At 41.1% G+C, this 72089-nt stretch overlaps 1 non-coding gene and 1 pseudogene across 1 annotated transcript; one reads left to right on the forward strand and one right to left on the reverse strand.

Annotated features, from left to right (window-relative positions):
• Nucleotides 1-12333: 12333 nt before the first annotated feature.
• Nucleotides 12334-48935, reverse strand: LOC122114014 (annotated as a pseudogene).
• On the forward strand, nt 44889-45051 carry LOC122114021. The gene has a single exon (XR_006148507.1). It is a non-coding gene; the product is annotated as a U1 spliceosomal RNA (small nuclear RNA).
• Nucleotides 48936-72089: the final 23154 nt, after the last annotated feature.

Consider the following 72089-nt stretch of genomic DNA (forward strand, 5'->3'; position numbering starts at 1 on the left):
CAGCAGGTTAGACCATGCAGAAGATCGAATCTCAGGGATTGAAGACAGCCTAGATATTATAGAGAAAGAACATACAACCATCCAAGACAAGTCCAAGAAATATGATAGATCTATCCAACACCTGGAAGACACCATCAGAAGGCCTAATCTAAGGATAATGGGTGTAGAGGAACACCTAGAAACAGAAGTTAATGGTCTAGGAAATCTGTTTAACAGGATCCTAGCAGAGAACTTCCCAAACATGCAAAAAGATAGGCCTGTCCAGATACAAGAAGCCTTTAGAACCCCAAATAGACCAGACCAGAATAGGACATCCCACCGTCACATTATAATCCACACAGGATCAACTCAGAACAAGGAAAAGATCCTTAAAGCTGTCAGGGAGAAAAGGGTAATCACTTATAAAGGGAAACCAATTAGAATCACCTCAGATTTCTCAGCAGAGACAATCAAAGCAAGAAGAGCCTGGAATGATGTATGCCATGCCCTAAAAACAAACAACTATCAACCAAGAATACTGTACCCAGCTAAACTCTCCTTCATAACTGAAGGCCAAATAAAAACCTTCCATAGCAAAGAAAAATTGAAACAATACATCTCCACCAAACCAGCCCTACAAAAGATTCTTAAAGATGTCCTACACATAGAAAACCAACAAGACCGCAATAAAGGCCAAGAAACTGCACCCAAACTGAGAATCCAAGAACCATAGGAAGAACCCAGTTTTCGCAGCCCCCAAGAAGGTAGATAACATGGCAGGAACTCCCAAATACCTCTCAGTCCTATCTCTTAATGTTAACGGACTGAACTCTCCAATTAAGCGACATAGACTGTCTAGTTGGATTAAAAAACAAGACCCTTCTATCTGCTGCCTGCAGGAGTCACATCTTGCCCATAAAAACAAACACATTTTCAATGTTAAAGGCTGGAACAAAATCTACCAAGCAAACGGACCGCATAAACAGGCGGGAGTTGCAATCCTAATATCAGATAAAATAGACTTCAAATTAAAATTCATGAAAAGAGATAAAGAAGGTCGCTACATACTAATTAAAGGATCTCTCCTTCAGGAGGATATTACAATTCTAAATATCTATTCGCCAAACAATGGAGCACCCAAATTTATCAAAGAAACACTACTTTCCCTCAAATCCCATATAGATCCAAAGACATTAATCGTTGGGGATTTTAACACACCACTCTCCCCACTAGATAGATCAACTCGGCAAAAACTCAACAGAGAAACCGCAGATCTAAACAGCTGCATAGATCAACTAGACTTAACAGACATTTACCGAACATTTCACCCAGCAGCATCAGAATACACGTTTTTCTCAGCAGCACATGGAACGTTTTCTAAAATAGACCACATTTTAGGCCACAAAGCAAACTTGTCTAAATTCAGAAACATTGAAGTTATACCTTGCATTCTCTCTGACCACAAGGGAATAAAGTTAGAACTCAACACCAAAAGCCACCAAAGAAAGTCCGGTATCACATGGAGGCTGAACAACACACTGCTGAATCATGAGTGGGTCATGGAAGAGATTAGAAAGGAAATTCAAATGTTCATGCTATTCAACAAAAATGAACACACAAAATACCAGCTCCTCTGGGACACAGCAAAGGCAGTACTCAGAGGCAAGTTTATAGCTCTGAGCTCCTACATCAACAAATTGGAGAGATCTGAAACTAACAATTTAATGACACATCTAAACCTCCTTGAAAAAGAGCAGCAAGATAAACCCCAATCCAGTAGACGGAAAGAAATAATCAAAATTAAATCAGAATTAAATGAATTAGAATCCAAAAAAACTATAGAAAGAATCAACAAAACAAAGAGTTGGTTCTTCGAAAAACTTAACAAAATTGACAGACCCTTAGCAAATCTTATCAGAAAAAGAAGAGAACACACCCAAATTAATAAACTCAGAGATGAGAATGGAAACATCACCACGGAAACAACCAAGATTCAGAACATTATAAGGGAATACTTCTCAAAACTTTATGCTAATAAGTTTGAGAACTTGACAGAAATGGACCTCTTCCTAGCAAATATTGACATGCCAAAACTAAACCAAGATGAGGTAAACTATCTTAACAGGCCCATATCAAGCATTGAAATAGAAACAGCAATAAGAGACCTCCCAGCTAAGAAAAGTCCAGGACCAGATGGTTTTACAGCAGAATTTTACAAGGCCTTCAAAGCAGAGCTCACACCAATTCTCCTCCAACTCTTCAATGAAATTGAAAGAGAAAGCTCACTACCGAACACATTCTATGAAGCCATCATAACCCTCATCCCAAAACCAGGTAGGGACTCATCAAAGAAAGAGAACTATAGACCCATTTCTTTGATGAACATTGATGCAAAACTTCTCAACAAAATTTTGGCCAACCGACTTCAACAATTCATCCAAAAAATCATACACCACGATCAAACAGGATTCATTTCAGGGATGCAAAGCTGGTTCAATATACGCAAATCAATTAATATTATTCATCACATCAACAGGAGCAAGAATAAGAACCACATGGTTATCTCAATAGACGCAGAAAAAGCATTTGACAAGATCCAACACCCCTTTATGATGAAGGTTTTGGAAAAATTAGGAATCCATGGAACATTCCTCAATACAATAAAGGCTGTATATGACAAACCTACAGCCAGCATTATACTCAATGGTGAAAAACTAAAGCCATTTCCTCTTAACTCAGGAACAAGACAAGGATGCCCACTCTCTCCACTTCTCTTCAATCTAGTATTAGAATGCCTAGCTACAGCAATAAGACAAGATGCAGACATAAAGGGGATCCAAATAGGGAAAGAAGAAATAAAACTCTCCCTCTTTGCAGATGACATGATCTTGTATTTAAAGAATCCCATAGACTCCACTCCCAAATTACTCAAGCTGATTCAAAACTTTGGCAAAGTAGCAGGTTATAAAATTAACCCCCAAAAATCAATGGCTTTTCTGTATGCCAACAATGAGAAAAGTGTGGCTGAAATTAGGAAAGCAACTCCATTTGTAATAGCCTCACAAAAAATAAAATACCTAGGAATTAACTTAACTAAAGAAGTGAAGGACCTCTATGATGAAAACTTTAAAATCTTGAAAAAGGAAATCAACACAGAACTTAAAAAATGGCAAAACCTCCCATGCTCCTGGATTGGAAAGATTAACATCGTGAAAATGGCAATACTGCCCAAGGCTATCTACAAATTCAACGCAATACCTATCAAAATTCCACCCTCATTCTTCAAGGAAATAGAAGAGGCAATCCAAAAATTCATATGGAACAATAAAAGACCCCGAATAGCAAAAACGCTCCTCAACGGAAAGAATACTGCTGGAGGAATATCAATACCAAATTTCAAACTCTACTATAAAGCCATAGTAATCAAAACAGCTTGGTATTGGCATAAGAACAGACCTCAGGACCAATGGAATAGAATTGAAAACCCAGAAATGAACCTACAGACCTATAGCCATCTAATCTTCGATAAGGGAGCTAAAACAATAGAATGGAAGACAGACAGCCTCTTCAGTAAATGGTGCTGGCAAAACTGGTTAACTACATGTAGAAAACTAAAGCTAGATCCTTATATATCACCCTGCACCAGAATCAACTCCAAATGGATCAAAGACCTTGAACTCAAAGCAGACACTCTGAAAACATTACAGGATGGAATAGGAGAAACCCTGGGTCTCCTTGGCTCAGGCCGAAATTTTCTGAATAGAGACCCGGAAACACAACAAATCAAAGAAAGGCTGGACAAATGGGATTGTATAAGGTTGCAGAGCTTCTGCAGGGCAAATGACATAGCTAGCAAGATCAATAGAAAGCCCACGGACTGGGAGAAGATCTTTACTAGCCATACAACGGACAAGGGTCTCATATCTAAAATATACTTGGAACTCAAAAAATTAAACCACCCAACAACAAATCCTCAAAGAAACAACTGCCCAATAAGTAAGTGGGCGAAAGACTTAAAGAGAAGCTTCTCTGAAGAAGAAAGAAGGATGGCCAATAGACACATGAAGAAATGTTCAACATCCCTAGCCATAAAAGAAATGCAAATCAAAACAACATTGAGATATCACCTCACTCCAGTTAGAACAGCAAAAATCAAGAACTCTAACAACAACAGATGCTGGAGGGGATGTGGACAGAAAGGAACCTTACTTCATTGTTGGTGGGAATGTAAACTTGTTCAACCACTTTGGAAAGCAGTATGGAGGTTCCTCAAAAGACTCCACATAGAGCTCCCCAACGACCCAGCAATCCCACTTTTGGGCATTTACCCAAATGATCACAAACAAGGCCACACTAAAGCTACCAGCACAACTATGTTTATTGCAGCATTATTTACCATAGCTAAGACATGGAACCAACCCAGATGCCCCTCAGTAGATGAATGGATCAGGAAGATGTGGTATATATACACAATGGAATTCTATGCCTCCATCAGAAAGAATGACATTTCCCCATTTGTTAGGAAATGGAAAGGCTTGGAAAAAATTATATTAAGTGAAGTAAGCCAGGCCCAAAGAAACATAGGTCCCATGGTTTCCCTTATTTGCAATATCTAGTATAGGTATGAGTCAAGCAGAAAAAGTCAGATAATGTGATGTTAGGAAAACAAAACCTCAAATATGTATTTTAATGTTTTTGTTTCTTTCATGCATGTGTTTCTAATGCATTTATAAGATTATTTCTTTGTTGCTTTGTATGTCCCTCCCCCACAGTGTAACCCCTGCTTTCACTATATTTGATGTCAGTATAACATGTGGAGGAGACGGGGACAAACAAGTCGTTTAAGGATTCAGGTGGACCTGTTGCAACAATGAGAAGTACAAAATGTCATGTCAAAACCAGCTTTACAATGTCGGTGGGGGGGGGAGGGGGGTATGATTGGGTGGGAGGGAGGGGGGAGGCTGGGAAGGGAGGTGAAGGGTAAACAAAGGAGGAGGATGCAATGCTTGGTAAGAAATGTATGCATTATCCTGCCCATGTAATTGTAACCCCTCTGTACAGTATGTTCTCAAATAAAATAAAATAAAATTAAAAAAAAAAAAAAAAAGAGTCCACCACAGGTCAGAAGAGCAAGTCTTAGGAGAGTGGGCACAGCTGCTGCTTCCCTCTCTGAAGCATGGCTCAAGTTTGGAGAGGGATTTCAGGACATCTGAAATATTGAATTATTGAAATATTGAATTATCTCCAAGACCAAAGAAACAACCACATCTAGTAATTGAGCTCACAAGTATACCATGGAGATCCAGTGAAAATGATCAATCAGATGAAGATAGGACACTGTTTAAAATACAGAGAAACAATAGGATTGGCACTGTTGGCAGGAACAATTTGTGTGCAGAAGATAGGGCCAAGGAAGATGAACTGTAGTTGATTGACCAGAAAATGGTGACAGAGAAGAAACCAGTAAAGGCAATGAATGTGAAGATGGACAGGGTGCCATGGAAATCTCAGATGGTGCTTCTAGTGCAAGTAGTTATTCTTTGGCAAGTGATAATAGGAAACCTCAGCTTCCTAAGGCAAGACCTGGCTTTATTGCCTAGCTGGACTAAAAGTCAAGATCCTCCTGCCTCACATTGCAGAGTTCTAGGATTACAGTCATGCATAACCACATTTCTGTTTGAAACATTTAACTTTCATGTTAGATTATTTCTTTTTCACCTGTGGCCTTTATAAGCCTGACTTGGGGACATTTTTGGACCTTGGCATGAACATTTGTCTGGATTATGAGGAAAGAATAATTATTCCAACAGTTTCCCATATTGAAACACCCACTCCTTGGGTACTTGTCAACTCACTGTGTTCATCTGGCCTGTGTGGAGATTGTCCATTCTGCTTTGGTCCTTAAGAGGTCTGCTAGATTCTCAGCTGTGTACCAGAAGAACACAGAGATGGAGGGTTTTAGATAGCAATGAGAAAAAAGAAATTTACTTCACTGAAACTCGGTTATTTGCCTTATTTTTGCCTGTCATATTTACCTTGCTCACAGTTTACATTCTTTTATGGTATAATGAAGTAATAACGTTTATTTTCCCCAGCATTTAAGTTTATTTCTTTGTTTTCATTGAGACAAACTTCTGAGAAAGAACAACTAACCTCATGCTTATTTCCACAAATGGATGTTTTTATTTTCATATTCCCTTGTAAGACAATAATTCTTGGTGTGGAAAGTTAGGAAATAGAAATAGATTAAAATTTTAAACATGATACATTTATTTGTGATGTCAGTAGGCTTTGGAATTTTAGTCACTAAAATGTGTGTGACTACTACGCTTACTCTTGCCCACTCTGGTGAGAGCATCCTTAATTACTAAGTTATTAACAAGTGAATGGATTGCCAGGCAAATTTTGAGAGTTTTTGTTTTCTTGGCAAACCATTAAACATTTCTTTAGAGGAAAAAATACCACACTATTTCTTCTCTTCATAGAGTCTACTATACTTCAGTTAATTCATCTGTAACTATTAGTATACAACTGAGTGTATTTGCTTTTGGGTTTATTGGAGCATTCTAGCAGCCACAAATAAGGGAAACCATGAAGCTTGTGTTCTCTGGGTCTGGATTACTTCCCATAATATAATGCTTTCCCAGTCTTTCCACATTATTACAAATGGTAGTGTATCATGCTCTCTGATGGATGAGTGGGATTTCTCTCTGTTTGTGTGTGTGTTTATACATACATTTATATATATGTATATATATGTACATATACACACATATATGTATATATTTATATCTATATATACATATATGTACATAAAATGTGGTATACATGTATGTAACCTCATACATACATATATATATATATGTAAGCTCATACATGTATACCACATTTTATTGATCCATTCACCATATGAGGGTTTTCTGGGTACTGGAAAGTGAGAGACATGAGCCTTAACCTCTGTTTGTGGGAAGACATGAGCTCTTGTAGCAGCAGTACTGAGCCTTGTTACCCTTTTTTATGGCCTGAAGTGGTAAAAGCTGATCAACAATTTGTTCATTTTTGCAATTCCTGGGGCCTGAACTCAGTGCCTGTGCACTGTCCCTAAGCATTTTTTGCTTAAAGCTAACATATTAACCTTCGAGCCACAGCAACACTTCTGGCTTTTTCTGGGTATGTGGTTACTGAAGAATCAAACTCAGGGCTTCATGCATGCTAGGCAAGCACTCTACCACTAAGCCAACTTCCCAGCCCAAGATTTTATTTTTTAAAAGCTAACATGTAAAAGAACCAACTACATGAAAAACTGTATTACAGGAGGCAAGCTCCATGACTAGAACCATGACTTCCCTGGCCAGAAACCTGGGAGACCAGGCCTTTGCCACAAGTCTCCTGTGTGGTCAGCTTCCAACCACTGAGCATTGTTTCATTGGCCTGAAAGGAAGGAGAGTTTTGAGATGTGAAACATGATGCAAGCAGACAGAGGGGGCCTCATCCCCCACTGTCAACACTGAGGATGGGTACTCACAAACCCAGACCCTGTGGCACACATGCTAGTAGACACTAATTATGAATTGTGTGGAGTCATGATCCAATGGGCAGATGGGCTGGGCTATTATGAGAAAGGCATAACCTCCTTCAGAATCATATGGACTCCAAAAATGTGAACTAGAAAAGGTCTACTTTGTGTTTGAGATTATTGTTTTAACTTCCTTTATCTGCACTCTGTCCTCTAAAGCCAGCTCCCATGTGTGAACTCTTCATATGCAAGAAAATGAGCCATAAATAAGGCCAAGTAATTGTTAATCTTATGGAAGTCAGCCAGGCATAGAATGGCTGTCTGGGGTTTCTTTTCCTCTCTGAGTTACAAAAAGTGACTTGTTCCTGAGACACAGAGCCCATGCTCTAATGGCTGAGCTATTACTGCTGGATATCACATTTCACCATGTGGATATAACTATAAGAGACAAAGCAGCCAGGACTTTGATGTTCCCAAAATTATTGCCATGCTGAGTGAGTCTGACACATGACTTCGAATGACTGCATGAAGGAAGTGGACATTCTTTTGTTTTTACAATATGTAATAGTGTATACATCGATACATGCTTATTCACTTTACATTGACTTTAATTTTGTCCCAGGTTTTCATTTTGGTTTCAGAGGAAAGTGTCTGGATTTACCATTCTAGCAACAGGCTCTCAGATGCTCATGCAGGGTGAAGAGGGGAGAATGGGTTGAAATGATGACTTCCTTCTGTGTTTCCCTGGCGGTGCTGAAAACCAGACCCAGAGCTTCCGGGCTTCAGGTAAACAAGCAGTGGATAGAGTCTCCCTTCTCAAGAGATGAAATCTTCATGAAAAGTGCCCAGAGGACACTACAGTTTCCACTGCTTTTTTACTTCCACGCAGTGCACAGAGCACACGAGCAAATGCTGGAGGGCACAGGTATGGCTGACTCACCACTCTTCAAGAGAGTCAAAAAAGATGAACACAGTGGCAGGGGACCTGTTCCTCAGCAGAAAGCCTTGCAAGGTTCTGAACATCACCCTAAGTGAGGCTGGCATTTGAGCACAGTCTTGGACAGGTCATGAGCATCTGAAGAGTGTGGAATGTTCTGCTAATCCACAGGTTGACTAAGCAGCCTCTTCTTGGGGGAAAAGGATCTATTATAAGTAAACACTTATCAGAAATCTCACTAAACCTTGTTCTTTATATTAAGTCAGTTCTTCAAGGCAGACAAGTGAGAATGGATAAAGGAGAAGAGCCCTAGGACCACTGAATTTTCCCATCTTAGAGTATCATTTTCTTTCTCAACATACAGTAGGGAAGCCACAGCCTAGTCCTGCTAGCCAATAGAAATATATTCTCAATAGTATATGCCAACATGTTGAGGTCCAGAGAACTCGGTGATAGTGGTTCCACTCTGTTCTCTCAGTAACTTCTCTTCTCTTTTTTGAGATAGGGTCTAATCTAAGTAGGACTTTGGGCTAAGCTACCTTTGTATGCAGATCATAGGCATGTACCACCATGACTAGCCTCATTACTTCTTTTTGTTTTCTTCCCTTTGAAAATCAGCCAATAGCTCTAACATCGCTCTCTTCCATTTACTTTCTATTCACGCCTTTATCTGGTTCTCTCCATCTGGTCTAACTGGAGCCATCTGTCTCTAGCCAGCACACTGTCATGGTGGTCCATTTTCCTTCTTCCCAGCTAGCTCCATACACATCTGTTTGTTACTAGGGAGTCTTTCCTGACTTGTGCTTTTCACTTTTCCAAATTATTGGATGTGCAAGACAATAAAAGGAGTTCCTGAATTTTGCCAAGAGTGTGAATGACATGGCTGATTCAAGGCTGTTAACCATTTTCCACTTAAACACACAAGCAGTGGGCCAGGATTGGTGGCTCACACCTGTGATCTTAGCTAATCAGTAGGCTTAAATCTGGAGGATGGTGGCTCCGAGACCAGCCTAAGCAGGAAAGTCTTGAGATCCCACCTTCAAAATAATCGCAAAAGAAGGGCTGGAAGTATGGCTTACGGTGAGCATACAATCTGAGCAAGAGCTATCATAGTGTAGGTCACCTTGTGCTGCTGGTAGCACAGGCCCTTTAGTCCCAGGTCTGTACTAATAACATCTCTTCAATTCCAACTTTGTGTATGTGTGTGTATGTGTACAACTTCACATACTCATGCACTTGTTGTGTACACTGATAATATTAAGTTACACGTGCTTATGTTGCAGAGACTTCAAACCAATTTGAATCTTTCCAAACACAATGAACCATCAAGAATTCTACCACTGAAACATTCAGTACAAAGATTCCATTTCCAAAATGCCATTTGGTTAGATGGTGTTTACCTATCCATATTTACTTAGTCTTTCCTCTAGTTGACCCTCATCCTCCCATACCATTGCACCTCCACACATTCCCCCAGATTATTGTTTACAATTATCTTAACATTTTCCTGGAAATAAGGATTCTTTAGTGGTAGAATTAGCATTTAATTGTTAGCAAGTCACCTTCTTCAGTAATAACTCACAATGAGCTTAAAGATCTACCCTTAATCAGGTAGGGATAGGTGGACACAGCATAGTAAAATGGACAAAACAGCATTTCAATGCCAGGTGGAGCACTATGGGACCTGACCCGATACCCTCATGTGCTGAACATGGACCTCCAAGGTGAGGGCAGAATACCCTCTTGTACTTATGGGACTCCTGGATATCAGGAAATTAGGAGGCTGAGACCTGAGTCCAACCCTTACTCTTCTCAAATTGCTGGCGAAGTTTCAGAAAAACTCAGTAATCTGCCCAAGGAAGGTATGCTAGGCTACAGGTGAAGAAAGACAGGAGCCTAAAACGTGGCATGCAATTTCTGAGAAGACACCTTCATACTTACTAAGAACTTATGAGCTTATAGAAATGGATTGGTTGTGGTCAGACAGTGTGGGTATGCAAGCCAAGGAGGGGACTGACCACTTCCTTACAGTATCATCCTATAGTGACAAGAAGAGGAAAATAACCCCAAATGGGACTGCACTGGTCATCTACTTGATGTCAAAGTATTAGGGCTGAACAATACTGAGTGTTAACCTGGACTGCTGGTCAGAGAGCTGGAAAAGTAGGGAGTAGGATGTGAATTGAATGATAAATAGAGGGATGAGTTGATGGAAAGAATTGTCAACTGCAACATCACATTCAGATCTACCAGAGATCTCTCATAAAGGGCCAATACAGTCAACCATGTGAACCCATTAGCACTGGTCATTCTTGTTTGCTAGCCAATCACTTTCTGACTTATCAGACATACACACACACCCCAAATGGCCATGGTTTGATGGACACAGAGGGCTAGAATATAAATGTCAGTAAATGCCTGACATGTTAGCAGAGAGTATCAAGGTTTAGCCACCCTGAACTGTTCATTCCCAAGATTCTCAGCCTGTTAGGTCCTTGTGGCAAACTCAGTGCTCCAATGGGAATAGATGCTGCCTCCAGGCCTCCCTTTCGTATTCTCCAGGTCTCAGAAGTCCCCAAAAGGCTGGTCTGGAGGTGTGGGGGAATAATGCAGGCAAAGCCCAAGTGTTGGTGGCTCCAATTCATAGCAATGATAGGGTGCTGCAGAGCTTTGGATTGTGTTGTACCTCCAAGGGAAGGAAGCACTGTTGGCACATGAGTGCATCAGGGCTTCCTGATCCTCCCTGCCCAACAGCAGCTGTTCTGGATTGAGCAGCACACTGGGATGGGGTATGAGGCACCCTGGGGACAAGTACCCACCAGTAGAGGGATGGATAGGGCAGGTAAATCTACAGAGAACAGTGCCAGTACTGGGGAGCTGTGCTCTTTTATCAACTTCTCCACATTTCAGTTTTCAAAAACAACTTAGACTTTAGAGTAAGTTTCAACCTATGGAAAATTTACACAAGTGTGTTTCCCTCACTGCCCTAGCTCTCCCTTGATTCACATGTCATAAAACATATTATTCAAAGTCAGAACATTTCCACTGAAGCCATATTAGTCATTAAACACAAACCTCATACCAACCTCAACATTGCCTCCTTCTGCCCTTCTCTCACTCAGGAGGCCATCTGGTCCTGCAGATCATTGCTCTCCTCCCCTTTGAGGGGCCAAAGTTCCAACCAAACCTCCATCCTTGGCCATTGTGAGGGGTTCTGCTCAGCATTTGCTGTCTTGGTAGACATAGATTGAGGGATGTCGACGGACTGTTCCTCTTTGGCAGGGTGCCTACAGAGCAACAGATGCTGCAGCCATCTCAGTGAATCACACTGGGGCACCGAGGTCACCATGCTTACCCTTGTTCATGGTACTCGTGTTAGAACTCAGAGTACTGTACTTGCTAGGTAGGTGAGCTATATGCCTATTTTGTGCTGGTCATTTTTTAGTTATGGTCTTGCTTCCTATCCAGGTACATGCCTGGGCCTGGACTCACCTATTTTAAGCTTCCTGTTGTAGTGAAGTTGATATTCATTGCTAGCTTAAGAGGAGATGTCACCCAGTTTTTGGCCTGGGCTGGCCCTGAATAATGATCATCCAAATCTCAGCATCTTAAATAGTTAGGAATACACATGTGACTTCCAGCTCCAATGTGCCTTCCTTCTCAACCCTACCAACTCAGCAGTGACTGACAGCTTGCTCTCCTCAGTTACTCTTACCCTCTGAAATTTCAGAGAGGAGTCACGCATTTTCTTTTTCATTTTACCCTAATTGCTCCCAAGATTGCTCCTGAAATTGTACTATCTCCCCTCATTGTAGGCTCCCCAAGGAAGTGATACCTTTGGATACTGGATATTTCTACATGAGGAGGTAAACTTAGCTGTGAACCCCAAAGGGAGATCCTGTTATTTCAGTTGTGGGCTGTCAGTTCCTTCTGCAACTCCCTCAGCTACAGTCATTTTCCATGACACAATGGTCTTCCTACACTCCCCACACTGATGGGTACAAAGACAGCATCATGCCAATTGGCCAGGTCAAACTATGGGACACTCAGTGGTGGAGCTGGAGGAGTTGCACTTGTCCCCTATCCAATCTGACATCCAGTCCCTCCCTTCAACAGAATTCAATCTCTGTGCATTCTCCTCTCTGCCAACACTCTCAGTCTGTCTCTAGAACTAAGGAACAAGGTATATGTAATTGAGAAACCACAAACACAATCTCTCATCACGAATGGACCAATTTAAATAGTGAAAAAAATGAACCACAAAATTATACTGAACCCCTCTCCCCGCTTCTTTTATTTGTGCAAGTTTGCTCCCTAATTGCTCTTGTGTGTTTGTTGGGGAAGGTGTGTGGGTACGGGTGTGGGGGACATTGTGTATAATAGGATTGAACTCAGGGCCTTTGGCTCTTAACCTGGCTCTTTTTGTTCAAAGCTGGCACTCTACCATTCCAGCCACTGATCCCTAGTGGCTTTTTCCAAGCTAATTGCAATAAGAATCTCTTGGGTTTCTCTGCCTACACTGGCTTCAAACTGCAATTCTGGTATCAGCCTCCCAAAAGGCTAGTATTACAGGTGTGTGTGAGCAACTAGTGCATGGCCTCCCACTGCCACTTTAAAAGGGCAGCTTTTAAAGTGAAGTAAAAGAAAATTCTTGATTGAAAACTGGATATCAGTGTGATTTAGGTAAATCTGGAGGCTCCTCATGGGAGGAAAGGCCTTCTCCTTGGAAGTATTACAGCACTACATGAACCAAGTAGGTTTGATGAAATGTCCCCAGAGAACACACAAGATACCCTGAGTGGAACAACACCCAAAGCACAGGTTCTTAGGACATTGTCTAAAATAAGTTTTTAACCAAGGTACTCACAGATGTGCCTCCTATATCCTTGGGAAAGATACCAGTAGAGCAGCCATCTGAATCCTGTCCTACGGGGGTACAGGGTGTTTGGAACCAAGCCTTTTCCTTAGTCCAAACCACATCACAAAGAGACAATATGGATGCTTCTAGTCCAATGGCTGGGCCCTTTACTGCTACAAAATTAGGCTTCTTAGACTGGATGAAAGTATTCACTAAGTTTCTAAAGTTAAAAACAATACACAGGGAACAAGTAAAAACATTGCATATGTGAGCAGATGACAAAAATATATTCTAGATTGGAAGTTGCCAAGCAGAAACTGTGCAAATCATAAAAACTAAGATTTCTTAAAAAGCCTCCTCCCAGAAAAGGTAGACTGTGGATCTACCTGCTGCAGGTTGTAAAGGCTTACCTACAGCCTGGATATTACACAAGTGTGGCTGCTGCCACCGGTTGTAGGTGACATAGCCAGAACGGCTTTCGTATTTACAGTGGCTCTTGGCCACTCTGACTATTGCATATAGCCTTTCCAACTTTTTCTCTTTGAAGACCCAAAGATCATACTGATTTCAGGGAGTTCTTTTTTTTTTTTTTTTAGGGAGTTCTTGTATCCAAGAAAAAGGAAAATTCAGAGTGAACTTGGCACTAAGATTGTCTGGTACTGACTGAAGGGTTATTGACCAAGGGATATAACCTGCCCCTGCAAGGAGACTTTACACATTGAATTGGAAACACGTATTTTCTAAGGTCTTATAAACTGGACTAAATTAACTTATGGACATGGAGATAAGCTAATTTAAGACATAAGGTTGGAAAGAAAGATCAGCAAGCATCTCAATGCCTGTATCCCATTATGTGTTGGTGGATGCTACTGCCACAGGAAATTGGAGAGCAAAGCAGACATGGGAGAGGGTGGCCTTTGCAGGGGACAAGCACTTGCCATAAAACACAGCCAATGCTGTGCTGGAATTTGTTTTATAGGCTTTGTAGTTCCAGGGAGGTTGATGCTATACTATATAGGGAATCTGCTTCTTCCTCCCTACCCTACAGCTGATTCTGTTTTCAGAGGTAGTTTCTTGTTCTGATTTCACACAGTAGATCAAAGCATAAACTTATACCTACATACATATAAAGTTATTCTTTATAGGTAGTTTGAGCCTGACCATTGAAGAATAACTACAACTTTTCATAATCAGAGTTCTAAGCCAGGGCTTGACTGACAACAGCTATTGAAGCACTTGCTACTAGTTCCTCATCCTCTGAATACTATCAGATGGAATATAGTGCTGCATCTCCCCTCCCCCCTCCCTCCCCCCACCCCACCCCTCTGCAAGTCCTGCAGTTGAACTCAGGGTCTTCTGCTTAGTTGGCTGGCACTTGACTACTTGAATCACACTTTCAGTTCTGTTTGTACTAATCATTGGAGGCTCAATTTTAACAGACTTTTCTAATTGATCTGGTCTTAACACAAATCCTCTGGATGTATCTCAGACTTTTGAGTAGCTAGAATTACAAGTGTGAGTCAATGCTTCCAGCTAGATTGTATTGTAAGGAGGGAGGTTGGGAGGTTTGTAAGGAACACAGGAGAACAGGGCTTACAGATGCAGATTCCAGCAATTGGTGTGAGGTGTTGTCTGTTAGGTGAGGCCGACCTCATCTCAGCCTTGCCAATTGCCCCCAAGGTAAGTAATGTTTTGCATTATGCAAGAATTGATCCTTTAAAAGAACAAGCTGCACTAATATCTAAGGTTTCTAAATGAGATGGCCCAAGGCATTATTCGAAAGCTCACAATGGAGTTTAACGATAAAGCTCTGGTACATGAACACATAAGAATCAAAAACTGTCCATGATTCCATGCTTCTCCCATGATATATTTGTACATATATAAAAAATTCTCATCTCAAGCCCAAAGAAACACAGGTCCCATGGTTTCCCTTATTTGCAATGACTAGTATATGTCTGAGACAAGCAGAAATGTTCAGAGGTGAAATGAACCCCAAGATAAGGACTCACATATTTTTTCTTTCTTGCTATTGTTTTAAACATATTTATAAGATGATTGCTTTGTGGTTTTTTATGTCCCTCCTCCTCAGTATAAACCCTGTTTTCACTGTATTTGATGTTGCTATAATTTGTGGAGGGGAAGGGAAAAAACAAATTGTTTAAACAGGGATACAGATGGACCCATTGCAACAATGAGATGTACAAGACGTTATGTCGAAAAACGAACTTTACAACTCTGGTGTGGTATGGGGAGGGAGATGGGAAGGGATGGTAAGGGGAAACAAAGGAGGAGGGAACAATGCTTGATAAGAAATGTACTCATTTGGGCTGGGAAGGTGGCTCAGTGGTACAGTGCTTGCCTTGCATGCATGAGGCCCTGGTTTGATTCCTCAGCACCACAGAAGCAGAAATAAAAAGCTGGAAGTGGTGCTGTGGCTCAAGAGGTTGAGCGCTAGCCTTGAGGTGAAGAGCTGAGGGACAGTGACCAGGCCCAGAGTTCAGGCCCACGACCGGACTCCCCAACCCCCAAAAAAGAAATGTACTCATTACCTTGCTCATGTAATTGTAACCCCTCTGTACTACATTTTCAAGATTAAAAAAAAATTCTGGTTTCAAAGTCTTTGAGGAAAATCAATACCAGGATTTCAATAGGATTGATATATTGTTTTATAACTGGAATTTCAATTTTTGCCTGGAATGGTAATAATGTCAAATGAAATTATGTCTCTATTTCAGAGGTCCATGCTAAATTCACCAGCAGCCCTGCTCAGAGGAAGGGTGCAATGATGATGTGTAAACTCATTTGTAAACATGAGTTGAACAGAAACTCAGTTTGTTAAAACACAGCCACCCACCAAATCTTTGTAGAAATGACCTGTCAGGAGAGACCTCTCCGTTCCACAAAGCTGTACGATCATGTACTACAAAAGTCCAGCGGCAGTGTGGCTAGTGGTAGGAGATCATGATGGACCTAAAGAGGAAATGTGTACAGTTTTTTTAAGTAAGTATACATGTGGTTGTGTTTGCTAGCCATGGGGCTTGAACATAGGGCCTGTGCACTGTCTCTCAGCCTCTTTGTGCTCAAGGCTAGTGTTCTACCAACTAAATCCCAACACCACTTCCAGCTTTTTCTTAGTAGTTTATTGGAGATAAGGGTCTCATGGACTTTCTTGTCTCAGCTGGCTTCAAACTGCAATCCTCAGATTTCAGCCCCCTGAGTAGCTAGGATTACAGGCATGAACCAGCAGGCTCCTGGTTTTTATACTTATCCTTTAAAACTTAAAATGAAAGCCCATAAACATTAAGAGGTGTACAATGCAGCATACTCAATTTGTATTTGTTCCCACTGGATCATCTGTGAACTGAGTTAAAGGCTGTCTTAGATATGGAAGGGAAGGAAAGATTTTCCACAAAGTTAGTTTTTGAAGACATTATTATTCAATAGAATTCCTTCTGAGAAGACACTTGACAAGATCAGATGTTAGGTCAAACCCTCATGGAATGGTGTAGGAATTGTCTGGGGAAACCAGGCAACAAAATTTGAATTAGGAGGTAATGTGCTTCCTTCCTCAGCTTACTCAGCTTTATTATCTGAAGAAGAAAGGAATGAGTAGGAAGAGGTCAAGTTCTAGGGCCAGTTTATGGGTTTGTTTTGTTCTCTCTCCAAATCCTGTAAGATAGGAGTGCTGAGTAATAGCCTCTTCCTTTGGAAAGTCCCCACATTATCTCACTCTATCATGAGAGGAGACCTCACTTCTGTGGAGATAAGCTTGCTCTTGGGTCCTTCAGACACATAGTATGCAGACATCAAAAGTCCAATGCTATAAAGGGAACCCAAGATACTCAGTTTTATCAATGATGTAAGGGCCATTTCATGACAATGAATCTGCAAACTGGGTATCATCAATTCCAATAGTGGAAATAGCAGCCCTGGACAGTGGATGATGTAAGATGTTAATTGATCTCCATTCTCACTTCCCTTTCCTTCCATTCTGAATATTTGCCACAATGAAGAGTTTTGCCTCAAAAAGTTTAAGGAATTTGAGTCATGATACCACAGAAACAGGCAAAAATATAATACATAGAAAGATTGTTTTGTGTAATGTCCCTCATAGGCATATGAAGTTAATTTAAATAAACTAAGAGAAAGGTTAAGTGAAACAGCTTTAAATAAGTAGTTTTTTCTGATTCTCCCATATTCCATTAAGCAAAATTATCACTGATAAAAATGCATTTACTCAAAGCAGCAGCAATGCAGGTTTCACAGAAGCACAATGTTTCGGTTTCCTATAATATCAGTTGAGCCTTCTGTGGGATCTAGGAGAAGGACATGGCATTGTGAGGCTGGGAGAAATAATAGGAGTGAGGATCTGATGAAAACAAGCATCTAAAATCACCTAAAAGTGCAAGAGATGAAGTTTCTACTTAAATATCTGTATCTATCTTTTCTCTTTCTCTAATACTAGTACTATAAGCCTCAGCCACTGTCAAGGGCAGAGACTGGATACCTGAGGAGGGAGCAGACTGGAGAGCAGCAAGATTGGTAAAAACAAAAAGCTCTAAGATGCACAGGAGAGGACTCAGGTGGTCTCACAGAAGATGTACAAAGTCACCACTGAAGACAATGGCATGTGTGTGTGTTTGTGTATGTGTGTGTGTGTGTGTGTGTGTGTGTGTAAAAAGTGAGGCTTAAAGTCATGCAACATATCCTGAGCTATGATTTAACAATGAGCAGTGTCACACATTGATATGAGGTTCTGATAATCTAGAGCAGAATTATGTCCACTGATGAAGGTTTGTAATTTCAAGTCAAGTAAGAAAGCAGTGCCTTCTAGCACCACAAAACTCCAATCTGAGAACTCAGAATAATAATGGGATTATAATATTTAATGGGATTATAATATTTCAAACCATAGGTATGTTATTCTGGGGAATAACAGAGATGGGGGGGATTGAGATCCAAGGCTAGTCTAGGCAAAGTGTTAGCAAGCAGACCTTATCTCAACAAATTCTTCTGGCTAGGTGGTTCATTCCTGAAATCCCAGCTCTGTGGGAGGTGTACGTGAGGGAAGAGCAAAGCCCAAAAATTACTTAAAATACTTAAAGCAAGAAGGGGGCAGGAGGTGGTAGAATGCATGCTAGCATGTATGAGGCTTTGAGTCCAATCAAACGAAAATACTATTAAAACAACCCAACAGATGTAAGATGTGCTCATTAGCTGGATTCAGCTTTTTTCCTCTCTACTAGAAATATTTAGAATTTGGGGAAGTATAGGAGAAGTGTACAGCACAAGTACCATGCAGCTGTACATTATCTATACAGCACTCTTAGCCAACATGCTGAGCACTTGCTGGGTTTCAGTTGTTGGCCTCTGATAAGCAGTCATTAATATCAGACTCACAGAAAGAGCAGATGAGTTAATCGAGTCAACTGACTTAAATGACTGACATTGAAGCCTATGCAGGGCTGTGATCTTCAGTTCTAGTACTTGGAAAACTAACCCCAACCCTGATGCAAACACATTGGCTCTGCAAACCTGATTGCATCTGCCATCTTGGTGCCTTTTCTGTTTCTATCATCTGTGAGATGGTCTATCAAGTAAGTTAAATCCAGGCCACAATAGAAGACGCTGCCCAGTGCACTGAGATACACCTGCTGTCATCGGCAGTGGCTGTTTTCAGGGCACTCTGGACTTCTTTTATCACCTGGAAGTCACCATAAGTTCCAATGATAAGAACCACTTTGGGTACAGACTACTATAAGCGTTTTACTAGTCGACAAACTAGACTACAGAAAACTCATGCCCAGACTGATGTGCTTTGCTTTGCATAGAACAGCAATAAACAGTCTGTACATTGCTTATTTTCTGGAAGGAGAGACATATGTGCTGGGGACAAAATACACTGTAACTATGAAACAAGAGGAATAGCATAGGAAAAGAAAGACCCATCTGTACGGTATTTTCACAATAATAATAATAATAATAATAATAAGAAGAAGAAGAAGAAGAAGAAGAAGAAAGCCTTTGTTTCTCTGAAGGTTACAAGAAATGGGTATTTCTGCAGTTTGAACAGCAGGTGGCACTTTTAACTACTTTACAAGTGAGTCCAGTCTGTTTGTTGTTGTTTTTGTTATTGTTGTTGCTGATTTAGCTTAGGATAGAAACCTAAGTGATATGGTGAGAGGGCACAAAATCATTTAAAATGATCTTGGAAACATTAAAAAACCTCACCAGTGAACAGATTGCAGTCTAAAAATGTACCAAAAATCAAGCCCTGAACTTGTTCTGTATGAGTGTAGCTAGCACACAGACCTTCTGTAGGTAGCTTTCCTTGTCTGGAACAACCTACTCAAGCTGTGTACAAAGGAAAAGAAACAACACTAGAACTTAAAATTTGGAAATGCCCAGTGCAAGTTGAGATGTATGCATTTCTAGAGTCTTCCTAGCACTAAGGGCTTTTGAACAACAATCTCTCCAACAACAATCTCCTTGGCCTTTGCAAGCTGCCTTTTCAGGTATTAGTCAATATGCATGCATAGAAAGCCCCCTTGCTGTGTGCTCTGCCACAACACTAAGACCATCAGTGTTGTAGAATGATGGGGAAACTTCTCCCAGGACAGAATGTGGCCATTGTTATGTTTAGCAAATAATTAACCTGTCAAACTGGGCACCAGTGGCCCTTGACTGTAAACCTAGCTACACAGGAGGCAGAGATATGAGTATGCCAGTAAAAAACCAGCTTGGGCAGGAAAGGCCTTGAGACACTTATCTCCAAGAAACCACCAGAAAACTGGAAGTGGCACTGTGGCTCAAGTGATAGAGAGCTAGACTTGAGCTGAAGAACAGAGAGACAGCCCCTAGGCCTAGAGTTCAAGTCCCATGACTGACAAAATAAAGGAAAAAAAAGTAAAAGAAAGAAAGAAAGAAAGGGAAAAAGGAAAGAGAGAAAGAGAGAGAGAGAGAGAGAAAGAAAGAAAGAAAGAAAGAAAGAAAGAAAGAAAGAAAGAAAGAAAGAAAGAAAGAAAGAAAGAAAGAGAAAGAAAGAAAGAAAGAAAAAAGAAAAAGTCGAAAGAAAAAAACCTGTCATGATGAGAGATATGGCAAAGCTCCAGCCTCTGCAGATAAAGACATCCTGACCTGGGAGATGGCTCAAAAACAGAGGCACTGTTACCTTCTCCTGGTAAGAACCAAAGCTCCCACTGGAGCCCATACCATTAGAATGGAGCAGATTCCCAGCACATGCCTACAGCCCCAAGTCAGTGTGGCCAGAGTGATTAGCAGCCAAGCTTCCAAGTCCCCTTGGATTCCTGCCTCCTGGGCACATTGTGGGCCAGCTCAGAAGGAGGTTTCAGAAGAGCATAAAGAGCCATGAAGCAAAGCAGTCATGTAGAAACACAAAGCACATGACTCTCACCCCTGGTCTTCCAGAGTTATTCTCAGATTATTTTGTGGATAAGAAGATGTGAGTGAATCATCTTGCTTCCTGAAAAATATCTCTGTATAGGTAGGCATTCTTTGCCTCACACTGAAAGGCAACCACTTGTCCAAAGGCTGGTCTCATCTGTGGCCAATAAATTTCCTTTTCCCGGCCATCATCCCTTTAACAGACATCTGTATGTTGGCTGATAGCACATCCATGAATGGAGATGTACCTGCGAAGGTTTTGAAACCATAGTGGTCCATGATGTCCTATCACCATTTCTCTCCCACTGTCATCTCAGAATTAGACCAGAAGCTGGTTGCAATCACAGCACATATCAACACAAGACTGTCAATACCTGAACCTTGTCAAAGTCTACTTCAAAGATACCTTTCAGTTTCAATCTATGTCTGACAGAGTATCTACCCCCTACTTTTTTGGTCTAGGATATATGGAGCTATAAACTGGGAGACTTAGAGAATAAGATTAGAGAGAATGGGTCTCCTGGACAGGATCTGCTATAGGTATGACAAGTTGGAAGGAAAAAGAAGCAGCATAAGGAAATATTAACATGGCCAAAGTGGTCAAAAGACATCTCTCCAATGCAAGAATGTGTTTCTGACAAACTTGTTCTTGTTGGGCCATGACCTGGTATGGTGGTGCCACTTTACACTCTGGTCCCAATAGAGTAACATACATGTCATGGCTTCTTCCTTCCACGGCCTAGGCTGACTACCAGAGGTTCATTCCCTGTTTTTACCTCTGCTTTCTAAAAGGGTACACACATCAAGGGGCTCTCTTCTTTCCCTCTACAAATATTCTACCAATGTTCCCTCATTTCACAACTCCTCATTGCCAATCTAGGTGCTGCTGTTCTATGAGTCCTAATGTATCCTCTCCTGAGCCTAACATTTGTTGCCTTTCCTCCTTTTGGTGCTGGGGACTGAACTGAGAGTCATGTGCATGCCAGGGATGTACTCTACTACTGAGCTGCATCTTCACCTCTGAACTTTGTTTATCATACTTGTCAAGAACTCTATTAAGTATTTGATACAATTACTAAGGTACATGAGAATAAGGGAGATGCTGCACTTAGCAATTGGACAAAAAAATCACCGATCTATAGGAATCACCTCCACATTAGCTTGTGTGGCAATGAATGCAGAGCTCTGGCTAGGAGAAAACAAAAGTCATGCCTGAGAAATAATACATGGTGGTCTACTGGTAAAATTATCAACAGGAGTTTTCTAAGGAGTGAGGCATGAGTCATTAATTATGAACCAAGAACTACTTCTTCAAAAGTGTAAAGAAATAAGCCAAAGCCACCAGAAAAGACTCATAAATGGGTACTTAAGAGAAAACAAAAATGTTCTTAGTCAAACACTGGTAGATAGGATGGGTGGTGCCTCCATCACAGCTTGGCCTCAATCCTTAACCCACTGAGGAATGAGAGTGCCTTGGCCAGGCCTGCCTTCAGTTCTGACCCAGCAGCCTTAGAAGATTTGGGTTCATCCAACCTGGTCAGTTCTAGGACTAGAGACCCAGGGGTATCAATACTTACTCCATAGGACTCCCACAATGGAAGCTATTTGCACTTTGATCTCCCTGGGGCAAGGACACAAAATAACCTGCTTCTAGTCACAGATCACTCTCTGGGACAGTTTACTTTCTAATGAGTGAGACCAGCTTGGCTTAAAGATCTCTATCCCACCCCTCCCTACCCTACCCCAACCTCAGGGCTGGTAGAGGAAAACTTACGGAACTTACCATCTCCCAACTTTACTAGCAACAAGGTACTTGCACCTCACCCAGAAGTACCTTTTCCTTAGAGCTTTCTATAAGTTGCAGTATTCCCATAGCCCTTTTTCTGAAGAAAAAGGTACTCTTACAGGTTATTGGTGGCCATGGAGGAATGCTTGGCACAGACAACCTGCCTGGAGCCTCACTGAAAGAAGAGTGAAAGATTCTGGCAAAAAGAACCAGTGATTGATTTGGCCTCCAGTGAAAACAGAAGTGTTCACCCTCTTCCTGGCCATTGTAGGTTCTAAGCAATTGAGATTTCTGTTTCACTCATGTAAAGTAAACATACCCAACAGGCTAGATCCATCCATCCCTTATATCCTTACAACACCCTGTGGGCCTCAGACAGCTTTGACTGCTGGAAAAATGAACATGAGAATGGGTCATTGGGACAGGCCATGTCTCCCCTCCTCTCCTTGACTTGGAAGTACTGTGTCAAGCAGTTCTTGATACACTATGGGACTGGTCAGCTTCTCAGCCTCTCACTCCCTCAAACATCTAGAATCACTTCTGTACTTAAAGCTGCCAGACACCTTGAGAAACTACCCTGGCAACCAGGAACTTGCACTCATCCTGTGAGTGCTGCTTCATTGCCAACTGAACTCTAAACACAGGGATCAGTGTTCCTGATACTGTTTCTGGGGAATGTGACTGAAATCCCTCTGATGGGACATGAGACAAGAACCTGTGGTTGTCTGAAGGAGAAGTAGCATCTGGATCTAGTTTTCTTTCTCTTCAAACTGCTTTTTTGCTAGTTGCATGCTTTTGAGAGATTGAAAACTATAAAACTGGGCCAGGAGGAAAAACAACAACATTGGCACTTGTCATCCTCCTCTTCAAAATAGCAGAAAAACCATGAATTTAATACTCCTCTTGAGCACCAGCCCTATATTGCTAAGATTAAATCCTTCTGTCCAAATTTATATTTCAAATACACTGAAAGAATAAAAAGGATTCTAAAGAAGAATAAGGGCTCAGGGTATAAAATGTATACTTCTTTATTTATACAAATAGGGTTTTAAAACAATCATATTTAAAAGAAATCTGCATTTCTACATTCACTGTCAGTGAGTTCCTGACAGAGAAGGCTGAGCATGATGATACATAGCAAGGTCCCACTGCAGGACAACAGTAGCTCAGGATAGCACCATTTATTTGAGAAGCAGTAGGCAGGCCCTGGCATTCCTGTTGCACTGCTAGCAATGGGAAATCTTAAACCTCTTCTTCCACAAGACTTCTTCAAATTCCCCCTGTTCATCAGCAGTGGCATCTTTGATTTGCTGGTACTTGGACACCGGGTCATTGATGTTGCTTTCAGCCTCAGTGAACTCCATCTCATGCATGCCCTCGCTTGTATACCAGTGCAAGAATGCCTTGTGTTGGAACATGGCACTGAACTGCTCTGAGGTGTGCTTGAAGGGTTCCTGGATGGCCGTGTTGTTGCCAATGAATGTGGCCAACATCGTGAGGCCATGTGTGGGAATGTCACACACAAGTGTCTTCACGTTGTTGGGGATCCATTCTGCAAAGTAGCTGCTGTTCTTGTTCTGCAAGTTGAGCATCTGCTCATCCACCTCCTTCATGGACATGCGGTCTCAGAAGATGGCAGCCGCTGTCAGGTAGAAGCCATGGCGGGGATCACAGGTGACCATCGTATTCTTGGTGTAAACATCTGCTGGGTGAGCTTGGGCACTGAGAGAGCATTGTACTGCTGGCTGGCACGGCTTGTCAGGGGTGCAAGGCCAGGCATGAAGAAGCGCAGGCAGGGCAAGACCAGCTTGCGCAGGTCTGCATTCAGCTGGGCAGGGAAGCGCAGGCAGGTGGTGACCTTGATCATGGTAGCCAACACCAGGTGGTTCAGGTCTCCATAGGTGGGCAAGGGCAGCTTCAGGGTGCAAAAGCAGATGTCATACAGGGCCTTGTTGTCAATGCAGAATGTTTCATCTACATTTTCCACCAACTGGTGGACAGACAAGATGGTGTTGTAGGGTTAGGTGAGGATGATAGGGTTAGGTGGATAAAGGCTCAGCCCAGCACTGGGAACTAGAGTGTCTGGATGTTAGGGAGGAGGGGTGCCCGTTAGCCATCTCCCATGGACTATGATGACATATCAAATATGAAGTTGTCTGGTCTGAAACTCTGGCCAAATGGTTCCAATCTCACTGAGTCTAAGGTGCCAGTGTCCAACATCTTGGGCAAGGGCATGACACTGAAGGTGTTCATGATGCTGTCTGGGAACTCCTCTCGGATCTTGTTGAGACTCAGGGTGCCCATGCCTGACCTGGTGCTACCTCCCAGGGAGTAGGCCAGCTAGAAACCCTGGAGACAGACACACCTTTCTGCTCACCACTTCCAGCACAGACTCCACCAGCTCGGTTCCCTCTGTGTAGTGGCCCTTGGCCCAGTTATTGCCTGCTCTGTTCTGGCCTATCAGACACAAAGACATGATGAGACACATACTCCAGGAATAATGACTTTGCTATATGCATTGTGAAGACTATAGGCTCCTCTGAGCAACTTTGGCTATTATTTTAGATACACTGGTGAAATAAAGGAAATGTTTTCTTTTTTGGGGTCTAGTCGTGGGCCTGAACTCTGGGCCTGGGCGCTGTCCCTCAGCTCTTCAGCTCAAGGCTAGTGCTCTACCACTTAAGCCACAGCACCACTTCTGGCTTTTTTTCCTGATTATATGGTGCTGAGGAATCGAACCCAGGGCCTCATGCATGCAAGGCAAGCACGGTACTGCTGAGCCACCTTCCTAGCCCCCAGGAAATGTTTTCAATGTATCTGGGACCCTACAAATCACCCAGGTTCTAAAGAAAGTAAAGACAATGTGGAGGAAGATACATTTTAACCCAAACCACGTACTTCTAAAAATGAACAGAGCCTGGTGATGGGAAGGGGTCTCAGTGGTAGAGTGCTTGCCTCACATGCACAAGGCCCTGGGATCGATTCCTCAACACCACATAAACAGAAAAAGCCAGAAGGGATGCTGTGGTTCAAGCGGTAGAGTGCTTGCCTTGTGCTGAAGAGCTGAGGTACAGTGCTCAGGCCCAGAGTTCAAGCCCCACGACCGACCAAAAAAAATGAACAGAGCCTGCCTCAATACTGGAAAAGTACTTACTTTCACAGGAGGAACAAGAGAACAGAATGGTCAGAGGGAAGCTAAGCTGCAGGCACTTGTCTGCACCTTGCTCACACATAGCTGTGCTTTGATTTCTGGTGTCCTGAAATGGTTCCCTGTTATTGCCAGGTATTTGAAATGGCCAGCAGCACTGAAACCTTGTTGGAGGCGTTCCCTGCTCGCTGATCATTCCCTTCAGAGGCTGTTTGCAGACTGGTATTTATCTGTGCTGATTGAGTGGACAGGGACATGACTCCTGTGGACTGAAATAGGTGGGTTAGGTGAGGATGATATCTAGATGAATAAAGGCTCAGCTCAGCTCTGGGAACTGGAGTGTCTGGATGTTAGGAAGGAGGGGTGCCTGTTAGCTATCTTCTATGGACCATGCTGACATACTAAATATGAAGTGTCTGGACTGAAACTCTATGGTTCCGATCCTACTAAGTCTAAGGTGCCAGGCTCTAGGTCCACCATGATGGCCGGAGGAACATATTTGTTGCCTGTGGGAACAAGAGTTGACTTGGGCCTATACTTGACAAGGAACTTAGGAGCAGAGCTTATGATTCTAAGTGGCTCTCAGCATTCATTATAGAAATTACAGCATTTCAGACATGGAAACAGAAAAGATATCTTGAGAATGAATCACCATGCAAGAAGCTTCAGCAACTTTAAGGACGTTTGCAGTTGTCTATTTCCATGCATTTTATTCCTTTGCTTTGGGCATGGTGGCTGAAATCTCAGCTACTCAGGAGGCAAAGATGAGCATCAGGCTTTGAGTCTAATGGGGCAAAAGAAAGATGACAACACCTTTTTTTTTGTTGTGTTGTTCATGGTGGGGCTTGAACTCTGGGCCTGGGCACTGTCCCTCAGCTCTTTAGCTCAAGGCTAGCACCTCTATCACTTGAGCCACAGTCCAACTCTCAGTTTTCTGAGTTGTTTATTGTAGATAAGGGTCTCAGGGACTTTCCTGCCCAGCCTGGATTTGAACGATGATTCTCATTTCTCAGCCTCCTGAGTAGCTAGGATTATTGGTGTGAGTCATCATTGCCTATCAGCAAGAAGCTTTCTCTTTTTTGTTAATTTTATTTTTATTGTAAAGGTGCTGTATAGAGGAGTTACAGTTACATGAGTAAGGAAATGAGAACATTTATTGTCGAACATTGTTACCCACTCCTTTGTTGTTCTCCCACTATCCCTTCCCTTCCCCAATTAAAAGTAGCTAGGTGCAGAGCACCAGTGGCTCATGCCTATAATCTTAGCAACTCTGAAGTTGGAGATCATCACTGTTCAAAGCCAGCCTGGGCAGGAAAGTCTGTGAGACTCTTATCTCCAATAAACTAATAGAAAACCAGAAATGGCACTGTGGCTTAAGTGGTAGGGCTGCTTGTCTTGAACAGAAGAGTTGGGGCACAGTGCATAGGCCCAGAGTTTAAGTGCCACTGCCGACAAAAAAAACAAACAAACAAAACAAAAGAGCCAGGTGTGGCTCTTCAGCAAGTAGATGTAGGGGGAATTCAAGTATAATGCTTTCCTGGGGAAAATACATAAAATTCATATTTCTTGTGTTATAATGTTTCAATAATTGTTATCAAATAGGACATTTCCCTATATTCAAATACTCAGAGCAACCTTGAGCAATTACTTGCAATTTGCCATTTAACCTGATTTTTCAAAAGGGATATCAGTTAAAATGATATAAACATGAGTTTGAGACTGCCCCCTTCCTAAACAATGACATGAAGAAAACTGGCCATCCTGCCTGATATACAGGATCTAATAAAGACACAACATAAAATACTGTTCATAGCAGTGACACAATTCCACACAACGACTCTCAACCAAGGAACCACAAGATTAAAGTCTTATATCTTACTTAAGCAATATCAACACAAAATACCAAGGTGAGGACATCCCCAAATGTAGATCTATAAAACTCAAATACATTAAATAGCTCTGTCCTTTTGTTTGCACTTTTTCATTGGTTTATTACACAGGAAAACCAATTATCTACGATTCTGTTTGTATACAATGATGTAGAATGGAAACTCTTTATATAAAATTAAATGAATTTCACATTGACAGTTACAAAACTGACAATCTACTCTGTAGACTTCAGTAAGGTTGTTTGTATTAGGAAAGACAATATATATCATTTAAAAGCAGTGTTTACACATTATTATTGGGTTTTTCTACATCACAACAATGTTTTTTACTTTAAAAACCTTAAAAAGAATTTATTGTTGGCTAAGTATTCATATTCAAAATGCTGAAGTCCAGAAGTGTTATAGATTTCAAGGTGAGACACTTTATTTATGCTTTATGATTTGGACTATTCACATATATATTAGTGACTGAACATCCCTCTTTAAAATTTTAAAATTTTCAATTTCAAATTTTATTTTTAGAAATTTAATCTGTATTTTAAAGAGGGCAATACAACTGGGCTCTGGTTGCTGAAGGGTGAAATTCTAGCTACTCAAAAGTCTGAGATCTTAGGATCGCAGATTGAAGCCAGCTGGGGCAGGAAATTCTGGGAGACTCTCATCTCCAAGAAACTACCTGAAATAGTTGGTGTCATGCCACCTCCTGCGGAGTCTGCATGAGATCGCGTTAGACAAAGAGCTTTAAGGAAGCATGCCTGCAGGAAGGGGGTGTTGGTTCAAGGCTTCCCATACACTTGGCTGCACCTTTATAGCCTCTACCTTTATTCTTACTATATTCTTCTTGGCTGTACATTCGTTGCTTTTATTCTCGTTTTGGCTATTTTTCTATTGATCCGTGAACAGAGCATGTTGTTTCTTTCCAGTCCAATAGAGATGACTTCTCTAAATAATAAAGACTAGGACCAAAGATTAAATGTGGGCGATGCCCCAATCAATCATCTGATGTGACGCTGCCTCCAAAAACTCCTACAACTTCACAAGCGGTTTTGCGGCTCACGCATAGTAAACATAAAAACTTAAAATTTGCAAATATGTTACAACAAGCAGAATTAATGAATTAAACTAAGCTAGAAGGAGTTATCCCAGAAGCCCAGAGAGTTCTAAAAAATGGAACCCCTGATAATAAAAGGAAAAGAAAGATTGAAGAGATGAAGGACAATGCCTATGCCCAGAGTTGAAGCCCCATGACAAAAAAAAAAAAATTCAGGTGTGGCTAGTCAGCAAGTACAGGTAGGGGGAATTCAGTAAAAGGCTTTCCTGAGGAAATTCACAAGTGTATACTCAAAAATTAAAACAAAATATATGGTGGAGTGGCTCAGGTGGATACAGCACTTGACTTACAAGATTGAGGCCCCAAATTCGAACTACAATACCACCCTAAGAAAGGCAGGAACTCCTTCCTTGTCATTAGTATTCCCCAGGGACCTATTCTGCCACAGTATTGGAAGCCGGACAGGAGACACTCACTAGCTGCCTCATTGTAATATACCTCGATTCTCTGCAGCTGTAAGCTGCTGTCTACATAATAGTTGCCAGTGCAGTCAATGTTGTGCTCATCGCTTAGCATTTCCCCAAACTGAGATGGAACTAGAAGTGTATTATGGCCTAGAATGTTAACTGTCCAAACAATGGATTTTAAAATAACTATAAGAAACCCAAGTCCTGTTGACACAAATATTTTTGTAAAAAAATTAGATATTTTAAATTAAAAAAAGCACAAAAATTGATGGTATTTTAGTTTTGTTAATCTCTTTGCTATCTGGCTGAATAGAAGACATCTGGGTTCTCCTATGTTTATTCCATCTTACGGGATACCATATTCTGTTTGGATTCTATGATGAGAACCTGGCCTTATATGGACATGAAATTGCCAAAGCAGTAACTTGAAGACTCAGCTAGAAGGGTCTCCAGAACCCCAAGGATCCTCAGATCATACACCGACAACCACTGATTTAGAAAACACCCAACTTAAGGGAACTGAGATAGGGCATGAAAACTCAGAGAAATTTGCATTAAGGTGTATGAACTGTTCTCAATTATCTAATACTCATCAGTTGACAAAAAGGGAATCCTCTGTATCTGTCAGCTCAAAGACACTGCACTCCTTTCATTCAAATCAGACCAAAAATGCATTAGTCTATTCCCAGGAAACTAAGTACAATGACTTGAGTCTCAGGTAAGACATGCAAGGGATTTGAAACCACCCCAGCCTTGCTTAAAAAACCACACCCACCTGGGCCACACAAATTAGGGAAATTGGGGAAACTATCTGGGGGACTTGATTTCCAGGAGGTTAGGGACTACTATGGAGCCCCACCTACCTCAGCCTAGACATGACCACCACCACCTGCACCCTCCAACCCCATCCTCTTCCTCCTCATCCCCCTAAATTTGAGACTAGGATCCTAGGCCAGTGTCATGCTCCCCTTTGCGCCAATCTGGTTGCCACAGTGGCTTGCCTGTATGTACACGATCTCCCTCACGGTGTAGGGCTGCAAAGAGTTGGATGTGTGTCCTCAGCAGTGGTGTACACAGAGGAAAACAGGTAGGGCTGGGGAGCAGGAATCTGACACAGCCAACTCAGATCCCCATTTAAACGTCTGTTTGTTACGGGGCAGAGGAGATGGGGTGGACTTGATAGGCAGAGCCAGCAGGTGTTCCAACTCAGTCTGCCTACTGCTGGGTAATCAGAGATAGCTACCTGTTATCACTTAACCCTGGCATCCAGCTGTCAGCCTCAAGTCAATTAGCACAGCTGCCACTCTATTTGGAACCTCTTGCCACACTGCCATCCACCTCCCACCCTGACTCACAAGAGAGGCTGAACCCTGGGATCCAGGAAGCAAGAGGAGGGGCTTCCTCTACACAAGGTACTTGTGCCAGAAGCCAAGAACAAGCCTACCATCTATTTTTGATAGGAGGGCCTAGAACTGAAGGGGCACGTTCTGTTGGATTCCATGACTGATTTCCATTCTGGGAAGAGTCAGGGGCTTAGGGCCTTGCCTTCATACTCAGGTTTTCTTTTCTTTTCTCTTAAAAGCAGCTTGCTTTATTACTTAAGCCATAGGTCTACTACAGTCTACTTTTTGTTTCATTTGGCTTCTGCTCCAAGCGTGAGAACTCAGCTCCTGCTCTGTGTATGTGTGTGTGTGTGTGTGTGTGTGTGTGTGTGTTTGGCCGGAGTTAGGCACGTTGGTGTTAGGGCTTGAAATTAAGGCCTGGTGACTCTTTCTGAGATTTTTACTATTATTGAGATTAGGTGATTACCTAAATTTCTCTTATTTCAGAATATTATGGAATAGTGATATTTAGTTGAAGTCACAAACATATTTTAACCTTCACAATGCAAATTGTCATTATTATGGTCGATAAAGTTTGTGAATTCTATTAGCTTTGACAATACAATTCTATAAGCTTTGACAATACAATTATTTCTTCCAGGTGATATATACATTTCTTTCCTTTTGCTTACTGTAAGATGTTCTGTCTTTCACTCTCATTCCTCTCCTCTCTTTCTGAGGTTTTATTGATTTACTTAGTTAACTGAAGGGTAGATGGCTCTCCTACTTGAGCCACAGCTAAACTTCTGCCTTTTTTAAGTGATTAATATGAGGCAAGAATTCCATGGGTAGTCCAGGGCAGTACAGAGAGGCTTGAAATCTGAGGATCAGAGTTCAAAGTCAGCCTGGGCAGGAAAGTCAATGAGCCTCTTAACTCCAGTCAACCTAATAGGTGGAAGATAGTAGAGCTGTAGCCTTGAGCAAAACACTTCAATTTTAAGTCCCTCGACTGAACACACTGAAGCAAGTTTCATGGACTTTCCTGTCCAGTATGGCTTTGAACCATGACCTACAGATTTCTGTTTCCTTAGCATTCAGAATTATAAGTGTGAGTCAACATTTACAAATCTTTAATTACCTCTTCTTTCACCTTTTCAGTTATTTATTATTTCTTTCTTTTTGGCATTTGTTATTAGGCACTAACTATTATGCTGTTTTTTTGTTTCCCTTGAAACTACCATGACCTACAACTTTGACCACAGGTAAACTACAGGCTGTTTTTCTTTTTTGCAGCTCTTTTTCTAGGGCTTAAACTCAGGTCACAGTGACTGAGGTTCTATTTTTTTTTAATTGAGTGGTGGTTCTTAGGTCTTGAAATTAAGTCATGATGACTTTCCTTGAGGTTTATTTATTTTTACCTTAATAGTAGCTGGTTTCACTACTTGGGCCACAGCTCAACTTTTGCATTTTTTTGTGGTTAATAGGGGATTAGAATATCAACAGAAAGTCAAGAGCATTACAGAAAGGACTGAAATCTGAGAATCATGTTTCAATGCCAGTCTTGGGCAAGAAAATCAATGAGACAATTATCTCTAATAACCACCGAGAGGTTGGAAGAAGTAGACCTGTAGCCATGAGCAAAACATAGCAAGTTCAAGCCCCCATGCTGAACACAGTAAAATATGTCTCCTGTACTTTCCTGCCTGGGCTGGCTTTGAACCAAAGTCCTCAGTTTTCAGTAATCTGAGCAGGTAGAATTACAGTTTTGATTTAGAAGGCCTTAATATGCTCCTTTTCCACCTTTTCATTTATTTGATTGTCCCTTCCCCCTTTTTCAAAGTTCATGTCCTTTATTATTAGGGCCTACTCATTTATGCTCAGTATTTAATTAATTAATTTATTGATATTGTCAGTTGTGGGGCTTGAACTCAATGCCTAGGAACTGTCCATCAGGGACACAGCAGGCACACTACTATTTTCAGACATAGTGCCACTTCTACTTAGTTGGAAAAAACAGTCACCAGGGGACCTTTTAGCTGAGGCTGGCTTCCAAATGTGATTCTCAGATCTAAGCTTCCTGAGTAGCAAGGATTACAGGCATGAGCCAGAGGCACCTGGCTTGTTTTTTTTAGATCAAAACTAGCAGGCTCTACATTTAGGCCACACTACTTCACTGTCCATGAGATTTTTGGCCTTTTGTTTTTTGCTCAAAGCTAGCAGGAACAAAAACTCAACTCCTGAGGTCTTTTTTTTGGGGGGGGGAGGCTTGAATTCAAGGCCTAGTGACTCTCGCTGAGGGTTGTTTTGTTTTGTGTTGGGTATTTTGTTTTTCATTTCAAAGCTAGCAGGCTCTACTACTTGAGCCTCAGCTCAACTTCTGCCTCTATTTTTCTTTTAGTGGTTAATAGTAAATAAGAGTCCCATGGGAACCAAGGCACTACACAGTATCCTAAAATCTAAGGATTACAGATTAAAGCCAGCCTGGGCTAGAAAGTCCATCAGTCTCATCTCCAATTAAGCACATGATACAGGAAGTAGTATTTTTAAACTTGAGTAAAAACCCTCAAGTTCAAGCCCATGTCTGGCACACTCAAAAAGAAGTTAGTTGGACTTTCCTGCCCAGGTTGGATTCGAACTGTGATCTTTACATTTCAGCTTGGATTAAAGATATGAGTCTATATTATAAAAAACTAATTGGCTCTTTTCTTCTTCAAATACATTTATTTATTTGTTGGTTCTCTGTCTTGTTTTTAGGGCCTCACCAATCCTGCTGAAGGATAGAATGCTCTAAAACTTTAGTAACAGTTGCAATTTGGTTCATTTTTTAGTTTTGGTGGTTAGTAGGAGGTAAGTATAGACACTCCCACAAGGTCCTGACTTATACTGATTGCAGTTCATTGTCAGGAGACAAGGAAAGTTCATGAGACTCTTATCTCAAATTAACCTCCAAAAGATTGGAAATGGTCAAGCAAAAACTTGTAGATCATATCCCAGAAAGGATCACACACACACTCATACACACACACACACACACACACACACACACACACACAAAATGGGCTTTTTACACACACACACACACACACACACACACACACACACAATGGGCTTTATGGGCTTTCTTGTCCTGGTTGGCTTGGACTAGTAATGCTCAATTTCAGTGTTTTGAGTAGCTAGAATTTCAAGTGTGAGCCACCAGTTTCTTGTTAATTTTTATCATTTTTAAGACTCTTTGTGCTCTCTTGCACTTTTTAAAAAAATTTATTTTGTGGTTGTCTTAGTGCTAGATCTGTTTTTCACTTACCTTTTTTAAAACTTTTTTTCTTAGCTTTTTTTATGCTCAAGGTTGCTGCTCTACCACTTCAGCCACAGTTCCACTTCTTTTTGCTGATTAGTTGGGAATAGGAGGCTCATTGATTTTCCTGCCCAGGCTGGCTGTGAACCACAGTCCTCAGGTTTGAGGATACTGTGTAGTGCCCTTGGCTTCCTGTGGGAAACTTCTGTCCTATTTACCACCAAAAGATAAAGAGTGTGGGGCAGAAGTTGATCTGTGGTTCAAATAAGAGAGCCTGCTAGCTTTGAATTAAAAAAAAATACTTGGAAGTCTAATTCTGGTACTAATTGTACACTATTCAAACAAAACAAAACAAAAAAACAAAAACAACTTATGCACAGTGACCAGGTAATAAGGATTCCTAACTGATAACCTGAACTCATTTCCCAAAGCCTTTTTTAGATATATATGGTCATTTGTGTCAGCTGAGGAGAGATTAAAGAACAAGGCTTTACAGGCCAGTTACTCAGGACTTGGAAATCAGGATCCATTGGCAAAGCTTTTCAGAAAATGACTAAAAACTCACTCTTCACAATTCCAAATGGTTCTTCCCTCTGTGCAAGGGAAAGAGGGATGAGAAGGAAGAAATATGGGAACTAAGAACCCTCAAACAAGGTAAGTTATGTTAACTTTATTAGATAAAGTAAAACATAGGTGTACGGTGTGCAATCCAGAAAAGGACATGTCACCTCTGTGTGGATCCCAGTTAATTTAGTTAATCGATGGTAAGGAGTAAAACCCACTATTGTATTTATAGAAAGGAGCTACATGGCAGGCAAGTCAGTTCACTAACCTCAAGGATTTTGAACATAAAGGAGTGAAAGTGTTTGACTCTGTTTGGGTAACAGGAAGGAACAGAGCTGAGGAGGACTGAGATGTGCAGACATTCCCCAAGAAAGATCTCACTGACATCAAGTCTTCAGATGCATGCTGGTTGCCAGTGGCTTATGCCTGTAATCCTACTCAGAAGGCTTAGATCTGAGGATTGTGGTGTGAAGCCATCTGGGATAAGAAAGTTTGTAAGGCCTTTATGTTTTACAACTCAAGAATATTCATATTTGTTGCTAATTGCAACCCAAGGCAGTGCAATAGGATACCAAGCTGAAGAAAATTAGAAAATACACGGACAGGTGTAGAGAAAAAGAAAAAAAAATCAATGAGGACCTGGGGTCCCAAGGCTTACTGGCACTTGGGCCCCAGCTCATACAAGCAATCATATTTATTTGGATTCACACTGGGAAGGTTACCATGGATACATGCAAAAATGAAGCTTCTATATGGCAATCAGAGCCACCACAGTGAGTGAGAAACACTGGTTCCCTTTTTGTTTTGAGAAAGGAGAATGCAACCTAAAGAAAATCCAGACATTTGGTCTATTTTATCTAGCTTCCTAGGTTAAGTTGTCAATTCTTTTACCTCCCAGGCTTCAAGGCCTTTAAAGCACTATGGAAGGGGGCAATAGCTTAACACTCTCCAGAGCTGTGCTTTTTTTTTTAATTGTGAAAATACCATACAGAGGAGTTACAATTACATTGACAAGATAGTGAGTACATTTCTTATCAAGCATTGTTGCCTCCTCCTTTGTTTCCCCTTACCATCCCTTCCCCTCTCAACCCCCCTTCCTTCCCCCCACCCCCTACCGAAGTTGTAAAGTTCATTTTTCAACATAACATCTTATACATTTCATTGTTTTAATGGGGTCACCTGTAACCTTATTTATATATTTCTTTCTTTTTTTTTTTTTATTGTGAAAATACCATACAGAGGAGTTACAATTGCATGGGCAAGATAATGAGTACATTTCTTATCAAGCATTGCTGCCTCCTCCTTGGTTTTCCCTTCCTATCCCTTCCCATCTCCCATCCCTCCCCATGTCGTGCCCCCCACCCCTCCCTCCAGCTCTTCCTACCCCCCCCCAAAGTTGTAAATTTCGCTTTTCGACATAACGTGTTGTACATCTCATTCTTGCAATGGGTCCACCAGTATCCCTATTTAAACAATTTGTTTTTTTTTCCTTCCTTTCCACAAATTATACCAACATCAACTACAGTGAAAGCAGGGCTAATTCCATGGGGAGGTACATACAAAGCAACAAAGAAATCATTTTATAAATATGTTGGAAACAATCTCAAGAAAGAAAAAAAAAAATTTGAATCCTTATCTTGGGGTTCATTTCACCTAACATCAACTTGTCTGACAGTTTCTGTTTGTCTCAGACATATACTAGTTATTTCAAATAAGGGAAACCATGGGACTTATATTTCTTTGGGCCTGGCTTACTTCACAGAGCTGTGTTTTAACCTTTGCATAGTCAGCTCTCAGCTTTCTGAGTACTATTCTCAAACCTTTTCCAGGTTCAACAGCTCAGCTTGAGTCTCCTACACCTATTAATATTAATAGTATGGATTACAAACAGTAAAAAGAGAAAAATAACATTATACATTTAAACAGAAATAACTGACTTCATTCATTTATACAGGACAAAAAATTTAGCACTGCTGTTTAAGTCACTAATAACACTTTTTTAAGATATACTTTCATGGCTTTCATAAAACTTCCTATATAGTCCTTAGAGTGTCTTTTTACCTCCCATTTTTATTTATTGCATTTGCATAGTAGTATATCATCCTTAAAATCATATCACCTCATAATTAAAGTTTATCTTGTAAGTAAATACTTGTGAGACTTCAATAAAATATCAAAAAAGCTGAAAGTGGAGCTGTGGCTTAAGAGCTATAGTACAAGCCTTGAGCAAAAGAGGCTCAGGGGCACTGTCCAGACCCAAAGTGGAATCTCTAGTGTCCACACATACACCCCCCCCACCCCAGACCCCACACACAATCAGATGATAATGTCTATGAAGTTCTTCTTTAGGATGATCTTGGTGATGCATTTGTGGTAGTAGACAGCAGAGTCGCTGTAGTATAACACGTGTCTAAGACCTGGCATTAGCAAAGGCTATCATGTAACATATCCAACATAATGTCCAGCTCTCTTGATGGTAGATCTGCACATCTTGGGACTTGATGGGACCCATGTACTCTTCAACTAGCTTTCCCATCCTCTGTGCCACCTGCTGCAATGATTCATTATCCACACCAAATATGCTTTCATAACCTTTCCCTAATTATCTGAATACTGGATGCCAGAGATGTCACGGAGACACTCTGTGGCTATTCCCCTCCCTGACAGTCCATTTTACCTCCTATGCTCTCCTCACAGATGTGGGCAATGGTCTCTGAGAGACTTCATGCCTGATCTTGGAGAGATTTAGTTTTATTGTATCCATAAGCTGTGGGAAATCATGCAGTGAAGGGTCCAGGTTAGGAACATAGCTCCTCCTTCTGGAGGTTTTCCTGTATGTTCTCTTGGCCATTGAACAGAAGTGGGGACTCTGAAAGGGAACTTATATGGTGTTCTCTGTCTGTCTTGGTCCATATAACATAGAACCACTTTCCCATCCCTTTAATGATTTAGACATGCTCCATGTGATTTGTGCTGCACTGCTCTCAATGTAGTAACAACGCAGAGGACACAACTGGATGTTGTGTGGATAGCTGTCAGTACTTGGGCATGAGTCCCCTTCCAGGCAGGGCCCATAACTCCATGCTGGGAAAGTGAGAGGAAGATTAGCTGGCTTATATCTGTGTAATCTGAATGACCCCAGGAGGCATTGAGGCCTCCTCTTCATGCCCATGGCCCCTCAGCATATTGATAAAGAATGACACACCATGCCCAATCATCACCAAAATGCTCACCTGGTCCTGGGCATTATCACCACCGTCTCACCCACTTCTAGCAAATTCTCTTTTTCAAGGCCTTGCCAATCCTCCTCCTTGCATTCTCAGTTAAAATACTGCTGTCCATGAATAAAGAGCAGAAGACAAGGAAGCAGGTACCCTAGGGAAAGTAAATACTGGACCTCTTCCATGGTGAGAAGATAATGCAACCTGCAACTATAGAATAGCGAAGGAGTTAAGATGGTTGTGCACACAGTTTGTGCAGAAAAAATGCCAGACCTAGTATGCCCTGTTCAGAGTTTCAGTCCATAATCGTCTCTAACAAGGACATCTCAGGTACAGATAAACCAAGTTCATAGTGTCTTTCCTTCTTTTATTCTGTGCCTTTCTGGGGCTTGCACTCAGGAAATGGATACTATCCCTGTAGTTTATGTTTTTCCCCTCAAGGCTACTGCTTTACCACTGGAGCCACAACTCTACTTCTAGGTTTTTTTTTGTACGTAATTGGAGATAAAAGTCGTACAGGCTTTCCTACCCAAGTTGGCTTCAATCACTGATCCTCAGCCTCATGAATAGCTAGGATTACAGGCTTGGCCACTGAGCCTGGCAGCAATACTCTTCCTTTTTTATTTCCTTTTCTTTATTTTTTTTGTAAGTTATGGGCCTGAATTCTGGGCTTGGGCACTGTCCCTCATCTCTTCAGATCAAGGCTAGTGCTCTACCACTTGAGCCACAGTGTGCCTTCCAGCTTTCTTTCTGCTTATATGGTACTGAAGAATTGAATTCAGGGCCTCATGAATGCAAGGAAAGCACTCTACCATTGAGCCACCTTCACAGACTGATCTTTCCTTTTCTTAAAAAAATTATTATTAGGAATATGATGTTCAGAGGGGTAACAGTTAAGTCAGTTAAATTAAACAGTTGTCAGGTAATGAATACATTTTGGGGGGACAATTACACCCCTTCCCTTGCTCTCAGTTTATCCCTTCCACTGTGGCTTTTTTGTGGTTAACTGGAGGTAAGAGTCTTCCAGACTTTGCTGCCCAGGGTGACTTTGAACCACAATCCTCAGACATCAGTCTGCTGATGAGCTAGGATTAGAGGCTTGAACTTTAAAGTCAGGATGACTGTTCTGAAGATTGTTCTATATTGCCTATGGGCTGTGGGCCTGAATGGACTTAGGCAGTGAATGCCAGGCAGGTCTGTCATCCGGAAGCATGTGTCCTACTTAAGCCTGACTGGCTCTCAGAACAGATAGGTGATGCTTTCAGAGCAAGAACCAGTGTGTACTAGCTCAACAGAAGTCCTCACTATATTTATCTCATTCAACAACTACTGGGTTGCTTATATTATCAACACTTTCTTTCTTAAGAACATTTGTATTGTAAGATTGAAGTAACTACAGATTTGTAATGGCCTAGGAATATATGTGTGTTATCAGATTTAATATCCAAACTACATAACTGCTCCGAATCGTTTTATTTATCTTAAAGTAGTTCTTGAATAATACTCTTTATTAGTAATGATATTATTAATATAAGTATTAAAGTTCTCCAAACAAGTTTCTCTTATTAGATGAATTCTTACAGTGGCATTGATATTACTTTCTTTTTTTGGGGGGAGGTCCAGTCGTGGGGCCTGAACTCTGGGACTGGGCGCTGTCCCTCAGCTCTTCAGCTCAAGGCTAGTGCTCTACCACTTGAGCCATAGCGCCACTTCCAGCTTTTTTCTTATGTGGTGCTGAGGAATCGAACCCAGGGCCGCGAGCATGCAAGGCAAGTGCTCTACCACTGAGCCACCTTCCCAGCCCCAAAGATTCTTTTTTTTTTTTTTTTGGTTGGCCGTGGGGCTTGAACTCTGGGCCTGGGCGCTGTCCCTCAGCTCTTCAGCTCAAGGCGAGAGCTCTACCATTTGAGCTACAGCGCCACTTCTTACAGTGACATTGAAAGCATCTTCTGGAGCAGCAATGGAAAAGATACTTGGTGAATACTAAGAATGAGGGATGAGAAGTGTGAAAAACAGAACTAAGAGACTTACAAGTGTGACTGGGAAACATCTTCCACAGAGCAGAATCCCAGACTTTTGAAGGTGAGTCGGTCTGAGAATAGGTCTTCAACCAGTTCACGTGACCACATGGGTGAGTCTCAATGTTGCCACATAGATATTATTTTGATTCCTATATGAAACACTCATGTCTGATGGGCTTTCACAACACCAGATTTATGAAAGTTTGCTGTCTTCTTTCCTTCAATATTACTTCACACTTCACTATTGAGTGCATTTTTTTCTTTTAAAACATGAAAACTCAACACCATCTTTTGGACTGAGGTGTTTCCTGTCTCCCTAAAAATAGCTCTGTTATTTAAGAGGCTTCCTGACAGGTTCCAGTGCCTCACTTCTTTAATACTAGCTACTCATGAGGCTGGGATTTGAAGATCATAGTTGAAGCCTGCCATGGTAGGAGAGTCCATCAGAATCTCATCTCCAATCAATTACCAAAAAAGCCAGAAGTGGAGCTGTGGATGAAGTGGTAGAGCAGCAAAAAAGGCATAAGGGCAGGTTGCACTCAGCCTCAGCCTGAGCCTCAGCCCAGCCTTCAGGCACACACACACACACACACACACACACACACACACACACACACGTGTCTTGTCCATGGGGTCCCATGAAATCGTTGGAGACCTGTCTTCAAATGGACTCACCCTTATATTCACGCCATTAATGTGGAAATTGGCTCTCAGTCACCTATAGATCTATTGGTTCAGGTTGTGTATTTTGCATCCCACTTCCTCTGCTTGTTTTCTGAGGTGAGTTTTGTAGCTCAAAACAGTTGTCCATACACTTCAAGATGCTGCTTATGGTCTCAGGGCCTGCATTCACACTCCAAATGGAAAAATAAAATATAACCTGAGACCATCTGCTTACTTTCAGGACCATCTATTCAGGCAAGGGCAGCTCCCTATGAATGGCATACTGGAAGCCAGGCTCAGAGTGTTCAAACAGACAGAAGCGAGGTGTGGAGGGCTTGAGTTGTTCTGAGGAAAAGCAGAGAATGGAGGAAGACAGAGAAACTGTGAAAAGACAATCTACCTTCCCATGTTTCCTTGCAGTTCCTGATCCATAGTACAACCTTTGCTAATTGTTCTGCTGTGTGTGTGTGTGTGTGTGTGTGTGTGTGTCTCCGTGAATGTTTGCATGCACACAGTAGTTCTGGGCCTTGAATTCAAGGGCTGGGCACTGGGATGTCAGGATGAATGTGAGCAAGTATATCATATGCGTGTGTGGAAGTAACTCCATCAAACCTCTCAGTGTGTGCAACTAGTATATACTAATGAAAGTGAAAAAATGATTAAGCAATGCTCAAACTCCTTCCTAAGCTATTTAGAGATAACTTTAAAAAGTATGAGAAAGCATTGTTGGTAGGGGATATGAAAACAGCTGTAGTTAAAACTATGGGATTATTCAAGGCAGGTCCTAGTGGCTCATACTTGTACTCCTAGATGCTCAGGAAGCTGAGAACTAAGGATCATTATTTGAAACCTGCCTAAGCTGGAAAGTTATGACACTCTATATAAGATATACTACTCAGAAAAAGCTCAAAGTGGTGCTCTGGGACTCAAGCAGTAGAGTGCCCTAAATTCAAACCACAGGACTGGCAGAAAAAAAAGAAATAGTCCAAACTTAAGATGTCTAGGGAGTTTTAGAATAACTGTCCTATAAAAACAAATTACTATATCTTGGGGTTCATTTGTTGTTTTTGTTTTAGATTTATTATGTAAGTGTTTGGTTTCCTTTGTATATTCTTCCCCCTGTGGTATATCCCCTGTTGTCACTGTACTTGACTTTGATACCCTGCATCTTGTAGATACATTTTTCTAATTTGGGGAGGGGAAGGGAAATAACAAAATGCTAAAACAAGGACACAGGATGACCCGTTGCAACAATGACACCCATAAGACAGTATGTTGGAAATGAACTTTACAACTTCGGGTGGGGAGGGGAGGAGTGTGGGAGGTGGGGGAGGTAAGGGATAGTGGAAGAAAAACAAGGGAAGGGGTAACAATGCTTGACCAGAAATGTACTCATTGCCTTATTTATGTAACTCTAACCCCTCTATAGACTCTTTACAATAAAATAAAATTTAAAAAATGAAAAATAACTAGTTACAGCTAAAGTAGGAAAGGAAAAAAAAACCTTTCACCCACTGGCCTGTGGCAACAGTAATTAGAAATACACAGTCAGTACAAATAAATTGCAATCCCCCTACAGATTCATGCCTATGGCTACTTCACCTTCTTTGTCCCCAGGGGAAAGTCAGGAGAAATCAGTACAAGCTTCCCATCCTGTGACAGTCTACTCAATACCTGTACCAAGACTGTCATCTGTAGGATATCAGATGGAAAAAGTCAACATTCCTTCCAAAAGGGTCTCAAATGAGCCTTATAAACCATAGCCTCCTACTGTCCTGATTTAAATCTTATTTCCCTTCCCAAGCTACAAATACATATAAACTTGTGGAGGCCTCTAGAGAGATGGACAAAGACTTATAAAATATATACTATATTTCACACCTGTAGAAAACTAAAACTAGATCCTTATATAGCACCCTGCAACAGAATCAACTCCAAATGGATCAAAGACCTTGGAGTCAAAGGAGATAGCCTGAAACCATTACAGGAAGGAAGAGGAAAACCTCTAGGTCTCCTTGGCACATGCCGAAAATTTCTTAATAAAGGCCAAGAAACACATAAAATCATAGAAAAGTTGGACAAATGGGATTGCATGAAACTGCAGAGCTTCTGCATGGCAAAGGACATAGCTAGCAAGATCAATAGAAAGCCCAAGTACTGGGAGAAGATCTTCACTAGCCATACAATGGACAAGGGTCTCATATCTAAAATATATTTAGAACTCAAAAATCCCCAAAAACAAATCCTCAAAGAAACAACTGCCCATGAATAAGTGGGCTAAAGACTTAAAGAGAAAGGTCTCTGAAGAGGAAATAGGAATGGCCAATAGACACATGAAGAATAAAAATGAAAATCAAGACAATGTTGAGATTCCACCTCACCCCAGTTAGAATGGCTATAATCAAGAACTCTAATAATAACAGATGATGGAGGGGATGTGGTCAAAAAGGAACCTTACTGCATTGTTGGTGGGAGTGTAAACTTGTTCATCCCCTTTGGAAAGCAGTATGGATATTCTTCAATAGACTCCACATAGAGCTTCCCTATGACCCAGAAATCCCACTTTTGAGCATTTACCCAAATGATCGCAAAAAAGGCTATATTAAAGCTACCAGCACAATTGTTTATTGCAGCATTATTTACCATAGCTAGGATATGGAACCAACCCAGATGTCCCTCAGTAGATAAATGGATCAAGAAAATGTGACATATATATGTATATATACATATACATATACATGTATATATATATATATATATATATATATATACACACACACACACACACACACACGTACACAATGGAATTCTATGCCTCCATTAGAATTACATCACCCCACTTGTTAGGAAATAGAAAGACTTGGAAAAAATTATATTAAGTGAAGTAGGCCAGGCCCCCCCAAAACGTAGGTCTTATAGTTTCCCTTTTTTTCAATAACTAGTATATGTCTAGGACAAGAAGAAAAAATCAAAAGCTATGTACATATGACCATATAGGATGATGTTAAGTGAAATAAACCTCAAGATAGTAACTCAAGTGCTTTTTTCTTCCTTGCTATTGTTTTTAACATATTTATAATGTACTATGTGATTTTTTTTGTTTCTCTGGTATGTTCTTCCTCCAGGGTATTACTCTGTATTCACTGTATTTGTTTCTGGTGACCTGCGTCTTATATGTACATAACAAGATGCTTAAATAAGGATACAGTTTAACCCATTGTAACAATGAGATGTACAAAACACTATGTTGAAAACAAACTTTACAACTTTTGTGGTGGATGGGAGGTGTTGGGAAGGTGGGAAGGGAAGGGATGTTTGGGGAAAAAGAAAGATGGAGGTGACAATGCTCACTAGGAAATGTGCCCACTACTTTACTCATGTAACTGTAAACCTTCTGTACAATATTTTTACACTAAAAATATTTTAAAAACAGCTTAAAGAATATATACTATGTTTCAATAAATTGAATGAGGATTCATAAAAGGCATGTTTTGAATTTTATTTTTAAAATAAAATGAGGGCTGGGAAGGTTGCTTAGGGGTAGAGTGATTGTCTTGCATCCATAAGGCCCTGAGTTCCATTACTCATCACCACATAAGTCGGAAAAAGCCAGAAGTGGTGCTGTGGCTCAAATGGTAAAACACTATCCTTCATCTAAAGACCTGAGGGACAGTGACCAGGCCCAGATTTCAGAGTTCAGGCCCAATGACTGACAAAATGAAAGAGAGAAAGAAAGAAAGAAAGAAAGGAAGGAAGGAAGGAAGGAAGGAAGGAAGGAAGGAAGGAAGGAAGGAAGGAAGGAAGGAGGGAGGAAGGAAGGAAGGAAGGAAGGAAGGAAGGAAGGAAGGAAGGAAGGAAGGAAGGAAGGAAGGAAGGAAGGAAGGAAGGAAGGAAGAAAGGAAGGGAGGAAGGAAGGGAGGGAGGGAGGAAGAAAGTTGAGATAGTGTCCAGAGCCAAAGTTTAAGCCCTGAAAAAGTACCCCCTCACCAAACACAAAATCATACACAGGGCTGAGATTCAGCTTAGCAACTTACCATGCATGAGTTTTGATCCCTAAAACAAGGAAAGGGAGGGATTGGGTGAGAGAAGAGAGAGGGAGGGAGAAAAGGATAGGGAGAAATAACAGCATATAGAAAAGAGGGTAGCTCTGCATAATAAATGATATTCACTAGGGTACATGGTCAGGCAAACATTTTCTGTAAAGGAACAGAGTAAGTACATCCAGGCTTTGGGAGTCACATGATATGTCCTAAGTATTCCATTCTTCTGTGGCAGTGTGACAGGGGACACAGATAAAATGAATGCATTATAACTTTACTAACATTCACTGAAACTTGAATTCTATTTTTATTTGAAATATGGCTAGTGTAACTGTGTGTCTGAATTTTTAATTTTATGTAATTTTGCTTACTGTAAGTATTGTCACTTACAACTTTGTGGCTGGCTACTCCACTGAGTAGAACAAGTCTGGCCACTGATGAAGTCTTAGAGCACCTCCAAAGTAATCCAGGAATACAAGCCACGGAAGTCACTCAGGTTTTTGGTAGTCACAGTAAGAAACAGTAAAATAAGAAAATAAATAAAACCTTCAATTAAAAACACCAAAGGAGCTTTAATAAAAATTCAGCAAAATTTATCTAGTATTTAAAGCTTAATCCTCAGATTTCAGCATTCTGAGTAGCTAGGATTACAAATGTGAACTACTCTCATGTGTTTGTTAGTTTTTTAAATACCAAGTCAGCCTTGTTACTTACCTGGCACTTGTTACTTACCTGGCAGGGGAGATACTATGATCATGAAGATGGTTTTCCAGGGCCAGGCTTATCTATTGCACTTCAGATGTGCTGACCCCTGAGATTTCCCCAAATGTGGGAAATTCGACTGTATAATTTGTGGTAGTGGGGGACTGTGTTAGTTCTCTCCACTGGATAGATAGATAGATAGATAGATAGATAGATAGATAGATAGATAGATAGATAGATAGATAGATAGATAGCATTGTATTTTATATTGGCCTCATCTGCTTTCCTGCACTCAGCAGTCACTTGGTCCTAAGGACTACTATAAACGATGAGGTACCTCTAGGACTACTTTGTAGTTGCTAGGAACTACAAGGAGTAGAGAAATCAGCTTGAACTCACCATGAGAAAATAAATGAGGAATTTGGGTGCAGGTGGCTTACACATGTAATCGTGAGATCTGAGGATTGCAGTTCAAAGCCAGCCCATATAGGAAAGCTCATGAGATTCTTATCCTCAATTAACCACCAGAAAACCAGAAGTGGGCTCTGGCTCAAGTGGTAGAGCACTTCACTTGAGCTGAAGAGCTCAGGGACAGTACCCAGAGTTCAAGTCCCATGACTTACAAATAAAAAGAAAGAAAACAAATGAGTGACCAGAGCCAATGGCTCATACCTGTAATTCTAGCTAGTTAGAAGGCTGAGATCTGAGGATCAAGGTTCAACACCAGCCTAGGAAGGAAAATCTATGAGATTCTTATTTCCAATTAAGCACTGAAAACCATAAGTGACAATGTAACTCAAAGTGTTAGAGCACTATCCTTGAGCACAAAAGATCAGGGACAGGATCCAGGACCTGAGTTCAAGCCCAACAACCGACCAAAAAAAAAAAAAAAGGAATGAGAAGCCACCTTAATGAAATAGCTAGGCAAGTACAATATACAGAATAACTCCTCCCTTCCTTCTTTTCTTCCTTCTATTCCTTCACATCCTTTTCCCCTTTCTATCCTAGAACTTAAACTCAGGGCCTCATGCATTTTAGGTAGGTATTTTACCAGATGAGCCATACACCTGCTTTTTTTGGCTTTAGTTATTTTTCTTTCTTTCTTTCTTTTTTTTGGGGGGGGGGGTCCAGTCGTGGGGCCTGAACTCTAGGCCTGGGCACTGTCCCTCAACTCTTCACTTGAGCCACAGCGCCACTCTTGGCTTTTTTCTTTTTGCTTATGTGGTGCTGAGGAATCGAACCCAGGGCCTCAGGCATGCAAGGCAAGCGCTCTACCACTGACCACCTTCCCAGTCCTCATTTTTCTTTTGTTGGTTATGTAACTTGAACTCTGTGCCTGGGTGTTGTCCCTGAGTTCTTCAGCCCAAGGTGAAGGCTCTACTGTTTGAGCCACAGTACCACTTCTGGTTTTCTAGTGGTTTATTGGCGATATGAGTCTCACTGGGCTGCCTGGCCTGGCTTTGATCTGTGATCTTCAGATTTCAGCCTCCTGTGTAGCTAAGATTACAGGCATGAGCCACCTGCGCCTGGCTTGGCTTTAGCTATTTTTGTGGTAGGGTTTTATGTCTATGACCAGGCCAGCATAGACCATAATCCTTCTTTTTACCCTTTCTGAGTAGATGAAATAAGAAGCACAATGCATTGGGTTCAATATTGATTGAGATCCAATATTTTGAATGTTTTTCCTGGGCTAACATCAAATCATAATCCTCTCTGTATCTGTCAAGACCCAGCAGCTAGCATTACAAGTGTGAGCTCCCATCCCTGGCTCAAATTTCTGATGACTAAAACATCTGAACAGAGTTTTAATAATTTTAAATGATGAATTTGGGGGCAATGGGTGCTCTTACTTGCCTAGTTGCAAATTGCACCAAAAATTCCAAATATTAACTTTTGATTTCCTAGAGTACATTAAATAAGCAGATAAACTTTAAAAAGCAATTAACTAAAGAAAAAATCTAAACAGAATACATCCTTACCATTGTAACTTTGGACTAACACCTTGTCAATCATTGCTTCCATCATAGGTTTTTGTCTGGGCAGTATATTCCATACACGGATGATGTCACCCCCAAGGTTGTGGGATAAACAGCCTATATCCACAGGAGTGAAAGCCAGGCTCTAGGCAAACACACCAAAGGAAGGCAGGGTCCAGCAGCATTGTACGTGGCAATGTCCCAACATATGACCCGAAGTTTTAGGGCAGCTTAAATAAAGCTTTTTCCTTAGGAATAATACTGTATTAAGGCATACCTCTTCTTCTGGGTTTATCACTGCTTAATTGGAGACAAGTCTCATGGACTTTCTGCTTGGGCTGGTCTGAAATCATGTTCCTCAGATCTCAGCCTCGTAAGCAGCAAGGATTATAGGCATGAGCTACCAATGTCTAAATTGATTATTCCTTTAATAAAAATCAAAATGGCTACAGTATGGTTTAACAGAGAGCTTGAATCCTTTTCTGAGCCTTATAAATTTTCTGACTAGAAGCAGAATGACAAACTGACATGTGGGAAACAATGTACCATATTAAACCATTTTTCAGTAGAGTATCTGGCTCATCAGTTTGGCTCTTGTCCTCCTATTCTAATGGTGACTTTTCTGCCCGGGCTGGATTCAAAACACAATCCTTACATCTCAGCCTCTTGAGTAAGATTATAGGCATGAGCCACCTGTCCCTGGCACCATCCACATTTCTGTACAAGTGAATAAAACTCAGTGATGTAGTGTCTACCTCTTTAACCCAAAGCAGGTAAGAAACCAAAATTGAATTTGAAATTCAGTTGAATATGAGTCTATATTCTTAACAGCAGGGTTGTAAATTATTTGGTCTTTGCACAAGTCTCTTAGTAGATAAAGCACACATGTCATGATTTTTCTATTTCAAATGGTCCATGAGAGATAGCTCGGCATGGTATGGTAAGCCTGTAATTCCATCACTTGGGAAGCTGAAGCAGAAGCAAAATAAGTTCAAGGCCATCTTGGCTATGTAGTGAGATGCCATTTCAGAAGGGCAGGAAGTAAATGGCTCCTGATTATATAAGCCTTGGCAATTACTTTCCCATCTTCTGTGTCTATAAAGAGAAGCCTAAGACTCCAAGGCCAAACAGAAAACATGACCCAAAGACTAACACAAAACAACTGGATACCAGCTGTGTCGACTCATTCTTGGGCCAATAGAGTGTCAACCAAAGGCACTCTTGAACAGTTGAGTCTATGTCCCCTCCTCTTCTCTTCAGAAAGGGGCATTTCAAAATCATCATTCCTAGAAATTAAAAGACATCAGTGATATTAGGATTTCCATTCCAGCATATTTATAAGTCAGTGAACACTTAAGACATTGGCAACTATACAATTAAGTGACTAGCAAGTGGAACATGGTACATGAAGACACTAATAGTTCATAGTATATGGTCTGTGAATTAGAACTTATTAAATTTGCTACCATAGCTGCAGCAGGTGGAGTAACAGTTGGGGGAGGCAGCAGCAACCTTGGCTCCAGCCCCTTGACCTCCGGAGTGCATCATGGAACCTAGCAGCCCTTCACAAAGGCTGGGAGAGAAGAGAGCTGCCATGGAATGCTAGGATCATGCCTCTGGTGTGGCATGCGACCATCACCTCACTTCTGCTTCCTGGCTAGATGAATAGGGGCCGCATGCCTGTGTCACCTCACTCCTGCTTCTGGTCTGGGTGGGTAGGAGCCGTGTGCCTGCACCACCTCACTCCCACTTCCAGTCTGGGTAAGTGTGGGCTGCATGCCTGTTTCACCTCACTCCTGCTTCCACTCTAGGTGAGTGGGGGCCACGTGCCTGTGTCGCCTCACTCCTGCTTCTGGTCTGCATGAGTGGGGGAGTAAGGGCCATGCTGCCTGTGTCACCTCATGACAGCCTCCGGTCTGGGTGGGTAGGGGCCATGTCCCTGCATCACCTCACTACTGCTTCCTGGCTGGATAAGTCTGGGCTTGGTGCCCTTGTCACCTTACTCTGTCTTCCGGTCTTAGTGAGTGGGGGCTGCTTACCTGTGTCACCTCACTCCTGATTCCAGTCTGGGTGAATAGGGGAGTAGGGGCCATGTGCCTGCACCACCTCAATCTTGCTTCCGGTCTGGGTTGGTCTGACTGGCTGTGAGCTAATTACTATGTCCAGATGCTGTTTACCAGCCCACGCCAGACGTTAGACTTTTCCAGTTCTCATAACAAAGCATGACATTAATGGATTAGGATGGCACCTTGCTAGGTTTGAGAACCATGTTATTAAATTGTGTGTGTTTGCATGTGCACTGGTCTTGGGCCTTGAACTCAGGGCCTGAGGTCTATCCCTGAGGTATTTGATCAAGGTAGAGCTCTACTTCTTGAGCCACAACTCAACATATGGCATTTTTTTGTGGTTAATTGGGACTAAAAGTCTCCCAGATTTTCCTGTCTGGGCTGGCCTTGAACCACTATCCTCATATCTCAGACTTTTCAGTAGCTAGGATTTACAGGTGTGAGCTACTGGTGCCTCTGTATTTGCTTGATTACCATCCAGAGAGAACTGTGCTTGGTAAGTGTTCTGGAGGAAAAAGAATTGAACTCTTCCAATGAGCAATGGTGAAAATACTCAGGTTCTAGCCCGGCATTGGTGGATCAGGCCTCTAATTCTACCAATTCAGGAATGTGAAATCTGAGAATTGCAATTAGAAATTAGTGTGTGGAGGTCAGAGTTCTTGAGACTCTTTATCTCCAACAAACTATCACAAACCTGGAAGTGGCACTGTATCTAAGTGGTAGAGCACCAACCTTGAGGGAAAATGGACACAGACAGCACTCAGGCCATGAGTTGAAGTCCAAAGACCACAAAAAAAAAACAAGAAAAAATTGGGTTCTTCAGTAGAAGTTTATCATTATAAATATCTCTTTCCCATTACATTTAGATCTGTCATAGATGTATGAATCTTAGGGGAATAAGAAACTTGGCTAAAAAATATAGGAAGCATTGTGTGTGTGTGTGTGTGTGTGTGTGTGTGTGTGTGTGTGTGTGTGTGTGTGTGTGTGTGTGTGTGTGTTTGCCAGTCCTGAGGCTTGAACCTAGGACATTAATCTCTTGATTGGCTTCCTTCCATCAAGGCTGGTACTCTGCGACTTGGTACACAGTCCTACTCCCAGATTTTTAATTGTTAATTGGAGATAATAGTTTTACACACTTTTCTGCCTGTGGTGGCCAATTCTGGAATGTGATTATTTTGAATCATGCTGTAAAAAATGAGTGTGCAAATAGCTGTACTATAAGGCTGACTTACATTTCTTCAGGTGTATATGTAGGATTTCTTGTGTGGAACTTCCACACTGATTTCTGTTGGGGCTGTAATGATTCACTTAATTGCCATCATTGTGTAGGGTATCTTTCCCCACCTCATTGCAAGTATTTCTATTTTCTTTTTTAATAGGCATTCTGATTAGGCAGACATGAACTTCAACATAGATTTGATTTGCATTTCCTTGATTACTAACGGTGTTGAATATTTTCATGTATTCCTTAGATACCTACATCAGTTTTGGGGAACTATCTAGTCAATTCCCTTGCCTATTTATTGATTAGATTATTTGTTCTTAGGGTGTTTCATTTTTTGTCTATATATTCTAGATATTAGGATTTCTTCTGTTACTCAAAAGGCAGGAGTTTAGGCTTATTTTACTTAATCTTAACAAAAGATGCCTGTGAGCTTCAAATTATTTAAATGATGATTGATTTAAAAATGAGAAGGATGTGGCTCACAGAATAGAGTGTCTGTCAACATGTACAAGTTCTGAACTCAGAGTACAGTGTCTACAAAAAAGAGATTCTATTATTTTAGAACAATAAAAGCTAATAAGCTACATTTTCTCAAAATATGTAATTCTAAATATTTCACTATTCTTCGTGGTAAAACTATTGCAAATTTTAGCACAAAATAATAATTTTAGGTTCTATTTTTTCCTTGGTAATCATTCAAGCCAGCAAAACTGAAGAAAATACAAGTTTGGCTAGGTGCTGATGGCTCATGTCTGTATTCCTATCTACTCAGGAGGCTGGGACATGAAGATTGCAGTTCAAAGCCAGCCTGTGCAGGAAACTCCATGAAGCTTATCTACAAATAACCACCAGAAAACTAGAAGTTGTGCTGTGGCTCGAGTGCTAGAGTGCTTTCCTTGAGCTGAATAGCTAAGGTACTGCCCCTCGGCCCAGCGTTCAAGCCCCACGACTGACAAAAAACAACAAAAAAACAACTTTGTATAAAGAGTAGAATCTCCAAGTTTTTATTCAAGTTTTTTAGTTCTTGTGGCAAATGTTTTCATTGGATAGAAAGTGGACAGATTATATGTCATTGTGATAAACTTGCTACTATGTGGTTGCTTTTCTCCCATTTATAATTTCATCCATCTAACATTGTTGAAGATGAAAAATCCATCAAGGACAAGACATACTATTTGGAAAAACTGGTAAGTTGAAATGACTATTACTTTCTAGTTTGGCAAAGAAGCTGTGATTTTCCTTCCCTCCCCAGGATTTGAACAATGAAAAAAAATTGTCTTGGTTTTTCCAAAAAGTGAGGAATACAGCTCATATTCAAATAATTAGAAGATAATGAAATGAATGTTTAGGATACATAATATGCTTAATTTTGAACCTTCCTCTCAAGAAACTTCCAAGAAACTTAGCACACATTGGTTAGATATTGATATCAAAGAGCCCACTGCAGGTGCTTCATACCTATAATTGGCTACTCAGAAGGATGAGATCTGGGATTGAGATTAGTGCCAGCATGGATGAAGTCCCCTGCTGTTAGATCATATGTCTCTTCCTCCCATCCTCAATGTGAAGTTGTCTCCCCAGATTACCATCTTTCTGATTCATTGATATTATCATTGGGATTTTTGGTTTTCTCCTTCAGCATGAAATTTGCATGGAGAAGGCCATTCATAGCTGTATTCACATGTTTCTCCAGTTGCCTACGGCAGTGCCTGGTCCTTAGTGCTTAGTAGCTTTGTGTAGAGATGTGCCTTAGTGCTTAGTACCCTTGTATAGAGGTGAGCCTGCTCTGCTCATGTAATATCAGAATTCAGTCAGGAAAACTCATCAAGCTGTGGTCTTGTAGTTAATAGTCATTTATTCTAATTATTCTTTTCCTCCTTGTTTATCTAAGTCCACATAAAGGTGAGATCAGTGGCTGACACCTATCCGTTGTGATGGAAAAAGAGGTTGTGACATCATAGAAGTTATTGTGAAGCTGCAGGATGACCCCACCACGAAAGCACCCAAAATGGCAGGCTCCCACATTCACGAATACATTAAACAAACCGTCATTCACTCTCTGCTAGGTTTAGACTCAGCGTTTCCCTTTCCTATTTAAATTAAAGAAAAATTCAAGACATGCCTTTTTTGATTTGTCATTGAATTATTGATATGTCCCTCCAAACAAAGGAAATAAGAATGCCATTTAATGGAATGTAAATGTAAGGCATGGAAAAAAACAACATAAAAGTTCCTAGGGAAAACATCAAAAGTGGCAGCTGCTACAAAAGTTGGTTCTTAAAACCAACTGGTGTCTCACACCAGTAATCCTGGTATAATATAAGTTAATGAAAGTTTTCTTTTTGTGCCAGTCCAAGGGTTTGAACTTGAGACCTGGGCTCTGAGTTTTTTGCTCAAGTCTAGCAATTTACTACTTCAGTCATATCTTCACTTCTAGTACATTTGGTAGTGTAGTGGAGATAAGAATTTCCAAGATTTTTCTGCCTGTGCTGGCTTCAAACTGTGATCCTCGATGTCAGCCTCCTGAGTAAGATAACAGGCATGAGCCACCAGCTAAAAGTTACTTTTGTGAGATATAAAAATTTACTTATGTAAGATATAAAAAGCAACATAAACAAATGAAACATTAGAACAAAACTGGAACAAGTTATATAGAAGACATAAAAAGACAAACCCCAAAGCCCCAAGTTAAAGCCTAAGGACCACCACAAAAGAAATAAAGAAGTGTAGAAAAAGTAATAGCCAGTGACAGAGTTTTAAATTAATCAATCACAGGTGGCTTACACATGTTATATTAACTACATAGGGGACTAAAATCAGAAAATACCATTTAAAAGGCAAGCCCAAGCAGGGAAATCCTTTGGCCATTTTTCTGTGTGTGCCATTCATGAGAGTTGAATTTGTTCTACTTTATTCAAGGCTGGAGTTCTATCAATCTCAGCTTTTTGGTGGGATCACTACCAGCTAACTGGAGATAAAGAGAATCATGGAATTTCCTTTGCAGGCTGGCTTCAAAACTGTGATCCTCAGATTTCAGCTTCCTGAGGTATTCTGTGCATTGCATGAGACTCTTATCTCTAATGAACCACGAAAAAAATAAAGAAAAGGAAAAAAAAAACAGCTGGAGGTTGAGCTGTGTCTCCAATGGCAGAAATGAGACTGATTTCTGGGACAGCACCCACATCTTGAGATAAGCTTCAGGACCAGTACAAACAAGAATAAAATAAATAAATGAAAAGAAAGGTAGAAGAAGAAAAGGGAGAGCAAATTTCAGAGGATAAAATAAAAAGTGAGGTAGCTTACACTTGTTATTAAAGTTACTCAAGGGTCACACATCTGAGACTCAGTGTTCAAGGCCAGCCAAGGCAGGTGAGTCCATGGACTTATCTCTAATTAGCCAACTACAGTTTTTAAAAAAAATCCACAAATTGTGCTGTGGCTCACGTATTAGCATGCTAGTATTAAAAATGTACTGTGACGGGACTGGGAAGTTGCCTCAGTAGTAGAGTGCTGCCTTGCATGCATGAGGCCCTGGGTTCAATTCCTCAGCAAAAAATAAGAAAAAAAGCCAGAAGTGGCACTGTGGAACAAGTGGTAGGGCTCTAGCCTCAAGCTGAAGAGTTGAGAGACAGTGCCCAAGCCCAGAGTTCAGGCCCCATGACCGGCAAAAATAAAAAGTACTGGGACAATACCCAGGCTCTGATTTATAGCCCAAAGCCCAGCATACATATAGAAATAAAAAATAGAAATTAAAAAATGTATTGGAAAATCCAATTAAATTTTCCAAATGAGCCATGAGTTTTTGTTTCATGTGTGTAATCCTAGAAACTAAGATAGATGAAATCTGAGGATTATGGTGTCTTATCATAAAATCACCAGCAAAACAAACAAACAAGAAAACAGAAGTGAGGCTGTGATTGGAGTTGTAAAGCACCAGCCTTGAGTGAGAAAGCTACAAAACAGTGCCCTGAGTGCCTCAGAGATCCAGCCTCTGGATCACAAAAAAAAGATAAGAAAAATAGAACCCAGGGCTGGTGACTCATGCCTGTAATTCAAGAACCTCAGTAGGCAGAAATATGGGGATCCAGTGTAAAGACCAAACTTAGCAAGAAAGCCCAGAAGACAGTTCTTTGTGGCACATCCTAGGGCTGGAACTGTACTACTCCCAGATTTTTGGCAGTTAATTGGAGGTAAGGATCTTAGACTTTCTGCTCAGCGTGGCTTTGAACCATGATGGTCAGACTTCAGCCTCCTGAAACAGGCCAGGCCTTGCATGAGTTCTAGCTCCAGGACCATCACACACAAAACAATGAAATGAATAAATGTAAAGAAGGGTAGAAGAAGAACCAATAACCGAGGCTTCAATGAGCCAATCAGCCAATCATTGGTGGCTCATAACTGTAATTCTAGTTACTCAGGAGGCTAAAATATGAGGATAATATTTAAAGACCAGACCAATTAGGAAAGTCCATAAGACACGTGTGTGTGTGTGTGTCTGTATGTCTGTGTGAGAGTCCTGTTGCTTGAACTTGTACTGTTTTTCTCAAGACTCTACTATTCTCAGCTTTTTAGTGGTTATAATTGGAGATATCATGGACTTTCCTGCCCAGGCTGGTACAAACGTTGATCCTCAGATTTCAGCCTCATGAATCTTGACAGGCTCTACTCATTTCTAATTAACCACCAAAACAGAAAAAAAAACAAAAACCCTGGAATTGAGCTGTGGTCAACTGGCAGAACTGGGCAATAGTATCTGGTACAGCACTCAGACCCTGAGTTCAAGCTGCAGGACAAACACAGAAGAAATAAAAGAAAAGGAGGATAGAAGTACAAAACCTCTATCAGTGATAGAGGTTGAAATGAATCAAACATTGGTTGCTCACACATGTTATATGAGGTACTCAGGAGGATGAAATCTAAGGATCACAGTTCATGACCAGCCAAGGCAGGAGAGTCCATGAGACTCATGAGACTCATCTATCTAATTTGCCACCAAAAATAAGCTACAAGCTGTACTTTGGCTCGTGCGGTTGAGTGGTAGTCTCAAACAGTAAGCTTGGAACAGCACCTAAGCACTAAGTTGAAATCCTAGACACACATTTCAAAAAACAAAAAAAAACACAAACTAAAAATGATGGGAAAAGAGAAAGCCAGTTTCAAAATGAGCATTGGTTTTGGTTCATATGTGTATTCCTAGCTATTCAAGGTTCAAAGGTAGACTGGACAAGAAAGTACATGAGACTCTTTTACCCAACTACCCAGTGTAGATATCATTGTAGTTGTAAAACATTGTATTTGTTGAAAAAGCTAAAAAAAAAAACTTGTTTATTGATCCAGAGATCAATTCCTGGTGCTAAAAAAATGTAGGAGAAGAGAAGAAAGGCCAATTGTAAATTGAAACATAAGCCTGGTGCTTGTTGATCGTGGAGGCAGAAATCTGAGGATCAACTTTCTTTTTTTCTTTTTCTTTTTTTTTTGGGTCCAGACGCGGGGCAAGAACTCTGGGCCTGGGCACTGTCCCTTAGCTCTTCAGCTCAAGGCTAGTGCTCTACCACTTGAGCCACAGCGCCACTTCTGGCTTTTTTCTTTTTTCTTATGTGGTGCTGAGGAATTGAACCCAGGGCTTCATGCATGCAAGGCAAGCGCTCTACCTCTGAGCCATCTTCCCAACCCCTGAGGATCAACTTTCAAGGCCAGGTCAAGAAGCAAAATCCAGGAAACTTTGGGTGTATGTGTGTGTGTGTGTGTATGTTTGTGTGTGTGTGTGTGTGTGTTTGTATTTGTGATGTGTGTGTTTGTGTACCATACTTTGCTAGTACCCTAGCATTAGCAGATTTTGAGTGGTGAATTGGAGATAAGAGTGTCATCGATTTTCTGCCCAGGCTAGCTTTGAAACGTGGTCCTCAGATTTCAGCCACCTAATTCAGTTGGAATTTGAGCTATGACTTAAGTGACAGAACTGGGCAAATATTTTCTGGGACTCCACCTAAACCCTGAGTTGAAGCCCCAGGACATGCACAGAAGAAATAAAGAAGAGTAGAAGTAACCAAGGAAGAGTGAGTGACAAAGGCTTAAATGAATCAAGCATTGGTGGCTCATACATGTTCTACTAGCTATTCAAGTGGCTAAAATCTGAGGATGATGGTTTATGTCCAGCCCTGGCAGTAGAGTCCATGAAAATCTTGTCTGTAATTAATCACCCTCCCCAAAAAAGGGCCAAAAAGTTATAGTGTGTCTCATGTAATAGTGGATAGCCTTGAATAAAAACTTCTGGGACAGAATAAGAGTCCCAATTTGTAGACCCAGTAACAACACACACATGCAAAAAAAGAGTAAACAACAGTAGATAGTGGCAAGCACATATTAAAGTTTTAAAATGACACAAGGGTTGTTGGTCCTGTGTATAATCCTAACTACACAAGAGGCTGACATCTGAGGATTGTGATATCAAGTCAGCCTGGGCATAAACGTGCTTGAGATGCTTATCCAAGCTACCTAGCACAAAGCCCTGAGCTGAAGCTGAGGTGATAAAGTAGCAACCTTTGTTTAAAAAGCTAAGAAATAGTTCCCAGAGCCAGAGGTCAAGCTGCAGGACAACTAAAAATTACAAATAAATAAAAAGGACAGTGGAAGAAGAGAGACTGAAATCTGAGGATCAGAGTTCAAAGCTAACACAAGCAAGAAAATCCATGAGACTTTGTGTGTGTACATCTCTGTGCCATCCTGAAGCTTGTGTGTGCCATCCTTGAACTTGTGCTGGTTTGTTCAAGGATAGAGTTCTACCACTCCCAACTATTCAGTGGTTAATTGGAGGTCATAGTCTCATGGACTTTCCTTCCCAGGCTAGCTTGATTTATGCTAGGCTTTGTCTCAGACTCTTATCTCCAATTAATTGTCAAAAATAAAAGAAAAAAAACCCTGGGAATTGAGTTATGGCTCAAGTGGCAGAATTTGGCAATCAGTTTCTGGGACAGCAACCAAGCACTGAGTTCAAGCCCCAGGACAATCACAGAAGAATTAAAGGAGGGTAGAAATGCAGAAGGAAGATCCAATGACAGAGTTCAATGACAGATCCAATGACATTGGTAGCTCACTGATGTTCTATCAGCTACTCAGGAGAATGAAAGCCTAGGATCACAGTTGAAGGCTAGCCCAGGTAGGAGAATCCCTGAGACTCTTATGTCTCACTTGTCACCAAAAATATGCCACTAGCTGTGCTCTAGCACATGTGGTAGAGTGTTTTAAACAGAAAGCTCTGGGACAGCACACAGACCCTGGTGCTGATGCCCTAGCACAGACACTTACAAAGAAAAGAAAAAAAAGCACAAATTATAAAAGATGGGAGAATGAGAAAATTATAGTTTCAAAATGAGTCATGAGTTATTGGTTTATGTGTGTATTCCTAGCTACTCAGAAAGATGAAATATGAGGATCACCGCTAAAAGTCAGCCTGGGCAGGAAAGTGATTGAAATTCTTTTCTCCAACTACCCAGTAAAAGCTGGATATGAAGGTGTGATAGTAGTTGTAAAGTACTGAAATTTCATGAAAAAAAACTGGGAAACAGTTCCCTGGTCCATAATTCAGCGCAAAGTCGACCAAAAACAAAACTGAAAGAAGAGGAGAAATGACCATTTGAGATTTGAAAATAAGCCTGGGGCTGGTGGTTCCTGCTTATTATTTTAGCTATTCATGGAGCTGAAGTCTGAAGATACATTTTAAGACCAGTCCAAACAGGAAAGTCCATGGGGCTTTTTTACTGTGTGCCTAGGGCTTGAATTTGAGTATTTAGTTGATGCAAATAGTCTCATGGACTTTCCTATCCAGGATAGCTTCAACTTCAATCCTCAGATTTCTGCCTCCTGTGTCTTGCTGGGCTTTACATGAGACTCTTATCTCCAATTAACCACCAAAAGGAAGAAAAATAAAACCTGGTGATGAGCTGTGGCTTCAATGGCAGAAATGAGAAAATAATTTCTGGGACAGCACCCAGATCTTGATATTAACTTCAGGACCAACATACACACAAACAATAAAATAAATAATTGCAGAAAAGTTAGGAGAATAAATGACTAATTCCAGAGCTTATAATGAGCCAAGCATAGGTGGCACACATCTGTGACAGTAGCCACTCGGGAGGCTCAAATCTGAGGATCACAGTTGAAAGCCAGCCCCAGTAGGAGAATTCATTGACTCAAATCTAAGTAGCTACTTAAAACAAAACAAAAGCTAATAGCCACAAGTTATGCTGTGGTTCATGTCTTAGTGTGCTAGTCTTGAATAAAAACTTCTGGGACTGCAACTGGGCTGATTTTTAGACCCAGGACCAGCATACACAAGAAAATAAAAATACAAATAGAAAGGTATAAGAATGGCTGGGAATGTGGCTTAGTGACAGAGTGCTTGCCTGCCATGTTTTAATCCCTGGATTTGTATCCTCAGTACCTCATAAATAAAAAAGGCTAGCAGTGGCACAGTGGCTCAAGTAGTAGAGTTCTTACCTTGAGTAACAGAAGTTCAAGGACAGTGCCCAAGGCCTGAGTTCAAGCCCCAGGATTAGGAAAAAGAACCCCCCCCTGTAAAAAAATCCAATTAAATTTTCAAAATGATCCATGCATGAATGTTTGGTCGATATGTGTAATCCTACTGACTCACAAGATTGAAATCTGAAGGTTGTTGTTCATAGCCAGCCTGAACAGGGAAGTGCATAAGTCTCCAACTAACCAGCAAAAAACACCAGAAATAAAGCTGTGGTTGTAGTTGTAAAGCACCAGCCTTGAAAGAATAACTTATTGAAACAGTGCCCTGGCTCAGAGATCCAGCCTCAGGATCACAATAAGAAAATTAAATGCTTGGAAGTAGAGAACCAAGAACTGTTGGCTCATGTCTGTAATTCTAGAAATGCAGGAGACTGAAATATAAGATCCTGTGTAAAGGCAAACTCAATCAAGAAATTACAGTAGACTGTTTTGTGTGTGGTGGCCACACTGGGGATAAGTTTTTGTTGCTTGAAGGGAGATAAGAGTTTCATGGACTTTCCTGCTCAGGCTGCTTTCAAACCATGATGGACAGATTTCAGCCTTCTGAATTAGGCCAGGCCTTGCATGAGATCGAGCTCCAGCACCAACACACACAAAAGGAGTGAAATAAATGAAAAGAAGGGTAGAAGAAGAGAAGAAAGACCAAGTAACAGAGGTTTTGATGAGACAATCATTGGTGGCTCATGTCTGTAATTCTATATACTCAAGCTGACATATGAGGGTACTCTTTAAAGCGCAGCTCAGGTATAGTGTTCATAAGACACGTGTGTGTGTGTGTGTGTGTGTGTGTGTGTGTGTGTTTGCCAGTCCTGGTGCTTGAACTTGCACTATTTTGCTCAATGGTCTACAACTCTCAGACTTTAGTGGTTAGTTGGAGATAGGAGTGTCATGAACTCTCCTAAATTTTCAGCCTCCTGAAATTGGCCTAGCTCTATTTGATTCTTTTCTCTCCAATTAACCTCCCCTCAAAAGCCAAATGTTATGGTTGGTCCCATGTATGCCATGAGACAACATCTGAGCTTCAATTTCTACTCCCAGGACAAGCAAAAATGGAAAAAGAAAAAGAAAAAAAGGTGGAAGCAAGCACATATTAAAGTTTTAAAATGACCCAAATGTTGATGGCCATGTGTGTAATCCTTACTACACAAGAGGCTGACAACTGAGCATTGCAGAGTCAAGTCAGCTTAGGAAGGAACGTGCTTGACATTCTTATCTCTAGCCACATGGCACAAAGCCTTGAGCTGTGGATGAGGCGGTAAAGCACCAGCCTTGAGTTTAAAAGCTAACACATAGGCCTTAGAGTCAGAGGTCAAGCTACAGGGCCAATAAAATTTTCAAAGGAGAGAGGATGAAGAGAGGCTGAAATCTGAGAGCATGGGTCAAAGCTGGCCCATGCAAGAAAGTCCATGAAGCTTTCTCTGTATGTGCATTTGTGTGCTATCTTGTGGCTTGAACTTACGTTGTTTTGTTCAAGGACAGAGCTCTACCACTCTCAGGTTTTCATTGATTAATTGGAGCTAAGAGTCTCATGGGCTTTCCTGCCCTGGTTGGCTTTGAACCATGATCCTCAGAATTCAGCCCACTGATTCATGCTAGGCTTTGCATAAAACTCATCTCCTATTAACTACCAAGAAGTAAAAAAAAAAAAAAACAAACCTGGAGTTGAGCTGTGACCAAAGATGCAAACTGGGCAATCACTTTCTAGTACAGCACCCAGGGCTTTAGTTCAAGCACGAAGACAAAACAAGTATAGCCACAAATTATACTTTGGCCCATGTGGCAAGCTACTAGTCTTGAAATAAATCTCTGGCATTGTATCAGGCCCTGATTTGTAGTCCCAGGACTAGAACATATACAACAATAAAAGCAAGGAAAATTTTAAAAATAAAAGTGAATAAAACATATTAATATTTTTAATTGATCAATGGGTTTGTGGTTCATATGTATAATCAGAGCACCTCAGGAAGCTGAAATCTGAGGATCATGGTTTGAAGCCAGACTACCCAGAAAAGTACATTTGAAACTTATGTCCAATAAACCAAAAAAAGCTAGAAGTGGAGCTGTAGTTGAAGTTGTAAAACATCATCCTTGAGTCAGAAAGCTAAGAAACAGAAGGGCACTGCTGGTTCTAGCCTGTAATCCTACTACACAGGAGGCTGAGATATGAAGATCATGGGTCAAAGCCAGCCTGGTCAGGAAAGTTCATGAGACTCTTATCTGCAATTAAACACCAGAAAACCTGAAGTGACTCTGTGGGTAAACTGGTAGAGCATTTGCCTTAAGCTGAAGAGCACCCAAGCTGAGAGTTCAACCCCTACCCCCCTTCAAAATAACTAAGAAACAGCAATGTGGCCCAAAGATCAAGTCTACTGGACAAAATTTAAAAAAGTATTGAGGTTGAAGGCAAGAAAGAGATGGTTAAAAATAGTAAAATAAGCCAGGTACCAGTGGCACATGCCTGTAATCCTAGCTACTCAGGAGGTTGATATTTGAGGAACACAGTTCCAAGCCACCCCGGGCAGGAAAGTCCGTGAGACTCTTAACTCCAATAAACCACCAGAAAACTGGAAGTGGTTCTATGGCTCAAGCGGTAGAGTGCTTGCCTTGAGCTGAAGTTCACTGGGACAGCACCTAAGCCCAGAGTTTAAGCCCCATGAACGACCAAAAAAAATTAATATAAGTCAGCAGTTGGTTTCTCATGCCTGTTAATTCTAACTACCCAGGAGGCTGAAATCTAAGGGCTGCAGTTCAAAGCCAGCCCAAGCAAGAAAGTCCATGAGACTTGTTTGTGTAATTACCAGTATTAGGGCTTGAACTTGCCCTGTTTTACTCAAGGCTAGAGTTCTACTACCCACCGCTTTTTGGTGATTAATTGGAGATAAGAATCTCAGACTTTGCTGCTCAGACTGACTTCAAACCAAGATCCTCAGATTTCAGCCTCCTTAGTTGTGCTGGGCTTTGCATGAGACTTTTCAAAGAATGAATCTGGAAGTTGATCTGTGGTTCAATTGGCAGAACTGAGAAAAATCTCTGAGAGAGTGGCCACTCCCTATATGCAGAAAAAAAAATGCTAAAAGCTTTCAAAAATAAATAAAAGTAGTTGTAATATAGAAAAAATAAAAAAAAATGTTTAATATGATATAAAGAAAAACTATGTTTTTTTTTTTTAATGTGGCAAATGAGAACATAGTACAAAGTTTCAAAATGACATACTGAGAGTAAGGGAAAAAGGAAAATTTTTAAAAATCATGTAAATATTAAATACAAGCTGACATGACCAAAATATAATGTGATCAAAAGCTTATCTCTCTCTTATCTCTCACTTGTAATTGCTTACTTATAATTGTCCCTCCAGTTTCAGCAGATACCACAGTTAGACATGACCTCTCTATGAAGCCTTAACTGTGTAAGGATCTTCCTGCTTTAGCCTCTTGAGTTAATACTGCAAGCATTGCTCTCATTTTAATATATGAGGTTTCCTTTAAAACTCAGAATTAATATTGAAATAATGGATTTTCTGTAATGCATGACTAAACATCAGAGATCCACCAGAGATCCTCTGAGGAATACAATCAAAACAGTAGAAAAACACCTACCACTCAAGGTAGGTAACAGAAGGAAGATTTAGCATTTTTTTTTGGATGTGCTGGGGGTTGAACGCAGGGCTTCATGCTTGCTAGGCAGGTATAAAATTCAGTGACATTAATTATATCCACACTGCTTTGTAACCATTACCTCTATTTGTGAACTATCTTTTCAATACTGATGGAATCCACACAATCATTGAGTAATAATCACCCCAATGACCTGCCCCAGAAATTTTAATCTTCCAGTTTCTCTTATGAAATGGTTTAGTCAATATGTTTCACATAAATAGTAGATTATTTTTGGTGTCCATCCATGACAGACATATATTAAATTGCAGCTTTTCTGTGGATAAGGCATAATCCATTTATGCATACCTCATATTTTATAAACCTGTTCATCTGATAGACACTCCAGGTATTTCCAACTTCTGACTCTTGTAAATGTTGCTGTTATCATTGGCATATGAGCTATTAGTTTTTTCTTTTCAGTTCTTTTGGTTATGCAATGAGCAATGGGATTGCTGGGTAATGTGGTCATGCTATGTTTTGTTAGAAGAATGTGTCAAATTCTACCATAATTGTTATATCACTTTTCATTACCACAGAAATGTAAAAATGGTCAATAAAATACACAAGAGTATTTCAAATCTTCCACAGCTGTGCCCTAAAGGATCATTTTTCTTACTTTTTACTTGTTTTTATTTAGATCATGCAGGCCTGGAACTGTGAAGCATTGTCTAGAGCTGAAATGAGAACAATACCAAATGCCACTTACCTAGCCTCCAAAAAAATTTAATCTGGTAGTCATTTTTTTATAGAGATAAATTTTAGTGATTATTTGCATTTTTACTCTTTTAAAATAAGATTTTGAATTTTAAAATGACTTATATAAATGTAACACCTCTGTGTACCTTCTCTTCTTTTTAATAAGAAGAAAAATTATATTTACAAAAAATATAAAAGGACAAAATAAGCTTCCCAGCAGGAAAATACATTACAATCACAGTCTGATTCTGACCCAAGCAAAATAATACAATAAGAACTCATCTAAAGTAAAATGAAGTACAGGGGCTGGCGACAGGGGTCAAAAGGTAGAGCACTTGCTTGCCCAGCACCAGCCTCTGAATCAAAACCACAGTACTGCCAAGGGATAAAATAAAGTATTAAAACTTAAGGAAACATGCAAATAATAGTATGATGGATAACATAGATGTACACACCTGTAATCCCAACACTTGGGATACTAGGCAGGAGAATTATGAAGTTAAGATCAGACTTGGCTATATAACGAGACTGCAAAGAATAAAATAAATCAAACTATATTTTTAAAGACTAGGGTGTATTTCAAGTGTAATTCAAGTAGTTTTGAATGTGCAAGGAACTGATACAATGCACAAAAATTACATGCTTTGATAACTACAACGTTCAGTTACACTGCAATATAAGGTGCCCCTTGGCTGGAATCTCTCCTGAGGAAACCTAAGGCAGTTGATGCATCTGTCTTCTTGGCTGGACTGAGGGTGTTGCTGGGCAAAATGTTTTGATCTCCATTCTTGAATCCCACTTACAACTCTTTTTTAGTAGACCACCTACAAATCTCTCCCATCTCAATAACAGGGTCTTCTGTGTTTCAAGTGAAGTTATCTTTGATATCTCTTAGGGCTCTCCTCCCCTTTGTCTGGAACTGCTCTGTTCTTAGGCCCACATTCAATAGCTTGTTCTGAGAAGAGTGGTAGCTATTTTGCTAGCCTCCTCTATCCACTGCCATTTCCTCCTCATATTAGTCTTTGGTATCAGTATGAGTCTGCTCAGAGGGTAGAGCCAGTCTGGGCTGGCTTTGAACCGTGATCCTCAGATCTCAGCCTCCTGAATAGCTAGGTGTGAGCCACTGGCACCCAGCCATCATTTCTTTTTTCCAGGAAAATTTAGAGGGATTGAATAGCACAGCAGCACATATATTCGATAGCAACTGCCCCAGGGTGAACCAGATGCTCAGACCAAACCGCTGACCTTGATATTACCTTTGGTATCCAAGAAGATGTTGTTGGACTTAAGGTCTTGGTGTGTGATTCTATTCTAGTGTGGGTAGTGAACAGCACTTATAATTTGTGTGAAGAGCCTCTTGGTTTCATCCTCATATAGGTTGCAGAATTTTCAGATCCAACCCAGGTGGTATCCTCTACTGACCAGTTCCATGATGAAATACATATACTCTTCCTTCTCCATCACCTGGTACAACTTCATGATGTGTTTGTGCCATACCATCTTAAAAATGTCCACCTCATTCTTTAACTGATGACTGGAGAACTCTCCTTTCAGGAGTATTTTAACTGCCACTGCCATGTGTGTGAGGTGAGGATGGGCCAGCTTCACTTGTCCATTAGTACCATATTCAATGAGCTCTTTCGTCTGGTATTGTTTGATGATCTCCTCCTTCAAAGATCTGGAGGATGATTCTTTGTATTCTTCCATGCTTCTGCTATGGTGGCAGGCAGCAAGTCTACCTAAAATTAACTAAATAAAATAATGAAAAACCCAGAAAAAGTAAAAATAAATACTAAAATCCAAATAACAACTCACCCCCCAGCCAAAAAAATCATGAATTTAGCTTTGAGACAGTCCAGTGGGTCACCAATCAAGAGCTCCTAAAGGTGTTAACTGACATAGGTTGGAGTATAGTGGCTTCCTATATATCCTGCATGACCTCTCAAAATGGAGCTATCACAGCCCAGCATAGTGACATCATAGAGGAAATGGAACAATCAGAGTCTGGGCCAGTGAGGTCAGAGAAAAAGTGGACCAATCATAGCTTGCCAGCATTGCTACTGTAGCTCATAGGCTTCAAAGACTGTGGCTAAGGACTCCATGTTGGCTTGAGGTTGCTATGGTCAATATTATGCCATTCCTGAAACCACTAGGACAGTACTCAAAGTCCTCTGACCTTATAGAAGACTCCTGAATCTCATAAATTGCTTCTGTGGAGACACTAACCAATAGCCTCCATTCTTGATGCCCACCTTATCCTATATCTTGTTCCACCAATGAAATGGCAAAAAGGCCTCTGCCTTCTCAAGGACAGCTGTCCTACAACTTGCTCCTGAGGGGACAAGGTCCAGAATATCTGAGCCACAATCCTCACAATTCACCTTCGTGAGTAGTTAGGATTATATGCCTGAGCCATCGTTAGTTACTTAGCTCATCGCTCACATTTGGAGGAAGTATATATATTTGTTAGAAAGGTTGGTATTAGATATGTCCTTTAGCAACTTAAATTTGTTGCCCTTGCTGTCTAATAGTTAATCTAGTGTCGGATGAGAAATTTGTCATAATATCATTGAAGATCATTTGTGTGTGATGAGTTGTGTCTCTGTGCTTTGGGAGATATTCTGTCTTTGACTGTTTAATCAGAATGTGTCTTAGTGTGGACCTGTGTAATTATGTTAATTGACTTCTTTAAGCTGCTAGATTCCTGCATAGAAGGGTTCATACTTTCAATCAAATTTGGGAAGGTTTTGGTAATTATTCCTTCAAATACTATGTATTTTTTTCTCCCTGTATGTTATATATATATATATATATATATATATATATATATATATATATATATATATATATACACACACACACACACACACACACACACACACATTATACATACAATACATATTCACATTGCATATGTGAATACACATATATATGCCTACATATTTATATTATATATACATTTATATACATATTTTTTTCACATGACATCCTCTTTTGTGATTGTTTATGGAGGAAGTCTAGATTGATCCCAGCTACTCCATCAGAGTTAGAGTTAGAAGTTTTCCATTTTATTTCTTGGTGAAAATTTTCTCGGCAAGGATATTTAAACTGGTACAAATCAGAGCTAGCCTCTCTCTCTCTTTCTCTCTCTCTCTGATTTCCTGCCTGTCAGGTCTCTGAGCACAGGACCATGGCTTACCAAGTTCTTCTAGTGTGTGCTGTGATCTTCTAGTGTGTGCACTGTCATGTTGTGCTTCAAAGGCCACCACGCCTGCACCTGGAAGAGGAGCTGCTCCAAAGTCAGCCTACACAGGTGTGCCTGCCTCTTTCTTTTTGTCAAAGCCCCCATAGCTACTGGGGTGGACTTAGTAGATGCCAATGTGCCAGGACTGCTGACTGCTGACTTGTGGGCGACTCAAGCACAGCCTTTTTTACCCAAGTCAGAGGTCTGCGTTGGATCCTGGGGGCATTGCCCTGTTAGTGACTGTGCTAGAAGCAAGGCTGTGCACTGCAGAAGCCTCACTGTGCCCTGACTTCTGGGGAACAACATATGTCAAAGGCTTCTCTGGGCTCTTTTCAGAATACATGGGCATGTTCAGGAAGCAGAAGCTGAGCTCAAGGGGCCCCTAAACACAGGGTGGGCAATGGACCTTGGAGGAACAGGGCTGTCCAGTTTGGCAGGGGGACAGGTGATGAGCCTGTATTAGTAGACTGCCGGCTTCCTAATGAAAAGTTAGACTTTCTTGCTACCCAGAAATATCCCCCTAAAATTGGATGCACCAGAGAGTCCCATGCTGGTGAGGGGCAAAATCCCAAAGACCAAAGTAGACAGACCAGGAGTACTTGGCGCTCTTGGTGGGCAATTCAACGCTGGCACCGGCAGGAGGAGCTGCGGGTTCCCTAACACTGCATGTCCAGGGAAGCCAGAGCTCAAGCAGACACCAGGATTGGCTAGCTGTACACTAGACAGGCTGAAAGGTGAAACCTTGCTGGATAGCTTTGCAGAGTCTGCAACTTGAGGCACCTGAAGGCACAAGAAGCTGCCTAGCATCTACTCAAACAAAGAACTTGGGGACAGCAGCTTTCCCAACTTGGAAATGAGTGTTCAGCTCACTAGAGGATGCTGTGGTCAGTTTGGGTCTGGGAGGAATGGCAGGCCTGCTGCTGGAGGGAGCAGATGCCCCTTCCAAGGCTTCTGGGGAAAGGGGAGCTCCTCAAAATGGGCTCATGGGAAGGCTGGTGTGTCTTTCCCAAAGAGAGCACCTCCAGCTTGTTTGGCTGTTTACTTGGGTAGGGAGTCGCCCCTCGGGGACAATGATATTAGGAGACAGCGTTTGTGAGATTATCCCCAAATGAAACAAACCCCTGAGGGAGCAAAAGTGTAAGGATTGCTGAACTGCCCACAGAAGGTGGAGTTGAGGTCATGGCTGCTTCTATCTTGAAGGACCCTGAGGCTTTGTCACCAGAGGACAAATGAATGGACACTGGCATGGAGCCTGATAATTTTAGGAAAATTATCAGAGAGCCCTATTTAGCTTGCATGTCACTCAGCAGGACTAATACTGGGTGGGGAGTTTGGGCTGTTGTCGGGAGCCCTAAAGGGAGTCTCTCTGCATGATAGGCTTGACTATCTCACTGGAACATCTCGAGGCTGTTTACAGAATCTGGTCTTTTCATCCTGCCCCAAACAAACACCAGGTAGCTGCTAACGACCACCTTTTCACACTGCCCTAAGCAAACATCCTGCAGCTGCTACCGCCAATGAAAAAGCTTCCTTATTCTAAACATATAAATACCCCTGTGTGAAAAATAAAAATTTGCATCTTGATCAGAATCCTTGTCTTGCTGTCATTCTTCGTGTCTCTTGTCCCTTCATTCCTTCTTGCTTAGGTTCATTGCCCTCCTTGAAGTCCTGCGGGTGGGGATAGGCTGTAAAACTGGGTATTACAGCTTGATTTTTTTGAAAGGCTGAGGATACCTTCTGGCAGCGGTTAGAACTTTATGAGGTCTGAGAACATTATGTGATTAGGTGTGGTCCTCTGAGCTTCATCTTCGGGCTGTTATAGGGCTGAGCCCTCCCTCACTGCTGTCCTGGTGCTCTCAGGATGTGGGCTGGTGTCTGGCAGGTAGAAAAGGGCAGTGTGTTTACCCCCTGACACTCACTGTGAAGAACTATAGTTGGCAGGGAGGATTGTGCCATTGGGAGGTCTGTATGTTCTTTGAGTAAGGGAATCTACACACCTCAGAGCACATCTTGACTTTCTCTCTGAACATTTGTTTTTTTTTTTTTTTTTGGAATAGTAGTCTCTGAAAGGCCTAAGAGTTCTAAGGCTCCAGAGGCTTTCTTGATTTCCAGACATGTCCTGGGCTTGTTCTTTTTCATCTTACACAGCTCTAACTTCCTCCTTTATTCGTGGTCTACTGAGCCCTTTGGCTCTGGCATAAATGAGAAAAGACAGGCAGGGCTGTCTTGTTGCTAAGGAAAAACAGACAGGGCTGTCTTGTTACATAGTTTCATTTTATTCTCCAATGTTGGTAAATAAAGCCATCAGATTGGACTTCAGGAGCTGCCCAAGATCAATGCTCCATCCTTTTACCCTGCTCTTACCATACTGCCTTTCCATTTAAAGTTATTTTCATTTTCAATTTTTGTATTGCTGATTGAATTTAGGGCTTCAATAAGCCGAGCATAGTGATATGAACCTAAAAGCTTAGCTTTTGGGGAGGCTGAGACTGCAAAAGTTGTGTTTTCAGATCAACCCAGGTAGAATTCTTTGAGACCTCATCTGAACAGAAGAAGCTGTGCACAGGGGTGTGCACCTCTCATCCCAGCAGTGATGGGAGAGGAAAGTGGGAGGACTGAAATCCAGTTGCACACCTGAGCAGGTAATGAGACCCTGTCTCAAAAACAGCAAAAATTATACAAGTGTGGCTCAATACTACAGTGTGTATCTGGAAAACATGAGGCCCTGAGTTCAAACCTCAGTACCATAAAAGGAAGACAACCAGTTATGTTTGGAAAGCTTATTAAAAGTAGTCTTCTTAAAAAAATGTATTTTGATATTGGGTTTGAACTCTGGGCATTGACATTTTACCTTAGTGAAAATTTTCACATAAGACTGAACTTTGATTTTGGGGATACAGTTGACCCAGTGTAACAATAAGATGTACAAAACACTAAGTTGAAAATGAACTTTACAACTTTGGTGGGGGTGGGATGGGAAGGGTATTTTGTGGAGGTGGGAGGGAAGGTAGGGTAGGGAGAAAACTAAGGAGGAGGTAACAATGATCAATAGGAAATGTACTCAGTACCTTGCTCATGTAACTGTAACCCTTCTCTCCAGCATTTTTACAATAAAAATGTACAAAAAGAGACTAATCTTATACTATTGAGCCACAGCTCCACTTCTAGCTTTTCGTGTGTGTGTGTGTGTGTGTGTGTGTGTGTGTGTGTGTGTGTGTATGTGTGTGTGTGTGTGTGTCTGTGTCTGTGTCTGTGTGTCTGTGTGCCAGTATTAGGCTTGAACTCCAGGACTGGGCACTGTCATTGAGCGCTTTTGTTCAAGGGTAGTACTGTACCACTTGGCCCACAACTCTCCTACTTGCTTTTTGTGGTGAATGTGATAAAAAGTTTTGTGGACTGTTCTTGCCCCGGCAAGCTTTGAACGGAGATCCTCTGCTCTCAAACTCCTGAATGGCTAGGGTTATTGGTGTGAATCAGCACTATATGGTAGGAGAAGTGTTCTTAAGCAGAAATAATGTGGATGTGGTGGCCTTCTGCAATTTGGTGGCATGCTTTTTTTCTTAGAAAGGAATTCCTTTACTGGGAGGCCAGAGGTTACCCTGGAAGCTAGGAAGGCAGAGGAAATGCAATCTCCTATCTCCAGAGGGACCTTTGGTATGATGGTTGTAAGACCATCATCTTCCTTTATCAGAGCAGATATCTATGCTAACCTGAAGGTAACATTGTTTTCTTCATCAGCTTTGTCTTGGTTGCATTAAATAAGAAAATTACTTGATAACTCTCACCAAAGTTCACCAGAGAGAGGGGGGAATGAAGCTTTAAAGTGAGGCATTAGATACTACACGAATATACCAGAAGGGGCAAGGAGAAATGAGAGTTCATAAATACAGATTTTTATTTAAACAAAATAGGGAGACGACATGAATATATGTCAGTACTGGACAAGTGTGCTCAAAGCTTTCTAATAAACTAGCATTTAAAGGTAGTATTTGTATGATGCAGGACTGCTCATATTACCTATGTAGATTGTCTAATCCCTTCACTGTCTTCCCAAGGGAAGATACTGTCCCTCCAGCTCAGAGCAGAGCATCTAAGATAACATCTATCTATTAATGGGCAGTGGAAGATCATTCAAACAGCTGGTGAAGTGTGGACAAGCTGCTCTAATCCTGTTTCCACCCAATTCTAGCCTTTGCTGTATAGAGTTCACAGATCAGGGGAGATGCTTGAGAATACTGATGGACCCACAAGTGTGTGTGTGTGTGTGTGTGTGTGTGTGTGTGTGTGTGTGTGTGTGTGTGTGTGTGTGACAGTACTCATATGTCAGCATGGGGCTTCTTTTGGTCTCACAGGTGTTCACTCCTTCTTCCCCAAGTCTACTGAAAAGATTTGTCTTTCACTGCCTGAAATGCAGCAGAGGAGGAAATGATACCCGAATTCTCAACTGGTAGATCAGATGGGTCCTTCTATGTGCTCTGATTTATACTAATGCTAGTGCTAATACTAACCCATGCCTGGGAATATTAGCTGACACTTTTTGTGTATTTTGGCACTAGTTTTTTTTACATGGATTAAGCAAAAAATTCTCATAAGAATATCAGGACATAGTGTTAAGTATGACATTCTGTATACATACACACACACATACTTGGCAGCAGTCTTCATTATGTAAAGTGGACCATGAACTGTAGAGAAGTTCAATGAATGCCTCTCAGGGACCAGATCCTACAGTCAGCACTTTGGAGCAGGGACTCACAGGAGTTTGACCAACAAGTTGGAGAAAAGATGATGTGGATCACATGCCATTGTTGGCTACTGGCCTGATCTGGAGGGATGCAGGTTTTGCTATCCTAGCACTGTCCCCCATGGCCTGGCCTGGCCTGGACTCACCCCAACCCCACCTAATCTTTGGCACAGGAAGGACAGTTTTGTCCTTTTGGCCACACGTTCATCTGACACATAAGGTTGGCTCCATAGAATTTCCAGAGGACAGCAGGAAGATATTTAGAAGATACATTAACTGAGGTCAAAAGGGCAAAGACTTACTGTAGGTCTCACATTGGGTTAATAGTGGGGGTTTTTGACTCCTTGATTCTCACAATGCTCCCTTAGAAAAATAATCTTGTAGATTGGAAAACAAAGAGGCAATTTAAAAAATCTATATGTAATGTTAATTTTTATTCTTGAATTACTAAAATGCATGCAGAACCTGTCAATTCAAGAAGCACAAAATGGCAGATAGTGTGAGCTTTACCCCTGTCCCTCTACTGTGGCTCTCTTGTTCCAACCTGGGGTGACCACTGCTACTAGTTAGTTATGAATTCCTACATCTAAAGTAAATGTTCACAAAAGGAGACTTATTGTCCACAGCTACCAGAGGTCCACCAAACTACTAGCTTAGAACAAGGCCAAATTTCCTTTCACACTATAGAGATTGAAACTTCTACACTCAGGTTCATAGCCCGGAGCCAAGTCTGTGCTGGAACCACATGACTGAAGGTGATAGCTCCTAATTCACCAAGGAAGAAATCTTCAATAGCTGGAAGTCCGCTCTCTGCCTTTCCCAACAGGTCACAGTATCAGCTATGAGGACTAAGGAGTTACACAGGCTTTTCAGAAATTACTAGACATTGGGGCTTAACTTTTGTAATGGCAAGTTTTGCTTCAGATCAAATACTGGGCCTGCACAACAGCAGCAGCTCAAGTGGAAGTGATGTCCAGAACTTGTGTAAATGTCTCAGAACATTTGAATTTTTTTTTTTTTTCAGAATTGTCTTTTTTCCTACAATCCACAACTGTGGCCAACTGGGGGCTTTCTTACA

This window comes from Dipodomys spectabilis, unplaced genomic scaffold, assembly GCF_019054845.1.
Source record: "Dipodomys spectabilis isolate Male_0828 unplaced genomic scaffold, ASM1905484v1 ptg000103l, whole genome shotgun sequence".
NCBI lineage: Eukaryota > Metazoa > Chordata > Mammalia > Rodentia > Heteromyidae > Dipodomys > Dipodomys spectabilis.